The sequence below is a fragment of the Phoxinus phoxinus genome (genome assembly GCF_949152265.1).
Source record: "Phoxinus phoxinus genome assembly, chromosome: 25".
NCBI classification, from domain to species: Eukaryota; Metazoa; Chordata; class Actinopteri; order Cypriniformes; family Leuciscidae; genus Phoxinus; species Phoxinus phoxinus.
The window spans coordinates 5,232,751-5,304,165 of record NC_136900.1 but is presented as its reverse complement, the minus strand read 5'-3'; the positions used below and the strand labels follow the sequence as shown (position 1 = coordinate 5,304,165).

General features: G+C 41.3%; 8 protein-coding genes across 8 annotated transcripts; all 8 read right to left on the bottom strand.

Moving 5' to 3' along the window:
- Positions 1–2,547: 2,547 nt before the first annotated feature.
- LOC306993515 (histone H2B) lies at positions 2,548–3,089 on the bottom strand. The gene has a single exon (XM_079603345.1). It carries the CDS (start codon positions 3,062–3,064, stop codon positions 2,690–2,692), a length of 375 nt encoding a protein of 124 aa, XP_079459471.1. The 5' UTR covers positions 3,065–3,089; the 3' UTR covers positions 2,548–2,689.
- A 694-nt stretch (positions 3,090–3,783) lies between these two features.
- LOC306994010 (histone H4) lies at positions 3,784–4,187 on the bottom strand. The gene has a single exon (XM_079604283.1). It carries the CDS (start codon positions 4,166–4,168, stop codon positions 3,857–3,859), a length of 312 nt encoding a protein of 103 aa, XP_079460409.1. The 5' UTR covers positions 4,169–4,187; the 3' UTR covers positions 3,784–3,856.
- Positions 4,188–17,303: 13,116 nt separating this feature from the next.
- Positions 17,304–17,774, bottom strand: LOC306993166 (histone H2B). Its single transcript, XM_079602762.1, has one exon. It carries the CDS (start codon positions 17,741–17,743, stop codon positions 17,369–17,371), a length of 375 nt encoding a protein of 124 aa, XP_079458888.1. The 5' UTR covers positions 17,744–17,774; the 3' UTR covers positions 17,304–17,368.
- A 683-nt stretch (positions 17,775–18,457) lies between these two features.
- LOC306993751 (histone H4) lies at positions 18,458–18,860 on the bottom strand. Its single transcript, XM_079603750.1, has one exon. The coding sequence runs from the start codon at positions 18,842–18,844 to the stop codon at positions 18,533–18,535; it is 312 nt and encodes a 103-aa protein (XP_079459876.1). The 5' UTR covers positions 18,845–18,860; the 3' UTR covers positions 18,458–18,532.
- A 2,092-nt stretch (positions 18,861–20,952) lies between these two features.
- Positions 20,953–21,942, bottom strand: LOC306994095 (histone H3.2-like). The gene has a single exon (XM_079604411.1). It carries the CDS (start codon positions 21,920–21,922, stop codon positions 21,512–21,514), a length of 411 nt encoding a protein of 136 aa, XP_079460537.1. The 5' UTR covers positions 21,923–21,942; the 3' UTR covers positions 20,953–21,511.
- Positions 21,943–24,048: 2,106 nt separating this feature from the next.
- On the bottom strand, positions 24,049–24,557 carry LOC306994096 (histone H2A; the record flags this gene model as incomplete). The annotated part of the gene is made up of 1 exon (XM_079604412.1): positions 24,049–24,557. The coding sequence occupies one exon, from the start codon at positions 24,555–24,557 to the stop codon at positions 24,171–24,173; it is 387 nt and encodes a 128-aa protein (XP_079460538.1). The 3' UTR covers positions 24,049–24,170.
- Positions 24,558–25,252: 695 nt separating this feature from the next.
- LOC306993342 (histone H1) lies at positions 25,253–25,977 on the bottom strand. The gene has a single exon (XM_079603047.1). The coding sequence runs from the start codon at positions 25,944–25,946 to the stop codon at positions 25,311–25,313; it is 636 nt and encodes a 211-aa protein (XP_079459173.1). The 5' UTR covers positions 25,947–25,977; the 3' UTR covers positions 25,253–25,310.
- A 16,893-nt stretch (positions 25,978–42,870) lies between these two features.
- On the bottom strand, positions 42,871–71,069 carry LOC306993480 (anoctamin-9). Its single transcript, XM_079603276.1, has 25 exons — positions 70,941–71,069; positions 70,774–70,840; positions 69,176–69,250; positions 68,595–68,720; positions 68,015–68,154; positions 66,688–66,737; positions 66,490–66,557; positions 60,885–60,964; positions 60,622–60,756; positions 60,362–60,455; positions 55,623–55,683; positions 55,461–55,543; positions 51,765–51,869; positions 51,482–51,649; positions 49,508–49,544; positions 49,256–49,367; positions 48,831–48,888; positions 48,619–48,716; positions 48,050–48,246; positions 47,405–47,557; positions 46,363–46,510; positions 46,151–46,273; positions 45,550–45,643; positions 45,326–45,438; positions 42,871–43,638 (listed from the first exon to the last, which is right to left on the bottom strand). Exons 2-25 carry the CDS (start codon positions 70,828–70,830, stop codon positions 43,536–43,538), a joined length of 2,478 nt encoding a protein of 825 aa, XP_079459402.1. The 5' UTR covers positions 70,831–70,840; positions 70,941–71,069; the 3' UTR covers positions 42,871–43,535.
- Between the last annotated feature and the right edge of the window lie 346 nt (positions 71,070–71,415).

Genomic DNA, 71,415 nt, shown 5'->3' with positions numbered 1-71,415 from the left:
TAATTCATAAATGAATGGACTTGAACACAATCTAGGTCTGCAAGAAAGTCATAACGCAAGCTAAGTATCATATGACATGATGCGTACCTGGTATAGAATCTAATGTCATCATCCGATCCTAAAAACCTCTCCAAGCCAAACGACTGCTTCAGTGTAACCTCAGCCATTCTTTTTTGCAGCTCCTCTATCACCTGCTGCTGGGCCTCTATTTTCTCACATGCTATATCCAAAGCTGATGGTTCTGGTTTTGCAACGTAATCATGGCACTGAAGCAACAGTTCAACATCCATCTCTTCCTCTTCAGTTGATTCGTCCTCTGGTCGTTGTATTCTATCCCAGACACTTGGTCTGACTGCCGGCAGAGAGTAGTCGTTCCAGGCGAAAAACACGGGAACAGCCCCCTCTTTCAAGCGTCTTCGTCCACCTTGAATGACATCCGTGGAGACGAAATGTCTACTGCAAACTGTGGTGGCCCTCTTAATTACCAAGTTATCACGTTTCACATTACGTATCCATATTTTTCTTATGCTTTCTTCCTTTGGAAAGTGGTGGAAACTCACAGTGGAGTTGAACATCCCTGACATCACGCATTTAGGCACACAGCAGAAATCACTGTTGGGATTATCCCGTTTCTGGTACTTTACTGGCTTTGACATATTCTTCTTGTCAGTAACATTGATATTTTAAAATAAAATAAACAGTAAAAAAAGGGTATCTAGGCTAGCTAACATTAGACCAAGTCAATTTCTGTCGCAGACTCGCCGTCAGTACCAAAACAGAAGCGGAAGTCAGGATACCTGTTTTCCGTTTTGGTCACGTGACGCTCGGCATAAAGCCAATTCTCTTCCTATTAGACATTCTCTGGTTGAACTCGACTGTGACCGTGAGTGTCCCGCGAGACATAAACATTGGTTATCGCCATCAAGTGGTCGGGAGTGTGCTAACGCTTCAGATTCAAATATTGAGCGGAAGTTACACGGTTGTGAAGTGTCTGGAAAAATAGTTCCACTATAGCAAAATAAACGGATTGGAATCATATATTGCGACGATATATTGTTTATAATCATCAACGAACACCACTAACCACTCGGTGAGTTTAACAGTTTTGTAAACGAACATTATTGGCTGTTTTAATGACATTTTCGGACATGCCCATTGACTCCAATGTTAAATGGGTCCATGGCCAATTCTATTATAGCCAAAAACTCGAGAGAGGAACCATTGTCAAAAAAATGTTGTCCACCACTCTTGTTCATCCAAAACAAACTACAATATAGACTCAAGGTGTTAAATACCGGAATTATCCTTTAAGCTTACGTTTTGTATTTATTTTTGGATCTGACTGCTTTTAGGCCTCTTTTTCCACAGATATTAATTTCATCCTATTCTGAAGTGCATAACATCCATCTAACATTACCACACAGTAAGTTTTAGTCCACTTACTAATTAACACAGCCCAGGGGGTTAAGTAAGTCGCTTTGGATAAAAGCTCTGCTAAATATCAGTACAGTTTAAAAAGCATCATGATAGCTGATCCAGTGACAAGTACAGTGACAGCTGTGCAAAATTAAAGAGTTCTTCTTATTGTCCTTCAGTCATCATAATCTGGTGGCATTAATCTAAGAAAATGACAATAATAAATCCAAAGATTGAGTTTTATTATAATAAGACTTCAATTTAGTGAAATTCGCTTGCCAAAATGTTTTTTTTTTTATTAGCATAAACAATTCAAATGAATCAGAGATCGACTTACTAGACCCAAATGCTCCTGTCTAAACAATGAATTTACCTGGATGGTCTTTTTCAAATATAACACAGGAGAATGGATGCATTTACTCATAAATTATTTCATTGAATACCGATTACTGTATCTCAATAACCAAACAAGAATAAAACTATAAAGCTTTCTTAAACTTGTAATTTTCACTGAATAACAAAAAACAGCTTTGGATGAAACGCGGATCAAATTTCTGCACTTACCACACGTTTTGAAGGTGGCATTTGCAAAGTTTTTTAAATGTCTGAAGCACTTTTTTAAAATGTGGGGTAGGCAGGCATGCATTTTATTTTATATTTGTATATGAACATTTATGTTTAGACCACTGCTATTATTGATGGTATCAGGATGTTTCAACCACTATAACAAAGTGTTTATCAAAAAACATGCCTACACTTTGAGAAAATTGGTGGCTCTTAAGAGACTTTAGGTCGGTGACTAGTGGCCAAGTGTTATTCAGATGAGTGAAGGAGAAAGTGAGACGAAATGGGCTTTATGCACAGCTGCACTACTTCCTGAACTTTAGCCAGCTCCTTTGTTTCCTGTCTGCCATTATTGGACAAACTGATTAATCATGGGATGTCTGATTACTGTTGTTGGTCTGGCACACCTGGATTAATCAGTTTGTCCAATAATGGCAGACAGGAAACAAAGGAGCTGGCTAAAGTTCAGGAAGTAGTGCAGCTGTGCGTAAAGTCCATAGAAAACACTAATCAACTCTTGGCTGTTGAATCCATGATGACCTTCAAACTAAAAAAAAAATAAAAAAAAATTCACTTCTCTTACAGAAAAAGATCAAATATAAATGCATTTTTCACCAATTAAAGCGCAACAAACAGAAGCTCTTTCAATGGAGGGAGTGGGTGGCTCTTAAAAGAGCCTTTGTGGTGGCTGAAATCTTCAGATGCCGCTTTACTTCGAGCTGGTGTATTTGGTGACGGCCTTTGTGCCCTCGGACACGGCGTGTTTGGCCAGCTCTCCGGGCAGCAGCAGACGCACGGCGGTCTGGATCTCTCTAGAGGTGATGGTGGAGCGCTTGTTGTAGTGAGCGAGACGAGACGACTCACCGGCGATGCGCTCGAAGATGTCGTTGACGAAGGAGTTCATGATGCCCATCGCCTTGGAGGAGATGCCGGTGTCAGGATGAACCTGTTTCAACACTTTGTAGACATAGATGGCGTAGCTCTCCTTCCTGGACTTTCTGCGCTTCTTTCCTCCCTTACCGGCGGTCTTGGTGACGGCCTTCTTGGATCCCTTCTTAGGCGCGGACTTTGCTGGTTCAGGCATGATGATGCGAGATCAGACAACTGACGAATCGATGTAAACGCCAGCGCGATACAGAGCCATTTATTCGCTCCTTATGCTAATTTTCAAAGAGATTCGAGACTCTGCTGATTGCCTGTTTCCATAGGCCGAACCCATAAACTCGTATTTTATTGGACAACTTAAAGAATCACGAGAGGAACAAGTGCCAATCACGAGCGGTTAAATGATAGCCCCTCCCACTGCCAAATGTTTGAGTGACAGCCCACAGGACAGTTTCCTTTGTTCATTTCCCGCTATTTATTTTGGGTTTATTACATTTGGAAGAAAAAAAACAAACAAATATTATGCATGATCGTGTAGTCTGAAAACTAATTTTTGAAGGGAAGTAATAAAAGCAGCGATATCTCCTCTTTAAAAAGTTTGTTTGTACCAGAAAGTCTCTCAAAGCCCCTTTATCGCTGTTGACGTCACTTTATTTTTAACCATTTTAACTTTTTTTCTTGTTTCTGTGAATCACTTTAAATCCCAATAGGTGATGAATCCATATGAAAAATGCTTCTTAAAGAAATGTGAATAAAATATGTATTGGGTGACTAATGCAACTATACGGCGTTAAAATACTTTAAACCTTATATTCAGTAAAGAAAAAGCTATCTTTACAAAATTATTATTCTGTGATTTATTCAGAATTGTATCGTTTACTTTTAAGAAAACCATGAGTCACTGACATTGTGGCAAAACTCTTTGTGTGACAGTGTGTGTGGCTCTTAAAAGAGCCGTTGGGTTGGTTCAGTTTCTCCTGGTCTCAGGCGTTTATCCCCCGAAGCCGTACAGGGTGCGTCCCTGTCTCTTCAGCGCGTACACAACATCCATGGCGGTGACGGTCTTTCTCTTGGCGTGCTCGGTGTAGGTGACGGCATCGCGGATCACGTTCTCCAGGAACACCTTCAACACTCCGCGGGTCTCCTCGTAGATCAGACCGGAGATGCGCTTGACGCCGCCGCGGCGAGCCAGACGACGAATGGCGGGTTTGGTGATTCCCTGGATGTTATCGCGCAAAACTTTGCGGTGACGCTTAGCGCCTCCTTTCCCTAGTCCTTTACCGCCTTTGCCTCTTCCAGACATGTTTCACAGACACTAATCAAACGATCAGAGCAAATGTAAAGTCAGCGTTGCAAGGAGGCCGTTTATATTTACTTACAGGACCTGATGGAAACCAACAATGCGTCACAAAGCGCAAAACGCCCCTCCCCTCAATAAAGTTCCAGCACAAAACATTGTGATTTAACGCAATGTTTAACACCAAACCATATTTAACACCAAATTTAAAAACACCAAAACACCAATTTTAACACCAAACCATAATTTAACGAGGCCTGTCCGACTTCTGTCATGTTTTATAAGATTTATTTCATTTGATGAAGAGGATGTTATAATATCATCATATAAGAGAGACTGAGTAGTAATGAAATGTGCTAGTTTAGAAAGACAGTATAGTTTTTTTTAACTTCAATAATAGGTGTTTTATATATAATTTGCCCTTAAGGCTATTGTGTAATTTGTACAACTGACATCCAGCATTCAAGTTAAAAAAACATACAATTCATATTTCCTTATTATTATTTTTTAGACAGATTTATTAGACAATTAGCAGACGCTTTTATCCAAAGCGACTTACTTAACCCTCTGGTTGTGTTAATGTAAGTGGACTAAAACTGTGTGGTAATGTTAGATGGATGTTTGATGCACTTCAGAATAGGATGAAATTAATATCTGTGGAAAAAGGCCTAAAAGCAGTCAGATCCAAAAATAAATACAAAACCTGTGCTGAATGAAAGTAATCAAGTTGACAAATATTTGGTAATAATATAGCAATTTGAGAGGATTACAATCATTTTTATATAGGCCTTAATTTTTTATAAATTGTATAGATTATTTTATACCTTTATTAGGCTACATTTTGCCTAAATCATACTTTCAAATAATGTTTTTTCTTGTTAAAAAATTGAGGTGCATAAATTCTATTTAATGAGGCCTGCGGCCAGTCAGATCCAAAAAAAGAAATACAAAACGTACTCGGTTACTAACATAACCTCGGTTCTCTCTAGAGAGAGGAACGAGTACTGCGTTGTCATAGCAACGCATTGGGGAAAATCCTTTTCCACGAGAATACTGAAGCAAAAAATTATCCTTAATTTTGTATCAATGTAAAGCGCATTGCCACAGCATACAGACCTAGGCGAGACAGCTCGCGCGCCTATTGGCTGCTGTGCGGCAAATGCTTAAGCCAATGGAGCGAGCCCTAGAGTGACGTCACACCCAATGAGGGCGCTTCGCGCCCTCCCGTGTCACGTCCCGCCGAAACGGGCGTGGCTTAGGGCTATATATTCCGCTCACAGGCTTATGAACTCTGATTTTTAAAGCGAAACAACCAGAGCGCAGACACGGCAAGAAACGCAGTACTCGTTCCTCTCTCTAGAGAGAACCGAGGTTACGTTAGTAACCAAGTACGTTCTCTTACGAGAGATACTCTCGTACTGCGTTGTCGTAGCAACGCATTGGGGAACACCCTGTAAGACGCCGTGTATGCAGTGATCCGACACCATAGACCCAGAGCACTGAGCTGGGGTTCGTGGGGTAGAGCGTGTGCAAGTCCCCAACGCGCTTCACTGAAGCGAGAGCCAGGAGAAACACCGTCTTGAGCGACAGGTGTTTCAAATCAATCTCCTGAAGAGGCTCAAAAGGAGGACCCTTCATGGCGTCCAGCACCGTAGAAAGGTCCCAAATGGGAACAGTGGGAGGTCTGGGTGGATTAAGTCTCCTAGCTCCTTTAAGGAACCGAATGACTAAATCGTTCCTTCCTATGGACTGGCCGTGAGCGGTTTCAGAAAAAGCCGCTATAGCCGCCACATATACTTTGAGCGTGGAAGGGGATCTCCCATTATCCAATAGCTCTTGTAAGAAGGACAAAACCTCTGTTACTCCGCAGTCTGGGGGTGACACGCCACGAGACGTGCACCAGCCAGAAAAAACTGACCATTTAGACGCATAGAGCCGTCGCGTAGACGGAGCTCTAGCCTGTGTGATCGTGTTCAGCACTCCCTGCGGGAGGTCAGCAGATACCCGTTGATGGCCCACACGTGAAGGGACCATAACTCCGGGTGAGGATGCCAAATTTGCTTGAGAAAGGAGATCCCTCCTCAGAGGCACTGGCCACGGGGCGGTGCTGGCTAACTGCATCACAGCTGGGAACCAGGGCTGATTCAACCACAGCAGTGCTATCAGCAGCACTGAGCATCCTTCCTCCCTGATCCTCTCCACCACTTGGGTCAGGAGGGAGACAGGGGGAAAAGCATACAGCGGGCGGCACGGCCACTGATGAGCCAGCGCGTCCCTGCTCTGTGAGTAAAATTCCAGACAGTGAGCATTTTCTGGAGACGCAAAGAGGTCTACTTCCGCTCTGCCGAATTTCTTCCACAACAGTTGCACTGTGTGTGGGTGTAACGACCATTCTCCTGCCGGAACGCGGTTCCTGGACAGTACATCTGGTCCAACATTAAGGTGTCCTGGCACGTGCGCCGCCCTTTTTCTGAGGAGGTTGCAGCGCGCCCATACCAGAAGGCGTCTGGTCAGCCTGTATAATGACAGGGACCTGAGGCCGCCCTGGCGATTTATGTATGACACCACTGACATGCTGTCCGAACGTATCAGTACATGGCAGCCCATAAGCAGGGGACGAAAGCGAGTGAGCGCTTTGCACACTGCTAACATCTCGAGGCAGTTTATGTGGAAGAGCTTCTCTCGCTCTGACCAAAGGCCAAACAGCGGTCTGCCCTCGAGCAGCGCTCCCCACCCTGCGTTGGATGCGTCCGTAGACACCACCCTCAGACTCGAGGAAATCCCTGGGCTTACACCTGACAGGTACCAGTCTTTTGACTTCCACGGTTTCAAAGCTGCAACGCAAGCTTGATTGACCTTGAGGCGAAGCCGACCGGTGGCCCATGCTTTGCAGGGCACCCTCCCTTTGAGCCATATCTGCAGCGGGCGCATGCGCAGCAGGCCCAGCTGCAGCACTGCAGATGCTGAGGCCATCAGACCTAGCATTTTCTGAAAGCTCTTTAGAGGGAGAACAGCGCCGCAGCGGAATGAGCTGACTGTGCGCTGGATGCCCAGCGCGCGCTGTCATCGACAGCGAGTTCAGTTCCAGTCCCAGAAAAGAAATATTCTGACTGGGGGATAGCGATCTCTTTTCCCAGTTTACTGTGAGACAGAGATTCTCGAGGTGACTCAGCAGCAGGGCTCTGTGCGCCACTATCTCTGAATGAGATTGGGCTAGGATGAGCCAATCGTCCAAATAGTTCAGCACTCGAACACCCTGCAGTTTGAGGGGAGCGAGTGCTGCGTCCATGCACTTCGTAAATGTACGGGGTGCTAGAGACAAGCCGAACGGCAGGACTTTGTACTGGTATGCCTGGCCCTCGAAGGCGAATCTCAAAAATCGCCTGTGACGTGACGCAATCTGTATTTGAAAATACGCGTCCTTTAGATCTACTGACATGGGCCATAGACGGAGGAACTAGGGGTGCGCATTTTTCAGAACACTGTATGATATAGGCTAGTGTTTTGTAATAAAGGCTTCTTAAAGGGTCATGACATGAGAAACCAAATTTGCCTTGATCTTTTGGTATATAAGAGGTCTTTGTACCATTAAAACGTCCTGCAAGTTTCATAGCTTAAGACTTCCTCCCCATTATAAACGAAGCATTTATTTAATCTAGCTCTAAATACAGCTCGTTCTGGATCCATGGTAAGAAGCGACGTCACGGTACGAAGTGACGTACCAGCGTTTGCATATAGACCGCATCCAGCACAAGACAACTATGCTTTAAGCGCAAGGCAACTACGCTCATTTCGTATCACTGTCGCGCCCGCGCGCTGCGCGCCTCACAAGTGTTCAGTCGACGGACTGTCAGTGCCTATGCATCAATTATTATCAAATTATTGTGGCGAGTGGGTCACAAGTGGGTCTGTGAGTGGGTCTGTGTACAGGGAAATTACGATGCCACGCAGATGTGCTGTTCCTGGCTGTGGACAAACAACATCTTTGAATACGCTGCCGAAAGATCCAGTCGTCAGGGGAAAATGGATGCACTTTATTTCTTGCGGACGTCTCAGTCATTGCAGTGTTAGTTTAAGCGTTTGTTCTGTACATTTGAAGGATGACTGTTTTGAGAACAAATCCCAAAATGATGCTGGCTTTGCCAGAAAACTGTTGCTCAAAGATAAGTCCGTGCCGACTATTCTGGGCTCAACAACGATGACGCAAACTGTAAGTAATGTATTTAAAACTTTAAACTACTTTTTAAATACGCTGAATCCGCAAGCGTTCTGGCTGGGGGCGTTAATAATTTATGCATAGGCGCTGACGTTAGCCAATCATAACAGTGGGCGTTAACACTGAACTCTTAACCCTCTGGAGACGAATTGGGCGGTACCGCCCAAAATGGCATACTTTTACAAATGTGCAATTATCTTCAAAACTATTAATGATAGAGAGGTGCGGTCTTTTTTGCCGTCTTCCTCAGATTCCGCTGAAAACAGTGATAGCCCGTTTGTATTATACACACGCTTCGCTGTTGCGCAATACCACTGCATAAAAAGGCCAATGAAATCGATGTTGTTAGGCAAACTCCACCAATGGAAAAAATGCCGCTGGGAGGATTTTTTTTTTTACCCAATCAGAGGAAGGTTACCATGACGTATTCTAGCCAATCAGAGGACTCTGTAGCCTTCAACATGTACAAACAAACAGCGTCATGTGGACGGAGAATGAGACAGATAGCGAACGGAGCGGAGTATTACAGAGCGCACAGAGATCTATATAAGAGAGAGACAGAATAACTTAAATAGCATTATTATTGTATTGTTTTAGCACTGTTATGATGGCTAGCAGTAAGATTTACGGCAGAACAAGCTCTGGAACAGTTAGTGGAAAGTAAATCTGCCAGGTTGTGAGTGTATCTGTTCTTCAGAGCAAGCAGGTCTCATTTAGTTCGAAGCAGACCGCTTTTTCACGCCTGGGACTGTTTGTAAAAAAAGTTCCTTATTTCATTGTTCTTAACACATTTGATTGAACAATTACAAATGGCTGTCAAGCAAAGGGTTTGACAAATATTTTTTTGGTTCAAAAACTGTTCACTATTGTTGTGTGAGGTGTGATTTTCAGTAATAAATGACAAAAATCTAATTTTCGGTTTTGAAATTCTCTCGATTATTGTACATTTTTCACACATACTTCCTTTATAAACACATTACATGCATGTTTATGTTAGCTTAGGGTCTTCTGAATCCATAGATACCAAACACATGGTGTTCCATCTCCATTACATATGGTTTATAAGCCCAAATGTAAAAATAGAGAAAACGGACCAAAAAGGGCTTAGTCCCCAGAGGGTTAAAGGGGAAACACCCCCAAAACAGACTGTTTGAATCAGAGGATGAGAAACAGGGTGGGAAAAGGTCATAAATCACTACATTTTAAAAGTTTTTTGTAAAAAAAACTATAGTAATACTATAATTGCACCTAAGGGAACATAATAATAAAATAAAAAAACCCATGTCATGACCCCTTTAACAATTAAGATGCTGCATGTGTTTATCCAGTCTAATCAAAGTGTGCGTCTCTTCCCTGACTTTCCCAACAAAACCCCCGCCCCCTCTCAGCAAATACATAGAACTGACATTACTGAGCAAGTAGCCTATTAAAATGGCACAATGGCATTGCTCAGTTCAACGTGTTGGGAAATCGGGCATTTTGTCCCGCGTCAGCTTTTAAGTTAATAATGCGCTCAACATTCAAAAGGTAAATAAGGATTTCCCACTGTCATCTCTGCAGACTGAGCTCGTGCGTCATCCTCGCGCAGTTATTCAGCCAATAAAGTGTAGACCTATGTATTTCATAGAACATTGTGTCTAGTACTATATAAATTACAAAGGTTTAATTGGCATCTTTATTTCAAACGACCCGACTGACCGCGACCCGAATATCATTAAAAATATTTTTGGATGACTCATAACCGCGGGTGACCGCAGGTACCCGCTCATTTTGGATCAACCCGCGCATCACTGGTAGGTACATGCAGCATAGAGCTGACTCCAAATGTGGATGCGCGTTCATGTTTGTGGGGGGCGTAGCTTTGGACGGAGCACTGACAGGAGGGGGCGGAGCTTAGAAGAGGTGCCACTTTCAAATCTGGCTAGCTCTCCAACATTACCTGCCCTAGCTTTAAAGGGGACATTGAATGGGTATCAGTAAAGTGAAAGAGTATTATTACTACAATAATAGTAATAATAAATAGCTACAAGCAGCAATTTAAGGAGCACTCCACTTTTTTTTAGAAATAGGCTCATTTTCCATCTCCCCTAGAGTTAAACAGTTGAGTTTTACCGTTTTCGAATCCTCTCCAGTAGCACCTCAATGCAGTACATAAGATCCAAGGGGCGGAGTTAGATCCAGATCCGAGGGGCGGAGTTGGATTTCCTCCCACTGCATTCTGATTGGTCTACAGGCTCCTAGCGTTTCTCACAGGTTCGCGTTTGTGTCTGTGTAGAGAGGACGGTGTCGTCTTAGCGGCGATCGTTGCGACGGAAGTGAATCAATTAAAACTAACTTTAACTGGAAAATAATTTTATTAAAGAACCGCTATAAAGCCAAAACCATCTCCATTTCCTTAAATTATAAGTTTATCTCTGTAAAGCTGCTTTGAAACAACACTGTTAAAAGCGCTATATAAATGAAGATGATTTGACTTTTGACAGAAAAATAAACTTGCTGAAAACAAATCTTATTTAATGAAGTTTAAAAAGTTAAAAACATTGTAGTTTGTACATTGTGTGAATGTGATTGTTTTTTTCATTTGGAAAAAGTGTTTAATTATAATCCAAAACAAAAAGATTGATTACAAATTCTTACATTTCATCTTCCCTGAAAAGCATGTAGTTCCTTGTTACATGCAAGAATAAATATATCTTAAAAAGAAATATATTCTTTGATTGGCTAATCTTTTACCCCTCAGTAGTCCACATGCACTTTGATTTAAAATATTACATCAAATATTATAATATTAATAAGTAGGCGCGTCTACTTTTGAGTAATATTAAATCAAGTTTAAATTCAAGTAGAAAATATGTGTGCTTTTCCACTGACAACTGTAAGTGCTAAATTATAGCAGCACTAATTTTAAACTTATAAATGACTTCACAAGGGAATCTGACTTAATTTACATAACATACGAGCATCTCACTTACATAAATGCATGAACAATTCATTACCAGCACAATTAAATAGGCAAAAAAACACGTTTATTAAAGGGTAACTAAACACTAAACCAACTTTTTTTAGTTAATGATCTGTAAGAATGGAGCTTCATAAATGCTGTTCATTGATTCGAGTACTTTTTTTAACATTTGAGTATAAAGTGTTTTTAATTTTCAAATATATGGTGTAAAAACGTCTGAGTGCTGCCCTCTTCAGGTTAAACGGAATCTCCTGAAGCAGGGGTACTCTCTGACGTAGGGTACTCTGTGACGCTACTCTGCCACGCCCCCCTTGGCAGCCCCTGGTATAAAAGCATCTGCTTCCGTCAACACCACTGTAGCGAGTCAGGAGTTGGAAATTGGAATTACGAGTATTGAAAACGATCAGGATAGCGTATTTTAGCATCTAGTTAGCATAGCATTTATATAGTTATTTAGATTATTTCGTGTAGCCTAGGTAGTTGTTAGTGTTGTTAGAAGCATAGTTTAGTTAGTAGCATAGTATTGCATCAGTTAGTATAGTGTAGATTTTTAGCATCTATTCAGCTTTATCTGTGTTTAGTACAGTGGTTAGGATGGTACGTAGGTGTAGCGTTGCCGGTTGCAACAGCACTGCTGGACTGCATAACTTTCCACCAGACTTGGAAATTCACCTTTGGCTAAGCCCCGCCCCCCTTAGTTACTGTTGCTACCTCCGACAACTTCATCTGGGCTCTGGTTTGGTATCAACATGGCTTATGCTGTGACGGCTCTTCCTGCTGGAATTTTATCAAACTTTTATAAAGCAGCAAATAAAGTGTCCGATAGAAGTAGGCAAAAGTGTCTGCAGTATGCGTTTGAAGGCTTTATTCAAGACATAACGTTACGGTGAAACGCAAGCAACAACAAGGCATCCAAATAGAGGCAAAAGCATAACGGTCACAGTCAAAAAATGGACCACCGAATATCCTAATCGAGACGGAGGCTGTGACTAACAATATCAGGAGAAACACTGTTCATACAAAGCTGGGTAGGTCTCTATTCACTTCTATAATCGTTATTATTTACAAAGCAAACGGACTACGCGAGTATAACGTTGTATTTATTAGCAGCGTGTGCTAGCGTATCAACAATTAGGGCAGAGAACCGAAATCATAACCTAAACAGCATAAAACTGTCTAACTAGTATAACTTAACTTCACACACAGTAAGGTTAAAAGGTAAATGTATCTTAGAGCAAAGGTGAGCTTGTTGATCCATGAGGGGTTTCGCTGACTGAGGACGTCCACACAGTTTAATCCAAAGACGACACTTGTCAGTATTTAACTTCGGTTTTGGGAAGGGGAAAAAACGGACACCCCCTCCAACCTCTCTGGGAAACGCGTATCTTTTTTACAAATGCCCCAGGCACAACGTTTAACCATATTTTTTATAAAACGACGACGTAATAGCCTGCCGAGACCAACAATATGAGCCTCCTGCGTTGAAGTCAATGGAGCGCCGTGAAAAAGTGTCGGACCCTCTGTGGCAGCTCGTTCTTGGCTGCGCTGTGATTGGTCAATCTACATTCTAGGGCGTGGCTTAGCCAAAGGCGAATTAGGCGCCAGTGTTTACATGCACTTGTGTGCCAAACGCTGCTCTTCCTGCATGGACTCCACAACCGCCGGCGCGTTTTGCTGGATATTTCTTTTCACATAGCGGCAAAATATGCTTAACGTCGGTCAATAGTAATAATAATCCACTCAGATCCTGGACCCATTCTCTCTTGCGCGGCTGCTTCGCTAGCATCGTCGGATGCCGATCGCGATGCGGGAGTTAATGCGATGCGACTCCGCAGTTTGAGCTCGCGGCTCGAATTGATATGGTTTTAGCTCTGTGTCCACAGACAATTCCTCCACTTCAGGGGAAGGTGGGGGAGAAAAGTCCTCGACTTTAAATGACCGCTCTGTTGCAAAGCTACTTGCGTCACTCTCCATCTTAGCGAGTCTGACAGCAGCTGTCAATCACTGCGTCACTGCGGGTCTGTCAATCACCCGCTCAGCCCCGCCCTCCGTTCGTCCGTTGGGCTCTGCCCACTTTTCCAGCATTTTTCAAATATTGCCAGTGGGTGGAGTCAGGCTCTGACCAGGGGTTTAGTTACCCTTTAACACACTAGGTAAAACAGACATTTTGAAAACAGTAGGGAAACTTTTAAGGCAAAACATAAGGAAAACCACATTGGGAGTACACACAGAAATGACACAAACATTACAGGGAAACCACCGGACATTCACAATTAACTATTCATCCTTTCAGGTCAGCACAGATCTGGCAGAACTCGCTGCAGAAGTCTGGGTGGGTGTCTTCACATATTATTTTAAAAAGTTCCCCCTTTCTTCCTCGACCTCCATATCCTGTGGGTTAGCAAAGAAAGCAAATATTTCAATGTTCATTATTTTTTTTTATGTTTTAATTCATCATTGAAAGTAAAACACTCCATGGCAACAACTAACAATGCATACCTGGAGTGCAGTGTTTGCCTAACCTGGGTAGTGGGTAGCGTGGCTAACCTGGCTAAGATAGCTACCTAACTGACAGCACCACATGTTAGCTTACCCTAGCTATAAACATATGAACATACCAACAGTATTATCCAAAGCTAATTAGTTTAGCTAAATAGATAGGCCACCTCTACACGTGGGTGCTAACGTTAACGCTACAAACGACCTAACTTACCATATTAATGGATGCCAGTTTAGCGGACTAGTTAAACATGTCTTGGTGTTATCAAAAAGTATGGACACTGTCAAAACTTTAACATATATTTAAGTGTGATACTTAAAGACGCACACTAAATTATTAATCTATCTCGACTATATTAGTAATCAAAATGTAGACTTACATTGATGAGAGCAAACAATGGTGATCACCGATATGCGGGTTCATCTGGTGGTGGGGCGTGGGGGCGAAGTATATATAGTGGGAGGAGTTGGATCTGGATCCAACTCCTCCCAGTGGATTTCATGTTCTGCAGTGAGGACCTTCTCATCCATTCAGCCGATCTCCGGGCCTGGCGGTAGCACTTTTAGCATAGCTTAGCATAGATCTTTGAATCTGATTAGACCGTTAGCATCTCTCTCAAAGAGTTTCGATATTTTTCCTATTTAAAACTTGACTCTTCTGTAGTTACATCGTGAACTAAGACCGACAGAAAATGAAAAGTTGCGATTTTCTAGGCCAATATGACTAGGAACGATACTCTCATTCCTGCGTAATAATCAAGGAATTGCTGCCGTGCAGCAGCGCAATGATATTACAAACTTAGTGCCGGTCACATTGGAAGTTTCCTAGCTGGGGACTATTTTCAGGCCCTGCGTAATATCATTACGCCTGCTGCACCTAAATGGCAGCACAGATTCTTGATTATTACGCAGAAATGAGAGTAGCCTATAGTTCCTAGTCATATTGGCCTAGAAAATCACAACTTTTCATTTTCTGTCGGCCTTAGTATACTATACTCTCATTTCTGATTTCATACTACACTGTAATAAGTGAGACAGACTAGTGCAAATTAATACAAATGGGTCGTTGTCTTACCTCCAAGCCACGCTGGCTGAGTTTTTTGCTCCAATAAATAAATGGTCATTTTCAGACCTAATTTTAATAAATTGAGCTGTCTGCTCCTTGCTCCCTGAAACATTTATTAAAATAATATTTAGTTTTGCCTCAAACCACCTGACAAATGAAGCCACGCAATGGTAATGAAGGATTTAATTTGAAGTTTATAAGAAGGAAAAACCTGTGGCTTTTAACTCTTGTGTCGCTAGCTTGAGTAAATTAAGGCCACATTTACACATAGCCGGATATTTAGAGAAACGAATATTTCCCCCCCTCCGTTTTCAATGATAACATCGTGCACACAACCCGCATAAATACGCCGTCGAGCGCCATCATAACTATGCCAAACCTATGGGCGGCAGTGTAGGGAGAAGGATAAAGCCATACAAGCCAATCAGAATCCTCAGAATCGACAAGAGAGACCTTAAACCCTGTTTCTCCCAGTTGACACGGCAACATATAACCGGCGTTTTCAGAAATCTCCACTTTGGCCGGAGTTTTTAGAAATAATCGTTTTCTGGGATAAAAACTGCGTTTTCGTGTAAATGACAGGCCAAAACGCAGAGAAATATCTGCGTTTTCCCATCGTGTAAATGGGGCCTAAAACACAATAATACATTGAAATGTGAATTCGTCCTTCTGATGTATCCTTCGTTTCCCCGCATTTGGAGTCGCTTTTGAATCGCCGCGCCCCGATGAAGCAACCAGCCTTCGAATACGGCCTGCGAAGGGTACAGCCCCTGAATTGGGACACAGCTCATGTTATCTCTAAATATCTCGTCTTCTTGTCAGGTCGTTTTTTTTTTTTTTTTTTTCATTTAGCACAGGTTTTGTATTTCTTTTTTGGATCTGACTGACCGCATGCAGGCCTCATTAAATTTATGCACCTCAATTTTCACCTCAGACCTCAATTGAAGTGTTCTGGGTCAAAAATGACCTGACCACATAAAATTGCTTGTAAACCTCTCAATATACTCTCTTGTTATAATAATATCTTATTACCAAATATTTATCAGCTCGTTTTCTTTCATTAAGCGCACGTTTTGTATTTAATTTTGGATCTGACTGCTTTTAGGCCTCTTTTTCCACAGATATTAATTTCATCCTATTCTGAAGTGCATAACATCCATCTAACATTACCACACAGTAAGTTTTAGTCCACTTACTAATTAACACAGCCCCTGGGGGTTAAGTAAGTCGCTTTGGATAAAAGCTCTGCTAAATATCAGTACAGTTTAAAAAGCATCATGATAGCTGATCCAGTGACAAGTACAGTGACAGCTGTACAAAATTAAAGAGTTCTTCTTATTGTCCTTCAGTCATCATAATCTGGTGGCATTAATCTAAGAAAATGACAATAATAAATCCAAAGATTGAGTTTTATTATTAGTCTTTAATTTAGTGAAATTCGCTTGCCAAAATGTTTTTTTTTTATTAGCATAAACAATTCAAATGAATCAGAGATCGACTTACTAGACCCAAATGCTCCTGTCTAAACAATGAATTTACCTGGATGGTCTTTTTCAAATATAACACAGGAGAATGGATGCATTTACTCATAAATTATTTCATTGAATACTGATTACCGTATCTCAATAACCAAACAAGAATAAAACTATAAAGCTTTCTCAAACTTGTAATTTTCACTGAATAACAAAAAACAGCTTTGGATGAAACGCGGATCAAATTTCTGCACTTACCACACGTTTTGAAGGTGGCATTTGCAAAGATTTTAAAATGTCTGAAGCGCTTTTTTAAAATGTGGGGTAGGCAGGCATGCATTTTATTTTATATTTGTATATGAACATTTATTTATGTTTAGACCACTGCTATTATTGATGGTATCAGGATGTTTCTACCACTATAACAAAGTGTTTATCAAAAAATGTGCCTACACTTTGAGAAAATTGGTGGCTCTTAAGATACTTTAGGTCGGTGACTAGTGGCCAAGTGTTATTCAGATGAGTGAAGGAGAAAGTGAGACGAAATGGGCTTTATGCACAGCTGAACTACTTCCTGAACTTTAGCCAGCTCCTTTGTTTCCTGTCTGCCATTATTGGACAAACTGATTAATCTTGGTATGTCTGATTATTGTTGTTGGTCAGGCACACCTGGATTAATCAGTTTGTCCAATAATGGCAGACAGGAAATAAAGGAGCTGGCTAAAGTTCAGGAAGTAGTGCAGCGGTGCATAAAGTCCTTAGAAAGCACTAATTAACTCTTGGCTGTTGAAACCAATATAACCTTCAAAGGGAAAAAAATATATATATATATATATATATATATTCACTCGTCTTGGAGAAAGAGATAAAATATAATAAAACGCCGTTTTTTACCATTTAAACTGAAACAAACAACATGAGCTCTTTCAATGGAGGGAGTGGGTGGCTCTTAAAAGAGCCTTTGTGGTGGCTGAAATCTTCAGATGCCGCTTTACTTCGAGCTGGTGTATTTGGTGACGGCCTTTGTGCCCTCGGACACGGCGTGTTTGGCCAGCTCTCCGGGCAGCAGCAGACGCACGGCGGTCTGGATCTCCCTAGAAGTGATGGTGGAGCGCTTGTTGTAGTGAGCGAGACGAGACGACTCACCGGCGATGCGCTCGAAGATGTCGTTGACGAAGGAGTTCATGATGCCCATCGCCTTGGAGGAGATGCCGGTGTCAGGATGAACCTGTTTCAACACTTTGTAGACATAGATGGCGTAGCTCTCCTTCCTGGACTTTCTGCGCTTCTTTCCTCCCTTACCGGCGGTCTTGGTGACGGCCTTCTTGGATCCCTTCTTAGGCGCGGACTTTGCTGGTTCAGGCATGATGATGCGAGATCAGACAACTGACGAATCGATGTAAACGCCAGCGCGATACAGAGGCATTTATTCGCTCCTTATGCTAATTTTCAAAGAGATTCGAGATTCTGCTGATTGCCTGTTTCCATAGGCCGAACCCATAAACTCGTATTTTATTGGATAACTCAAAGAATCACGAGAGGAACAAGTGCCAATCACGAGCGGTTAAATGATAGCCCCTCCCACCGCCAATTGTTTGAGTGACAGCCCACAGGACAGTTTCCTTTGTTCATTTCCCGCTATTTATTTTGGGTTTATTACATTTGGAAGAAAAAGACAAACATTATGCATGATCGTGTAGTCTGAAAAAACCATTTTTGAAGCGAATTAATAATAGCAGCGATAAGATCTCTTTAAAAAGGTTTTTTTTGTTATACCAGAAAGTCTCTCAAAGCCCCCTTTCTGCTGTTGACGTCACTTATTTTAACCATTTTAACTTTTTTGTTTCCATGAAACACTTTAAATCTCAATAGGATAGATAAATCCATGAAAGTGCTTCTTGAAGAAATGTAATAGAATTTTTGTTTTTGTGACATTAATGCAATACGGTTAAAATATTTTAAAGAACTTTATATTCAGTGGAGAAAAAATAATCTTTGCAAAATTTTTATTCTGTGATTTATTCAGAATTGTATCGTTTACTTTTAAGAAAACCATGAGTCACTGACATTAATGTGACAAAACTCTTTGTGTGACAGTGTGTGTGGCTCTTAAAAGAGCCGTTGGGTTGGTTCAGTTTCTCCTGGTCTCAGGCGTTTATCCCCCGAAGCCGTACAGGGTGCGTCCCTGTCTCTTCAGCGCGTACACAACATCCATGGCGGTGACGGTCTTCCTCTTGGCGTGCTCGGTGTAGGTGACGGCATCGCGGATCACGTTCTCCAGGAAAACCTTCAACACTCCGCGGGTCTCCTCGTAGATCAGACCGGAGATGCGCTTGACGCCGCCGCGGCGAGCCAGACGACGAATGGCGGGTTTGGTGATTCCCTGGATGTTATCGCGCAAAACTTTGCGGTGACGCTTAGCGCCTCCTTTGCCGAGTCCTTTACCGCCTTTGCCTCTTCCAGACATGTTTCACAGACACTAAACAAACGATCAGAGCAAATGTACAGTCAACGTTGCAAGGACGCCTTTTATATTTACTCACAGGACCTGATGGAAACCAACATCGCGCAACAAAGCGCAAAACGCCCCTCCCCTCAATATAGTTCCAGCACAAAACAATGTGATTTAACCCAAACCTTAATTTAACGAGGCCTGTCCGACTTCTGTCATGTTTTATAAGATTTATTTCATTTGATGAAGATGATATTATAATATCATCGTATTGAGATACTGAGTGGTAATGAAAATGTGCTAGTCTAGAAGATAAAGACTGTATAGTATCTATTTTTTAAATAGACAAATTCGGATATATTTGCAGAATATAAGTGATTTCAGGCCTCAGTAGTTTATACTATGTTTGAAGATGAAAAGAAGCTTTACCCGAAATAAGAAGTTACATTTCTAGCTCTGTTGAAACCATCCACAACAACATTGGCATCTTAGAGCGCAGTTTGCATGTCAATCAAATTGTGCATTATAGTTTTGTCTATTTCAATAAAAGGTATTTAATATATAATTTGCCCTAAAGGCCATAGTGTAATCATGAAATGACAAGATCTGAGAAAAAAACAAAAACATAAATCTATGCAAGCATTAAGATACATATGCTTTTATTATGTACAAATACTTATTTCCTTATGTCGAATATTTTAAAATTAGGGTTAGGATTAGATTTAATTCTTACAGTAATGGTAACTGATGAGTTAGAAAAAGGTGTCCCAGTGTTAATGTGATACATGAACGCAACTTTCTACTCATATTGAGCTTTAATTGGAATTGATCTCGTTCAGTGCAGTTTTGGTGGCTCTTAAAAGACTCCTTATCAAGCACCGGCCCGCGGGCGGGCCGAAGGGGCGTGGCTAAACTTTTATTACTTTTTATCGGCTTTGTTTTATAACAAATATTCAATCAACTATCATAAACTATGCATCATTTGAAAGCTAAAACACTCAAGAATCATGTTCTGAGCTTGTTTTTGCAATCAATACACCAGAGAGGAAAGGGTTAAATTAAATGCTGACTGACTGACCTTGTAAACATGAACACAATGAACGGCAATACTTATCTTTGATCGCGTATGGTTCAGATCAGTTCGGACGAATCCAAGAAACACCAGCATACATTTCAATGTAAGGGTCTACTCTTCAAAATGCATCCCACTGTTTAATCCAAAACAACAACAAAATAGGGAAAAAAACGAAATATCCTCCTTTGTTTACATGAGCGTTTTGAGTTAGAGTAATCCATCATGTTCATTTTCAATGAAATATCGATTCCAACGTTCAAAAGCCATATCTCCCCCGTAGTTTGGAATCTTCCGGGTAAATTGAGCCCTCCCTCGTGTCTATCCTTCAATCACAGGCTTTGTTATTGACTGAAACAAAAAGAGAGCATTTTACCGGATGCGCGAACTGTCAATCGCGCTCCTCGGTTTTCAACTGGATAAAAGCCTGGATAAAGCCAGCCAATGTCTAGTCAGCAAAGTTTTGATTGATGGGAGTATTGACCAACCAACATCGATGCAGTGATTGACGAATCTGCTTGCATGAAACGTGTAATACAAGAACAAAGCGCAAACTTTTCATTCACACGTGCGCTTTCGCCATTCCACACGCAAGAGCGCACACACATAGTGCGCCGACACATACACACACATAGCATTGTTTTGCCCACGGAGTTCGAATAAACCATAGACAGTATATAAACACACGGATTTAATCCAAAGCTTATATCTGAACATCTCTACCATTGATCGTCGACTACAGAATACTTTGGTGGTGTTTTGAAGAAGGTGGAGAGGAGAAGCGACGAAGAGCAGCAGAAAGTAATAGGATATCCATTATAATAATCCGTTTACTGTAATTTATTTGAGTAAAAAACACTGTTCTAATTACAAATGTTCTAAAACTATTTTTTATATATATATATATATATTATACATTAGTTGGAAAACGGTCACTTCTGGAATGTCTAGGCTATACGTTTAATGATAGACGTTTTATTTCACTGTTTTTGCTATTAGAATTGATCAAAATAAAGGGTATTTTGTTAAAATGTTAAAATGTTTTGCTGAAATAGTTTTTTATTGTGTGGTTTGATGGGCAAAACAGTCTTGAATTGATATACATGCATGTAGTATGTACTGTTTACTCTTATGTCATTTGGTTATCAGGTGTCTATTGGAGTCTCCAAATAGGTTTTTGGAAAGGACGCCTATACTTTTCATCAATAAAAGCTTACAGAAACTACATTTTTGGCAGTATCAATCTCAAATTTGACTCAAAACATGTCCAGACATTCAATTTTATCTTTATGGTGTTTTCATGCCTTTGACATAAAAGTCTGATCAATTTTTCCCTAAGTTAAGTTCATTCAAAGAAATCGTAAGTCACTTTCATGTCAATTTACCTTGTTTTACTCTTTTCCTATTCAACTTTGAGTTAAAATTGACTCTTGGGTAACAAAGTTTCAATTGTCTAGTTTTAAAAAAGACAAGAATTATGAATGTGGACCATAGGGTTTAAGAGCTACAGACATTTGTATTTGGGTATGCCGTTTTCAGAAAATTCTCAAAAATAGGGGCGCTTGATAAGGGGTTAAAAGAGCCGTTTGTGGGTTGACGCAGACGCGGGTTTAAGCGCGCTCTCCGCGGATGCGGCGGGCCAGCTGGATATCTTTGGGCATGATGGTGACCCTCTTGGCGTGGATGGCGCACAGGTTGGTGTCCTCGAACAGACCGACCAAATAAGCCTCGCTGGACTCCTGCAGGGCCATGACAGCGGAGCTCTGGAAGCGCAGGTCCGTCTTGAAGTCCTGGGCGATTTCTCTCACCAGCCGCTGGAAGGGCAGTTTGCGGATCAGCAGCTCGGTGGACTTCTGATAGCGGCGGATCTCCCGCAGAGCCACGGTCCCGGGCCGGTAACGGTGAGGCTTCTTGACGCCGCCGGTGGCCGGAGCGCTCTTACGGGCGGCTTTAGTAGCGAGCTGCTTCCTCGGGGCTTTACCACCGGTGGATTTACGAGCGGTCTGCTTGGTTCTTGCCATTGCTGCGGAGTTCTTCTCTGTCCTGCTTGTGCTGGAAACAGTGTTGCCAGATTGAGACGGTGATTTCCAGCCCAAAAGCTCACCAAAACCCGCCCACTCCAAGATAAAACCGCCCAAAATTTTACTACCAAAATAACGTGATATAATTTTATGGCCATGTCATTCAAGGTTGATAAGCACAATTTGTATATCCTTAAAACAAAATAAGGATGATAAAATAAAATAAAAAATAAAAAAAAATCCCAGGAAAACGGATCAAAACAGGGCAATAATTAGGGAGAATTAGCAAATATGACTTTAAATGTCCAGGTGGACACTGTCAAAACGGCAATCAAAAAATTTACCGATGACTTTAACCCTCGGGACATTGCAGAACATAACGCAGAATTTAGCAGTCAAAACTGATCATTGTTGATTCAAACCTTTGTCAGCCGCTGTCAGGGACAAGTGTGCATGCAGTCTGGACGTGTAAAAGTTGCAGATGTCTAGTTAGGCTAGTGTGCACATGACCATGGAAAGGAGTCGTCCCATATTCAATTTCAATTCAACTCATTCAACCGTGCTCTTCTCATCAGTTATTCACCATCGAGTCATCAACCCCCACATGTGTACGTTTTTAGAGTTGCTCACTATCTCACTCTTTACTGTAGATGGCTAGATGCAACTTACTATGTCATTTCTTTGGCATTAGCGATCACTTGAATTTACAGCTACAAGTTATCGCACTAAATCGCGTCTTCCTGCTGATCGCTCGTTGATTGGCTAAAAGTGCGTGCTCGTCGGTGACGTCACCACCAACGCCAGCTGACTCTGCTGCGCTGCATGTGTGTGTTATGTCATGATGACTGATTTTATGGACTATGCACACTTTAGTTTAGTTTTTTAAACCAATTAGACTTTAAAATGTAGATGTTTGAAAACCGCCGAACTGACCCCAAACCAGCCCAAATTTTGTCCACCCGCCCAAACCCTTTTTTACCCGCACAATCAAATTCAAAACCGCCCAATCGGGCGGGAACCCGCCCAATCTGGCAACACTGGCTGGAAATGCTGCATGTGTGTTACACACCCGCTTTTAAAGCATTGTACCGCCACGAGCTCATAGTCTCACGAGTATGCAGGCCTTGTGATTGGCTAATACGTGACGTCTGCGCATGAGTGCCAGCCAATGACTGCGCGTTTCCTCTTTTTCAAACAAGTGAAAGGTTTCCCGCTCGAGCTGCTTTGTTCTGTTGAATAGTTTTTACACATCAAACAAACAGTATATGGGTCAATGACTTGGCGTGTCCCAATTTTGGTGTCCCAAGCATATTCATAATATTAAAAATGTATACCTTTTTTAAATGCACTTCATTAAGTGACTCAACTTACCCCTCTTTAATTAATTTTAAGGAAGTATTTTGAGCATCTAAAATTTCAAAATGTCATTCCGGGTAACTGTTCCAGCTTAAAATCTGAATACAAAAATACGATAAAAATGTAATAAATATAAATAAAATATTTAAAATCTATTTGGGCATAATTGTGTTGATATTTTCCATGATTCCTACAAATACAGTGATAATGTTAAGTTTATTTAAATGTTTATGACAGAAAGACTTTTGTCCCCAAATTGTGATTTCTCTAATGTCATTCCTGGATAACAGACATCAATGACCATTTTGGAACTTAATGCATTTTGGTATGTCATGTGACATAATATTGTATCAAAAGGCAGACCCTGAAGGAGCCCTAGAACATGTGCAAAGGTCAGTAAGTGTCTCTTAAAATGTACTTTGTAGCAATATCATGTGTCCTTTTGGACAATACTAATAAAACATTTATAATGTTTTTTATATATATATATATTTAAAAAAAACAATCTATTTGATCTAAAAGATGACCTTACGTGATGATAGCTAAGTTGTAGTTTTTAATTAACATTTGTAAACTTTTAGGCATAGTTATTATTGTTATATTATTAACATTAACATTATTTACATAATTTTATGTTTTTTGCCATATTTTCGCTGTCATGGGCGATTTCTCTCACCTGCCGCTGCTTATAACAGATATGCACACCTACGACTGTAACGCTACCTAGAATCATCGATGCGGAACAATCATATTTTACTGGTTTGATTGGTCATTAACAATCACCAAACGCCTTTATGGTGTTTACATAATAAGAAAGAAAATCACTCTATATCAGATGAAATGGGTGGCTCTTAAAAGAGCCTTTTGATTTAAATAAAACACTTGAATTCATTTATTTAGATTTGGAGGGTTTCTCGGTCTTCTTGGGGAGCAGCACGGCCTGGATGTTGGGCAGCACGCCGCCTTGAGCGATGGTCACTCGGCCAAGAAGCTTGTTCAACTCCTCGTCGTTGCGCACCGCCAACTGCAGGTGACGGGGGATGATGCGGGTCTTCTTGTTGTCCCGAGCGGCGTTTCCAGCCAGCTCCAGGATCTCAGCGGTCAGATACTCGAGCACCGCCGCCAGATAAACTGGAGCTCCAGCACCGACGCGCTCGCCGTAGTTTCCTTTGCGGAGAAGCCTGTGAACACGGCCGACGGGGAACTGCAGTCCTGCCCTGGAGGAGCGAGTCTTAGCCTTCGCTCTGGCTTTACCACCGGTTTTGCCTCTTCCGCTCATATTCTAAAGCAGTTACAACAAACTTCACAGTGAAGAGATAATAACAGAATGAAATTTGCCAGTCTCCACATACTGGCTTTAAAGGAGAGTGCCAGTCGCCGATTGGTTCAGAGTCTGTAAAGATTTAAACCAATCACTGAACTTCTCTCCAAAGCCCAGCCCCCCCCTAGCGGGGGTTCTAGCCGGAATTGTTATGCAGTTTGCAAAAGTATTTGTGAGTGTGACTAATAAGACAGAAGAGATGAAACCATTGAAATGTTAGTTATATACAATAAGTACAAAAATGGATGTTGTACGCTGTTCCTACCAAAAGCGCTGCACCTTTCTCTCTCACACACACGCACAGTATATTCTGAGCACATTGACCATCTGATACTGTACAGTATTATGTTCCTATTGCAATAGTAAAGTTTTATCACTGTCCATATTGTTGGATGTGGGGTTGTTTGTATCATCACAATTCCCCAGCATATTGTTGTGTGTATTCTGTCGTGTTGTACAACATGCCATTTCTGATCACTGCCTGAACCTTTTTTTTTTTTTTTTTTGCCATTTACAATATCTTATATAAATAATGGTTTACCTTACTCTTGTTTTTTTATTGTTTAGAATGAAGGAGTATAAAGTTAAAAGTCACATCTCTATTATCTGCTTTTGTAATTAACAGAAAATAATTAATATAAAAGAGTGTTGCTCTTATTCAGAATAAGTGGGTGGCTCTTAAAAGAGCCGTTGAGGAACAAACAGTGAACTTTACTTCTTTTTGGGCGCTGCCTTTTTAGGCTTGGCGGCTTTAGGTTTTGCCACCTTAGGTTTAGCCGTCTTTGCCTTTTTGGGACTCTTGGCGGCTTTCTTAACGGCTGCTGGTTTCTGTGCCTTCTTGGGACTCTTCGTCACCTTCTTAGCGGCTGTGGCGGCGGGTTTCTTGGCCTTCTTGGGCGATTTCTTGGCGGCGGGCTTCTTGGGCGATTTCTTGGCGGCGGGCTTCTTTGCCGCAGCGCTCTTGGGCTTCTTGGCAGCAGCGGGTTTCTTGACCGCGGGCTTCTTTGCTTTAGGAGCCGCTTTCTTCTTGGTCTCGGCTTGCTGCTTGTTGAGCTTGAATGAACCTGAGGCGCCAGTCCCTTTGACCTGCACTAGGGCGCCTTTGGTCACCAGGCTCTTGATGGCGATTTTGACGCGGGAGTTGTTCTTCTCCACGTCGTAGCCGCCGGCAACGAGCGCTTTCTTCAGCGCTGCGAGGGACACTCCGCTCCTCTCCTTGGATGCGGACACAGCTTTGACGATGAGCTCGCCGACCCCCGGTCCTGCTTTCTTGGCTTTGGCAGCGGACTTCTTCTTGGGCGCTTTGGCCGGGGCGGCAGCAGCGGGTGCGGGTGCGGTTTCTGCCATTTCTCTTTGATCGGATCTGTAGTCTTTCAAACGCTGGCTCTGGTTTCAGCAATGACTGGCGCTCGCGCTGCGCTGCGCTCTTAAATAACACATGAGAACCTTATAGACTCAGCCTGTCCGCTCGGCGCCTGTGCGCGTCTATGAACCCCTTATGCGTGTGTTTTCTTCTCTTACATTTGAGGCAAAACTGGAACGGTAAAATAGTTTAGCACAGTCAAAACAAAGTGAACACCAAGCAGAGGTTCTGAGCTTTCATTTGAGACTAATATAGGCGAAGAGGAAATGTTTATTTTGCCTTCATCAGATCAAATCCAAGGCGAGTATCAGCCACGGGGAACAGCCGCGTGTACATTTGATAAATAGATTAAGTGGAAAAGTTGATAAAACCCTGAACGCGTCTTCTGTATGTTCAGCAAACAGTCTGAAGATACTTTAATGAAATCGGCATCAGTGAGGGGCGTCAGGAGGCTTTCATACAGATGTTATTTTGGGCAGCTTGAAGCACACGATCATCCGGAGACTCCGAGTCTCTCATGTCCGGCCAGCAGATGATCTGTCGATATAATAATAATAACAATCACAATAATAAATATATACGCCTGATCACACAAGCGTTCATGTTTTAACTTGTTAAACACGTTTCCGTAAGCTTTAGCCTTCACACTACAGATTTGTTTTCCCTTATTCGTCATTCATATCATATCTCAGTTTTCGACATGCAAATGAAGATTGTGTAAAAGCTAGATGACTTGCTCATTTATAGCAAATCATAGCAAATTACATAAAGCAACTTTTTTTTTCTTCTCAGTTTCCTCAACCCTCCTTGTTCGATAGCTTGTACTTTTCTGGACATTGTTTGAAACTTTGTATTACATTTCTAACATAGCCTACAAATGAGGAATACAATATTAAGGAGGCAAAGTGTCTTTGGATAAAAGTCTGTTAAATAGTATAGGCTATAGTAATAATAAAGCACACACATTGTAATTTTGATTTAACCAATATTAAATGCTTTTTCATAAAACAGTTGTATTATTCACACTATGTTTGATATATTTGCAGAGATGTTGGGGCTTTGCTCAGACTAGCCAGCTCTAACCCTAAACAAACAGGGCCCGTATTTATAAAACTTCTCAGAAATGCTCTTAAATCAAGCGTATAGCGTTAGTTCTGGCAGGTCACGTTAGTCAAGATCGCATCAGCTGACTCTCAGCTGATCCACATCTACCTATAGGAATACAACGCCTATCACCGTATACATATATAAGCTCCTTCAGTATTACCAGCAGCTGTCGCGTTCCTCAGGAGCAAATTGCCCTCCTCCCTCCCCAGCTCCTCCTCTCGCCAGTCAGGATTTGCCATTCTGATTCCCCTTGAATCAGAATACATTCTTGAATTATGTTGTACTTTAAAATCATGAATTATTTGCATACATTCATGTTGGTTCTGTTCTGTTTACCCCAAGGGGGGTTATTGCTGCTCTCCCTGCTCTTAGGCTGCATGGATGCAGGGAGTTCTCGCCCAGAACGGAACCATACCGCCAATCCAAACTGTATGCTAATTGTCAATCATATTTGACGATAGTGGTGCTGACAGAAGTATAGTTTTAAGCTTTGACTTGAGTGTCAAAAAATTCTTAGTAAAAAGGACTGAGTAGGAGACCTTTAAAAAGGAGCTAAAAGCAACTTTCAGTAAAGTCTAAGACTGTCTGAAGTGGGACTGAAATGGGTGTTGCAAATTATGGACTACAATGATGTCAACCAAAAATGGCCGCCCTCAACCACTGAATCAGCCAATAGTGAGCCTGCAAGGGTGCGGTCACTGCAGCATGACACCAATAATTTAATATAATTATAATAAATTAATTTAATCAAGACACTGAAACTTTAATATTTAAATTTATTTTTAAAAATGGCTTATATATTGTGCAAATTTATCACAAATGTAGATGCTGTGGAATCCTTTTCTATATGTTTCCTCATTTACAGTTGGAGCGATGATGCAAACATGAGTTCTGGATCCAACAACTCAGGGAAGCTTGCAATCCTCATAAAAGTGGCTTGATTTTACTGCAAGATTCAAAGATCAGTTGGAAAGTCAATGAAGTGGCCAAAAGTGATGTCCGGCAAAGACATATTCACTCTTTATTCAAATAGTATTAAAATGTGTTAAAGATTTTGTAAGCATATTGTGTAGTAAGCATATTGTGTAGTGCCCACTAGTCTCTCCCCTGTGAAGGATCCCTTTACCAGATGAAGCGTTGTCTGGATAATTTCGGTTTGGCGTATCTACCCCGAAGTGATACAATTCTGTATTCATTTTTTTAAGGCCAGACAAGTAGTTTGTTAAGGCTTGGTTTGTAGGGAATTACAAACCTGCCACACATATATTTAAATGCGCATAACTATAGAATTAATTCTTAATGCGCACGTGAGTGCCATCAGTGTTTCTCACAGGTTCGCGTTTAAAATCTGTGTAGAGAACGGTGTTGTCTTAGCGGCCTCCAATTTAACAACTATGATCGTTGCGACGGAAGTGAATCAATCAAAACTAACTTTAGCTGGAAAATATCTTTATTCAAGAACCGATATGAAGCCAAAACAATCTCTGTTACCTTAAACCCTTTAAGTGTCACGCCCCTTTTTTTTAATATACATGAAAATGCACTTTCCGAACTTAAATGTTTGTAACTCAAGAATGCTTTAGAATATGGATGTAAGATTGGTCTTGTTTTAAAGAAGAAAATTGACTTTTGTAGAAGTGAAATAAACTGAGAAAGTGTAACAGAAAAAAAGTTATAGAAGTTTGAGTTTAGGAAAATAAAAAATAAAAAAATTAATTATTCATATTTTATATAAAATATATTTTTTCAAAACCCTGGTGACTCTAAAACTGCACAAAAATCAAAGCCAAAAATCTGAACAAGTTGTGTTTTAAATTTTAGGTTGATATCTCAAAAAATGAGCTTTCAGTAAGATTTTGTTTGGGCGCAGTACCACACTTTTTCACTAGTTGACATTACTGCCCATATAAGGGCGCCTCCATTTCCATATATGTTTTTTCTTTATTTCCAAAACATTTTCAGACCTTTTTTTCTAAAATAATTGAACAAATGCTATCTTTTGAACTCTTGGCATGAAAACAAACTGAGGTTTCTACCATTTTTTTCATAATTTTTCATGTTCATCACTATTTCAAAATAAAGGGTCTGAACACCTTAGGAGTATGAAAATATTATTGTTGCAAATTGATAAATTACAGCTCCTCTGTAATTTATTTTGAAAATCAGTCACCAAATATGAAAACTAGAGATTGTAAGCTTTCAAATGATATATAGTTTGTCAGTATTAGTTTATAGTATAGGATATTACTATTTTAAATATGTAGTGAATTTGGGCCCACCGGTGGGCCGGTGACACTTAAGGAGTAAACTTATCCGTTTATCTCTGTTCTTCTTTCTTTTCTTTTATTTATTTATAAAGGGACAATGTACAATTTTTAACATAAAATTTGCATTTCATGCATTGCACCGGATTTAGCCAAAGGCTATTTTTCGTCCGTAGTCCCCAGGCAGGTCAACACTTACACATCACAAAAAATACATATATGATCACATACAATAAATACATACACATACTGTCAGGGCCATAGAAGACTATAAATAAATAAATCAGTCAATCAATTTAACTACAACAATCTTAATGGTTACAGAATTGGTTCAATTTAAAAAAAGATTTTAACTTCAATTTAAAAAGACCATGAATTGTACACCCTTTTATGTCCTCTGGAAGGGCATTCCACTGATTAGTGGCTTTCACTGTGAAAGAGGATAGTCCAAATGCAGAACGAAAAGGGAACCAGACAATTAGTCTTAAGCGATAGTCTGGTTGATCTCACAGCTGTTTCACAGCGAAGTTGAATAAAGTCACGTAGAACAGAAGGAGCCAGACCGTTTAAGATTTTATGAACCATACACAAGCTAGAATAAAGTCTAAAATTGTCAAAGTTTAAAAAATTATATTTCTCTATGATCTTACAAGAGTGAAAATGGTTAGGTTTTTTATCTAAAAATTTTAACGTCTGTTTATATAGCGATTTCAAAGGTTTAATAACCGTTTCACCGGCTTGACCCCAACATGTCGAACAATAAGACATGTGAGAAAAGATTGTAGCATGCATAAGAGCCTTAAAGCCACTTTGAAACAATCTACATTGTTAAAAGCACTATATAAATGAAGATGACTTGACTTCACTAGTTATGCTTGGAGTCAATTGTTTAACACAATGAAACCTGTCAAATTGAACAGACATACAATTTAGGCAGGCTGTCATACAAAGATATTATGAACACATGAAAAAAAGAGAGGACAATGAAATATTAATAAATGACTACGTTGCAGTTAATGTAGGAATTATTTCTCCTGTGAGCTTATTTTTTTGTTCTAAATAGGTTGCCCTTTTGTCACTTAATATTCGTGTTCCCCGAAGTGTTCAAAACCCAGTTTGACACCTGGGATGGCTTGCCAGGCCTAGGCCCGTGTGGCTAGGGATTGAATACAGGTGGTTCAGCCACAGGTGGCGCTCGAGCATGAGAAGCATTAGTGGAATTGCACTAGCATGGTTTAAATCATACTTATCAGTTATCAGTTTGTAGCAGTAAATGAAGAGATGTCTTATCAATCACAAGTTCAGTATGGCATACCACAAGGCTCAATACTAGGACCGCTGCTGTTCACTCTGTACATGCTACCATTAGGAGATATCATTAGGAAACATGGAATTAGCTTTCACTGTTATGCCGACGATACTCAGCTGTAGCCTATATTTCTTCAAAACCTACGAAACCTACCAATTCGCAAAATTAACGGAATGCATAGCTGATATAAAAAATTGGATGACTAGTAATTTCCTACTACTAAATTCAGAAAAAAACAGAGATTCTAATTATTGGACAAAAAACTTCCACACGTAATAACCTAGAATACTTTCTAACACTTGATGACTGCTCTGTTAAGTCTTCGTCGTCGGTTAGGAACCTGGGTGTGCTCTTTGACACCAATCTTTCATTTGAAAGTCACGTGTCTAGCATCTGTAAAACCGCATTTTTTCATCTTAAAAATATATCTAAATTACGCCATATGCTCTCATTGACAAATGCGGAACAATTAGTTCATGCGTTCATGACCTCAAGGCTAGATTATTGTAATGCTCTACTGGGTGGCTGCCCTGCACGCTTAACAAACAAACTACAGCTAGTTCAAAACGCAGCAGCTAAAGTTCTTACCAGAACCAGGAAGTATGACCATATTAGCCCCGTTCTGTCAACACTGCATTGGCTGCCTATTAAACATCGTGTAAATTTTAAAATATTGCTGATTACTTACAAAGCACTAACTGGTTTAGCTCCGCAGTACTTGAGCGAGCTCTTAACGCATTATAGTCCTTCACGTCTACTGCGATCTCAAAATTCCTGCCAGTTAATAATACCTAGAATATCAAAATCGACTGCTGGCGGTAGATCCTTATCCTATTTAGCACCAAAACTTTGGAACAGTCTTCCTACCATTGTCCAGGAAGCAGACACACTCTGTCAGTTCAAAGCTAGATTAAAGACACATCTCTTTGACCTAGCATACACATAATGCATTATAGACTTCTATAACTCAATGTTAGGCTGCATAGATTAGGTCAGCCGGAACTGGGAACACTTCCCTTAAATCCTGATGTACTCGTTACATCATAAGAAGAATGGCATCTACGCTAATTTTAGTGTCTTTGTTTATCCCAAGGTTTTCCCGCAGCCAGCCGGATCCAGGCCGTATCCAGATCTGAGGAAGGACCTGCGCCTGGACCCGATGTCAACACTGTGCTGAAGTGCCAACCAGCCGCTCCCGATGAAGAATCCCTTTATCACTCTACAGATAAAGCATTGTGGGAAATTCTCGTATCTACCCCGTAGTGATAAAATAAAATAAAATTCTGTATCAAATTTATAGGCAGGACAAGTAGTTTGTTTAGGCTTGGTTTGTAGAGAATTACAAACATGCGCACATACAGTATATTCCAACGCACATAACTATAGAATTCATTCTTGATGGGCATGTGAGCGCCATCAGCGGTTCTCACAGGTTCGCGTTTAAAGTCTGTTTAGAGAGAACGGTGTCGTCTTAGCGGCCCCTAATTTAATAACAAATTATCCTTTGGACGGAAGTGAATCAATCAAAACTAACTTTAGCTGGAAAATAACATTATTCAAGAACCGCTATATAGCCAAAACGTCTCAGGTTACGTATGTAACCCTGGTTCCCTGAGAGGGAACGAGACGCTGCGTTGAGACGCGGTGGGAACGCCTTGCGTGATTGCGTCGTGAAGCACATCTTAAATCAGTCCAATGGAAACGGGAGACGTCATGGGCGGGTGACGTCACCGACCAGGAAGCTATAAAGCACTCCCGCGATCAGAGAACACTAGCTTTGAAAAAGCCTGAAGCAAGATGATCACAGGTATGCAGGGAGTATGGCAAAGCAACGCAGCGTCTCGTTCCCTCTCAGGGAACCAGGGTTACATACGTAACCTGAGACGTTCCCTTTCAAGGGAACTCGAGCTGCGTTGAGACGCGGTGGGAACCCTATACCCACGACGCCATATGACAAATGCCTGTACTGTATGAAGACCATGCGCACACTAGAAACAAGCCCCCTAGACCCTGGAGTGGAGTCTAGGTCCAAGTCATAAAAAATAGACAACTGTATGCGGTAAGGACATCCTGCCGCATTACAGATGTCGTGGAGAGAAACTCCTGAATTTAAAGCCATACTCCTAGTAGAGTGGGCCCGGACAGCCAAAGGTGAAGGCTGTCCAGCCGCTACATAAGCAAGTGAGATAGCCTCAACTACTCGCTTGCTCAATATCTGTCTTTAGCTTTTCCTGATTAAGGTGGAGGACAGAAGGCCTGCAGCACAAATGACCCGCAAATTGCGTAGGGACCTAGGAATACAACCTGGCCTGGGGTGAAGAAAGACTACCACCATACCAGGTGCAAATCCAAGTACGTGCAGGCCTCAGCCTCATGTACCACGGAGAAGATGAAATAAGGATCTCTCCTCAGAGATAACCCAGCAAAGAAACATACATTGCAGAAATCAAGTACTGTACCATAGGGCAGATAGCAAGATTCAGAAGGTGTTCTGCACACCAGGCAGAGAACAGTTTACATTTCAATTTTCAGTCTTCTCGTGGAGGGAGCTCTAGACTGGAGTAAGGTCTCCACGACCTCAGTCGAGAGACCTGAATCTATGAGCTGGGCCCCCTCAGAGGCCGAGCCCACAGTATCCATGACTCCAGATGAGGGTAACTCCCGGGAGCAGAGATATCGGGAAATGCGTACAGGTGTAGCCTCGACCACACCTAATACATCGCATCCAGTCCAAGCGGAGCTGGATGCGTCAGGGATAACCACAAAGGCAAAGTTTTAACCGAAGTTCTCCCAAAGAAGCTCCACCACCTCGGGGTGAAGTCTCCATTCCCCGGGCCTCAGCCCCTGCCTCAACAGGATATCTGCTCTGATATACGAGACCATCAGTGTGTTGTCCGGGAGGACAGGCACATGGTGACCTCTCGGTTCTGACAGGAAGTATTGAGATTCTCGGAATACCGCCATCACTTCTAGCCAATTATGTGCCAAAAGGAGATGGTCCTGCCAAAGACCCTTCGCCGAGTGACCACTCATGATCACCCCCCACTTGTGAGGGAAGCATCCGTCGATAGCATAAGCGTCAACAAGAAGCCCCCGACACTGGGCCTGGGCGAGAAACCAAGGTTCTTTCACATGACCGAGGCACGTAGGCATAGCCGCGTGACCTTGATCATGCGAAAACGGATTTCCCCTCGGAGAAAACCCCTTGGTCCTGAGCCACCACTGCAGGGGTCTCATGTACAGAAGGCCAAAAGTAATTACGTTGGACGCAGCTGCCACAAGACCCAACAGTCTGAAACTGTTCCACAGTGAGTGACTGGCCTAGTTTTACCCCATTTACGGCGAATCATTTATAACACCTGGAAAAGTGGTCCTCTGAGCTGGGAGGAGCACACTCTTCTTGGCGTTGAGTCGCAACCCCAACATCTTAAATGAGACAGAACGGCATCTCGATGCCGAACTGCTATCTGCTCAAATTGAACTAGGATCAACCAATCGTCGATAGTATAATACGCAAATGCGCTGGAGTCTCAGAGGAGCCAGAGCTGCATCCACGCATATTGTAAAGGTGTGGGGTGATAAAACTAGGCCGAACGGAAGAACCCGATAATGGTATGCTTCGCCCCCGAAAGCAAACCTCAGGAACCTCCTGTGATGAGGATGGATAGATAAGCGTCCTTCACGTCTATTGTGACAGACCAGTCCTCGGGCTGAATCTGTGACACAATCATATTAGCGTAAGCATACTATGAACATGAGATTCTGAAACCTGCCGTTTAATTGACGCAGGTCTAGAATAGGACGCAACCCCTCATCCTCATTCGGAACAATGAAGAAGCGGCTGTAAAACCGTGACTGTCTGCTGGGAGGAGGAACCCCTTCTATAGCTCCTTTTTGCAAAAGTGTCAGCACTTCCTGCTCCATAACCAGAGCCTGCTCGAGGTCCAACACTGTGGGGAGGACCCCTAGAAATCTGGGCGGACGAGAACCGAACTGAATTCTGAACCCTTTTCTATAGTGTGCAGGACCCACTGAGAAATATGTGGCAGTAGTTTCCACGCTGCCAGAAATTCTGCTAAGGGCACCAGTCTCTCGAGACTGGCCTCTGGATTTGGTTGAACAGTCACTTCAGTGCCCTGAAGCGGCGAACCGGCAGGGAACAACCGAACTGACCGTTCTACGACCCTCCTCGGAGGATCGTTTGGGGACGCTGACACCTCGGTGCCCTGAACGGAGGACCGGCAGGGAACAACCGAACTGGCAGCGCTGCGACCCTCCTCAAAGAGTCGCACCCCAGAGGTCGCCGAGGAGAAGCGATTTCTCAAAACCGTCCCTGCCCCGGAGGAACCTTCAGAAGCCTGATAGCCTCAGCGTCAGGACTTCTTGTCTAAGTTTTATTAGAGATAACGACAGTCCTCAGATCTTGCCTACCTCTAACTATCTTAGCTCCAACGACCCTCCTCGGAGGATCGTTGGAAAGAGCAGGCACCTCGGTGCCCTGAAACGGCGAACCGGCAGGGAAACCGAACTGACTGCTCTACGACCCTCCTCGGAGGATCGTTTGGGGACGCTGACACCTCGGTGCCCTGAACGGAGGACCGGCAGGGAACAACCGAACTGGCAGCGCTGCGACCCTCCTCAGAGAGTCGCACCCCAGAGGGCGCCGGGGAGAAACGATTTCTCAAAACCGTTCCTGCCCCGGAGGAACCCTCAGAAGCCTGATAGCCTCAGCGTCAGGACTTCTCTTCTAAGTTTCATTAGAGATAACGACAGTCCTCAGATCTTGCCTACCTCTAACTATCTTAGTTCCAACGACCCTCCTCGGAGGATCGTTGGAAAGAGCAGGCACCTCGGTGCCCTGAAACGGCGAACCGGCCGGGAAACCGAACTGACTGCTCTACGACCCTCCTCGGAGGATCGTTTGGGGACGCTGACACCTCGGTGTCCTGAAACGGTGAACCGGCAGGAGAACCGAACTGGCAGCGTTGCGACCCTCCTCAGAGAGTCGCACCCCAGAGGGCGCCGAGGAGAAACGATTTCTCAAAACCGTCCCTACCCCGGAGGGGACCACCCTCAGAAGCCTGCAGCCTCAGCGTCAGGGCTTCTTCTTCCAAGCTATATTAGAGATAAAACAGTTCTCAGATCTTGCATATCTCTAACTGGCTAGACAGCGACCGCCACCCAGGTCCCTCTCGATTGTGGATGAGCCCGAATGGCGACGCTCTAATTTGCAGCACTTTAAGCTGCGAGGAGCTTTAGTAGGCTGAGACTGCTCCCGCCCAGCAGTCTCAGGAACATTAGATCGGTGAGGAAGACACCTCTGGAACGCCGCTGGATAGAATATATCTTCATTTTGTTGAAAGCGAAGCGTTCAGAGAACAGACATATATATATTATTATTATTTTATTTTTTCCTTTATTTTTCTTAACATCAGAAAAACTTATATATATATATATATCACTCCGTGGCCACCAGCAGGAAAACAACCGAACTGGCAGCGCTGCGACCCTCCTCAGAGAGTCGCCCCTCACATGCATCCATGTCCTTATATAGTTTACCCACCAATGCTGCCTAATAATATTTATCTATTATTTATGATGGCTGGTGGATAACGTCGGGGAAATGATGACGCCGACTCGGGAGAGAGATAGCTAGTAAGCGTCTCTTTAACCCGAGGCACTGTCATACTATGATATTTAATACTCAAAACATTACTTTAGTAGAAGTTTTGGGGATAAACACATAAAATAGAAACCGGTTTATTCCACGATCTCAACTCCTCAGTGTAGAGATAGGAAAAAACGGCAATCCCCGACGAGGAGGCTGAGATATAGAGATTTAATTATATTCTCACACTCATAATGTTCAGTTGGCCAGAAAACATTTAACTTGGCAATCAGCACAAAATAAAACCTCCTTTTATAAGCTCCTCTTTATACAACAGAGTTATGAGCTGACTTATTTATTTATTCATTGAAAACTCACACACATCTGCTTTATTCATATATATATATATATAGATAGGCTATAGCCTACACATATATTGTTTTTAAACACTAACGATCACCAATTCCTCGGAACTGGAGATCGCAGCACGAGAGTCTCATCGCGGGGAAAAGAAAACGCAGCGCGTGCTTCTCCCCGAGATAAGCCACTGGATTTAACACGTGAAGGCAGAGATAGGGCGCGCCCGTCTCAAACCTCGCTGTTAGATCCATTTGCGCTCCCCAAGATGCGCGTCGCCGTTGTGCCTCGGCAGCAGCGGGACTCGCGCCTCGGGAAGCGCGCACCGAATCGTCCTCCTCGAAGAACGCCCGGCGGGAGCGAGGTGATTAACAGACAACCTCTCGCAACTCAGTCAGCCCCCTCGAGAACTGACTGGGTATGCTCTACTCCCAAACAAGCAACGCAAAGCTGATGCGCGTCCCCAACCGAGATAACACGAGGGTAGGGAACAACACAACGTTTTGAATTCTTGTTTCTTCATAATATATATCTAGATACTGAGACAGACAACAATAAATAGACATGGACAGACAGAGAGCGCTTGCTGAAGGCAACAAAGCTAGTGTTCTCTGATCGCGGGAGTGCTTTATAGCTTCCCAGATAGCAGGTGACTGCGAGCCGGATCCGTCTTTAAACCGGCAAATCCGCGTCACAGTCACCTCCGTTTCACTGCTCTAAAACGGGTCCAGCCCGAGACCGGTTTCAGTGGGCGGGAACAACAGTCGCAAAACAGATCCGGGCCGTATCCGTGGAAACGAGCGCGCGAAACGTTTTTTCCCCCCTGGAGTTTAGGAGAGGCCACAGTCGGTAGGCTACTCGGTATCCTATAATCCTACTACAAACAAACACTTCACCACGGTAAGTGACACAGTGTGGTCAAACTGTTTTATTAATTATTTAAATTCTTATATTGTGTACTCGTTAGTTACATTTTAAACTTAAGGTTTGAAGTTATTGCTCCTTAGATCGGTATTGAATGAATCGTAATGTTAGCTAACTCTTTATGTTATCAGATGGCATGCTATTGCTAACACGAAGACGATCCAGATCCAGACGATTGTAATTATGTATTGATGAATTTTAACTGCTTTAATGTTTACTGTTGTAAGTTTTAACTGCGGCAATGTTAGTGAAAGGCTAGCGTTAGCTTAAACTAGATAAGGCCTCCCGCAGTCCATCACTTTACCCTAACGTTAAGGTTTCATTTGTTAACATTAGTTAATATTAATTAGGCTACCATGAACTAACAATGAACAATACATTAGTTACTGTAGTTACTGTTACTGAAAACAGTTGTGCTGCTTCATATTTTTGTGGAAACAACTAAGTTTAACCATTCAAACATTTGTGGTAAGATCAAAAAAGAGATAAATTAATACTTTTATTCATCAAGGATGTCTTAAATCGATCAAAATTGACAGTCAATGACATTTCTAGTGTTACAAAAGATTTATATTTAGTAAATGCTGTTCATTGAGCTTTCTATTTATCAAACAATCATGAAAACAATTATCACCATTTCTACAAAAATGTTAAGCAACCACAACCGTTTTCAACAATGATGATAATAAGAAATGTTACCCGAGTACCAAATCAGCATATTAGAATGATTTCTGAAGGATCATGTGATATCTGATTCTTATGTAAATTAATATTTAAATAATTGATGTTTATCCCTTAACTGATCTACATTATAAAATAACTATCAATCAGTACTCAGGAGCTTGGAGGTGCAACTCATTAGTTGGAGGTTTATGTTTATTGCACTTTTTTTTTTTCTCAACAGGAGCTGTTAGGAAAAAACAGTCTTCTACCAGTGCAGCAGAGAGTGGAATAGATTCTTGCGGCATCCGTTGAATTAATCCGGCCTTTGACCGTGAAGGTGTCCGGAAGGAACGTTCAAGAGCCAAAGAGGCCTTAACTGAGGTAAATTTCAGATAGAAGAAGCACAGTACAAAACAGCCGTCGGATTATTTATTTAGTGCGACATTTACATGAAGATCTAACAGCTTTCTTCTTGGTCTTTTTGTTTTCCTTTTTAGATGCCTCATGGGAATTAAACAGCACATATGAAGTGGTTTGTCATGGCCTCCGACCTGTCCTGATTGGTTCTTGATGTGTTTACGGTTCATTATAAAACTATTTTGGCAACACTTTACAATAAGGTTCATTGGTTACCTTAGTTAACATGAACTAAGAATGAACAATACTTCAGCATTTATTAATCTTAGTTATATATTTTTATAATATCTTTATATATCTGTATTTTTGTTAACTAACATTGACAAAGATTAATACATTCTGTAACAAATATTTCACAAACAAATTGTTAGTTCAAAATGCTCATCGTTAGTTCATGTTAGTTAATACATTAACTAATGTTAACTAATTAACCTTATTGTAAGTGTTACCATTGTTTTGTATGCATTTTTTTTCCATTTCTTTGCATAATATCTGCTGCCTGTTTGATCAATGCCACATTTTTTGGGGATAAATAATAAATTCATGAGGCTTATGTCACTACACATGAATACCCATTCAAAAATATTCTTTCAAATATACATTGAGAAAAGTTCTGAGATTGTAGAACTATTTGTGTTTCACTGTTTTAAAGGGAAAGTTTGCTGTTAATTTCTTTCCCCTCAAGCCATCCAATATGTAGGTGACAGTTTTTGTATTATTTTTTTTTACTCTCTAACTGACTGTAGGCATTGACTTGCATTATATGAATCATCATGGACCACAATTTTAGCTAAAAATCTTCTTTACTGTTCAACTGAAGAAAAAGTCTCCTAGATCTTGGATGGATTTAGGGTGGCCCAAATTTTAGCTTCATAAATTTATTACAGAGATGCCTGTAAATTAACAGCAAATTTTCATTTTTGGGCAAATTATCCCTTTAAGCTTAGTGCATATAATGCAAGTATAGAGTAGAGCGGGATAGTTCACCCAAAAAAGAAGATTCTGTTTATCTATAATTTACCCTCATGTCATTCCAAAACCGTAATACTTTCATTCATCTTCTGAATCTTTTGATCTTTTCACGTAATTTGAGAGATTTCTGTCCCCTCTGTTGACAGCTATGCAACTACTATTTTGATGCTTGAAAAGTTCATAAAGAGATCTGAAAACTAGTCTATGTGAATTGAGCGGTTTAGTCCATATTTTCTGAAGAGACTCGATCGCTTTATGATGAGCAGATTGCATTTAGGCCTTTATTCACATATAACATTGATCAGTGAACATAAACAGAAGCTCAACCGAACCTGCTTGACACGCGACAACAAACCTCTTGTAGCTCAAGAGCTCAAACGTGCTGCGTAACACGAGAAAGAACCTTATTGGTTCTTGCACGTCAAGCGAACATGCTTGAGCTTCCGTTTACCACAACTGATGTGTGAGTTAATGAATGTTTATATGTGAATACAAGCCCAAATTCAATCCGTTCATCATATAACGGGATCGTGTCTCTTCAGAAAAGTTTGGACTAAACCACTCGATTTATATGGATTGGTTTTATGATCTCTTTATGAACTTTTTAAGCATCAAAGTGGCTGTTGCATAGCTGTCAATGGAGGGAGTCAGAAATCCCTCAGATTACATTAAAAGATCTTAATTTGTGTTCAAAAGATGAACGAAAGTCTTACGGGTTTGGAACGACATGAGGGTGAGTAATTGATGAGTTTTCATTTTTATGTGAACTAGCCCTTTAACGGCAAGTAGAGACATCAGTTTTATATAAACTTTAAGTACTTGTGCAAAAATTATATGCATAGTGGCACTGTTTTGCATTGTTTTGTGTATTTGTTTTAATATGCTAAATAAAAGAAGATGGATCAAAATATTAAGCCCTTGAATACGTCGTATTTACAGTCCAATTTTTTTTTTTTTTTTTTTGGAATGTATGATTATTGTGAAGTAGTGGCTGTGAGTTAGTGCTAACACTAGTTTATCAGGTGGTATTTTAGTGTAAAAAAATGTTCAATACAGTAATTGTCTTTACATCTAAATCAGTACTTTAAACTTTCAAGCATTTCATGTTAAAACCTAACAGAAATAATATTAGTGGCATAAGACCATAAGATATTAGATCATGTATATGAGAAGATTCTTGAAATTCTAGATATTTATATTACTAGTGAGTGTGTGTGTACTGTATACAAAATAAGCTGGCCCTGATCCGGTATGGTTCTGGACCAGATCCAAAACAGAGCTGGACCAGATCTGGCCCATATTCGGGCCAAATCTCCATAAAGAAATCCGAAGCTGGCCCAGTTCTGGTCCAGATGAGGAAGAAACGGATCCGTGCCGGTATTGGCCCGTTGTGCTAAAAGACACCGGCCCGGGTCCGTTGCGCGGATCTGGCCCAGAACTTACGAAGTGTCTGGGCCAGATGATTTTTGCTATCTGGGTTCCTGGTCGGTGACGTCACCCGCCCATGACGTCTCCCGTTTCCATTGGACTGATTTAAGATGTGCTTCACGACGCAATCACGCAAGGCGTTCCCACCGCGTCTCAACGCAGCTCGAGTTCCCTTGAAAGGGAACAATATGTTACCTTAAATTATACATTTATCTCTGTAAAGCAGCTTTGAAACAATCTACATTGTTAAAAGCGCTATATAAATGAAGATGACTTGACTTGACTTGGTTAGCCATCCCTCTGCCGATAGCCTGCGCAGTAGCCTTGGTAGCGCGGAGGGCTGGATCCGTAGCGCTACGCAGGTCACGGAGCGTTTCAGAGTTTGGGCCAGACTCGTCCATAGCTTGGAGAAGTTTGGCCTGAAACACTTGCAACAGCCCCATGGTGTGTAGAACCGATGCAGCCTGGCAAAAAACATCCATCCAGACGAATCCTGGGCGGTTCCTCGGGCAAGGTCCATTCGAGACCGAGGTCTGAAACAGCCGCGATGGCCTCAGGAGAGCTGCGACAGCAGAGGAGCGTCTTCAGGGAGTCGAAGGTGTTGTGCACTGTAGCAGGCTAGCTCTAGCTGAAAAGGCTTGTTTCCACAGCGAAGGCTTCAGAGGAGTCAGAGACGTGAAGGGTCGCTGAAGGAGTAAGATCTGATTTCTCTGGCCATATGGGCTCCTTTTATAGGCAAACACTGCACATCACTTTTGGCAACTACTGTATGTTTGGTTTGGTTACTCCGTGCCACAATAGTGCTATTTAAAGGAACACGTCGACTTTTTGGGACTTGACCTTATTCACCGTATCCCCCATAAGTCTACTCATGTGCATCCCGTAACTCTGTCTGACGCACCCACCGCTAGCCTAGCTTAGCACAAAGACTGGAGGTAAACGGCTCCAGCTAGCATACTGCTCCCAATAATTGACAATATAGAGCCAACATTTTCCTATTTACATGTTGTTATTTTGTATAGTCACAGTGATAGTTGTATAGTTGTGTAGTTGTATAGTTGCCATTGGATGAATTCACATACTGATTTGCGGATGTGCAAAATTTCTCCATGACTTCACATTTTTTTGATGTGGAGGTGCGAATGCGTTTTTCACCATATTCACTCCACTAACAGTAGCAAAAAATGTGAGAGTACGAGTTTCTTCATTTGTGATTTGTAGAATATAGGATTTGTCCACCTGCAATAAATAATTTGAGAAGGTGTAACTGTTTGTGAGAGAGAAAAAAAATCTACAAGTTTGCAACTCTTTAAAACATTTCACTCTGTGACTTCAAATTTACTGATATACATGTGTGGCTATACTTTACAACTACAAATTTCACTGTCACAGGCGCTCAGTTGATTTGCACCAAATATACCTTGCTTGACCATGCTTCAGTTTTTGACGCCTTGGGAGTGAGAATGGGTTGTGTCACACTGCTCAGAGAATCAAAACGGCATGTTTAATGAGACTGCTTTGGTTTAATGGAGATTTAAAAAAAGGGAATGGGTGTATCATTGTAGGGTGCCAACTACAATGCCAACACACATTTATGTCCGAACAGCAAAAGTGTTAAAAGTTTGCATAATAGGTGCCCTTTAAGGCTAATTTTAAAATCCTCCTATAATATATAATCCCCTCAGTGCATATCCACCACTAGGACATACAAAATGTGGCTTATGGAAATAATGCAGTCTGCAGATGCACCAGCTATTGTGAACATTCATAAAGCCATTTAACCAGCTGCCTTTTGGGGTATCTGGCAATGTGTTGGATGCAGTGAGGTCGTCGATGTTTATTTTATTTTAAAAAAATTTAAGGAATGAATTTAATGTGGGTAGCATCAAAGACTCCAATGTGAGAATCAGTCTTAAAATATAACCCTGTGAGGTAAGGAATGCAAAAGAGGAATTAGGAAAACTTTTTAAATTCTAGCAAAGGAGAAAAAGCTATTTAGAAAATGTATTACTATAATTTCTTCTGTTTCAAATATTACACTGCTGATCAAATAAAAAATCTCCAACAATGGCACTGCTGTAAAACTGTCATCATGGCATATCTTTTTCAAATTAGCCTATAAGTTTGTATTCATTTCTTTGAGTTCCTGGTCCATAAGTGCAAATGTTGGTGGAATCAATTCTGAGAGGTCAATGCATCCATTTTATTAATTGTATTCAATTACATTTTGACAGAAACAGAAACCACAGCACATTCATTGGCTCTATTTTATACATTATTTCACAAAATAACTGAATTATATATCCATGCAACATCTATCATGAGTATAATAGGTCACATATTTGTTTTATATCGTATAAAATGCAACTAATGGGTTACTAAAAAATACAAAAGTATATACAATTCATGCAACTGTATCAATGCTTACCAAGACATATACACTCATCCAGACAAATATTCCAATCTTGAGATTACACAAAAAAAAGATTTGTATGAAGGGACACCTTGTTTTAGCTCATTTGTCTCACATACTATTTAGCTTGTTTGTCTTTTTCTGTTTAGATGTTCTTTTTACATTACCATTCTCATTTAATTTGGTCAAAGTGTCGTGTTGTGCTCTTTGAACTCTAGAAAGAAAAATAGAGAAATAAATAAATAACAAAAACCAACACACATATATACATGTTTAAAGTTCATTAAAATATTAATTATCTTCACATTACTTATGCACATTAAGAATACTCTCTCTCTTTAATACTGTATATATAAGTTCAGATATTTCATGTGTTCTAGCTCAAGCACAGCTGGAGCAACTAATGAAGCCCTTGATTAGTCACACCAGGTGTGTTTGAGACAACACCTGGGGCCTCATTTATAAACGTTGCGTACGCACAAAAGAAGGTGTACGCCGCTCTCTACGCAATAATTGGTATTTATAAAAAGCAAACTTCACGGGAAAATGTGCGGTCCTTCGCGCAAGCTCTGACCCAGGCGTACGCACAAAACCGGGTGAAATGAGAAATGGTGACACCGTCGGCAGATGGAAGAAACACGTGAAAGTGTGTGAAACTGTAGACCGTTGTCTAAAAGAAATGGCAATACTGCCTCTCATAAATAACATGAAGACTTCACAAAACAAGTCTTATAATTAACAGCCTACACGAACACCCGTTCGATCGATCTGCAGTGTCTACAAACAAAATCAAACAAAAATTACAACAGAAATGCATATCAACACATATTTGCAAAGATATATAGATAGATAGATAAATAGAAAGATAGATAGATGTATTAATTGTCCACTGGGGAAAGTTGTTTTCATAGTAAAAATGTCTCCATCAGCTACGGAATCATGGGATTCATGCATATGCCTTTAGTTTGTTTTATTTTTGATAAAATAACGTATGACGTATGTCTCAACCATTCAGAAAGCTGCAAGAAATTACATTTGCACTGAACTATTTCACATTTCCACGTAGATTATAAACGACATCTGTAGCTTGTCAGATGCAATTAAATGGATGGAAATAAAATGCCCCATCACAATGCGCAATGACGCACAATGGCTGATCTTGTCCGACCATTTCTTTTTTATTTCGGCCACGGTCCGAGATTGTGAGGCTACAGCATTTATGGCGTCTGCAACCTTTTGCCACTCGAGTGCCTTTTTGGCATTAGTAATGCCCACACTGTGCCCTCCAAACAACATTTTTCTCCTCTTTTCCACCTCGCCAACGATAACTATACTTCACATTGAGTGAAGTTAAGTTTTTTTGATTTCCTCTCTGTGTTTGCCATGATTTCGCAATCGATGAATATTAACTTGTGGGCGTTTCACGGACTATTTATGGGCAACTATGGGCGTGACATGAAGCTGCAAAAGCTGCGCTACATTTAGAATTTATTGTGATTAAGGGAAAACTGCGTAGGATGTGTGTGCGTACGGTTTTATAAATCAAAATATTTCTGAGCGTACGCACGTCCTATGTGTCATCCGTACGCCACTTCTGACGCAAATCCTACGCAAAGTTTTATGAATGAGGCTCATTGTGAGACTGCAGGAGTCATTAAAAGTTGCATTTTCAATTTAATTTGGGGAAACAACTTGAAACATTTGTTGTGTTGAGCTATTTCAATTACAGCTGAAATTTTGACAATAACCCTGATTTGCAGGGGTTGAATAATTTTGATTACAAATATGTTTGTTTTTTTGACATCCTGCCTCACTTTCCAATAAATTGCAATGAATAAAATTAATACTAAAATTAAATCGAATTTTATTAAAATGTTGTTTTATTAGCTCTTGTTACTGACCTCAATTCTTCTTTCAGCCTTCTGAGTTTATCAAACAGTCTTTCATTTCTCACATCCAGGGGGGAAGTAGGGACAAACCAGCTTGCTACACACTTAAAGATCACAACTACGTGCTGGTCACAGAGAGATGGATCAAAATAGTGAGTGAGCAATACAATTCACTATTATTCTTAGTGTAATTACTGTGTATCTGGAATCATGTTCTTATTTATGTATCAGATTACCTCAAACATAATGATGAAGATTAATCGTGCTGCCAGAATGACCCAAAACTGATTAGTTAAACTAAAGTCTTCATTACTTCTGTAGTCTCTATAGCTGAAAATAAACAGTACAATAAATAAACAGTACATAGACAGCACAGGTTTGATTATGACCATAGTCAAATGTGCACATAAATACAAATTAATAAGTGAAAATGAATGAAAGTTTGTGTTCATTCAAGCGTATTCTTGCTAAGAACCACCCACTTAAATAGGACTGTTTTGTCTAATGGACAAATAAAATGATTTTGGTTGCTTGAGTGTTATGAGAGGTTGAATGGTTGGATGGATGGATGGATGGATGGATGGATGGATGGATGGATGGATGGATGGATGGATGGATGGATGGATGGATGGATGGATGGATGGATGGATGGATGGATGGATGCTGGTAGATAGATAGATGGATAGATAGACAGACATACAGACGGACGGACGGACGGACGGACGGACGGACGGACGGACGGACAGACAGATAGATAGATAGATAGATAGATAGATAGATAGATAGATAGATAGATAGATAGATAGATAGATAGATAGATAGATAGATAGATATTACCTGCAGTGTGTCACATTTATGCCACTGTAAGTGACCATCTGATTTTGTGTGAAATCTTCACTAACTCTCTTATCACTTATATTAGCAATGGAAAGTGTGTTGTTTATGTATCCAACCATACAACTGAAATTAAACAAAGAAGATTAAAAGACACATTTGTGGTGCTGCAAATATGTTGATTAAGCAGGTGTGAAATATCAAGTCCAACTCACTCAATGCCTGTATCACTGCCGTTTGCACACGGCCCATAGTAGTACTTGTAAACCAGACGAGGGATGAAATCAGATGATATCCCAATGACCAGTCCATTAGCAATGACCGCAAGCACACTGATTGCCTCCAGCACTTCTGTCCAAACACCTGAAAAAAATAAAAAATTTGTATACATTGCTTGAGGTCCACATATTTTTTTCATGATCATTTTCCATCCTCTATTTTATTTGCAATCTTTTATTGTCAAGTTTCTTTGCAAAGCTGCATTATTTGGTGACAGATTCATAAAATATTCTGCACAGAAATGTGCTACTCAAACTGTTAAAATGATGAGGGATCCTGTTCAGTTGCTTCAGAAGGATATTCAGAGTTGTAGGCAATAAAAGCCACATTTTACCCTCATTGTTCTAATATTTAGGAATAATTGTATTTCCTCACAGTCAGTGACTGGAGCTCAGAACGATTCTTTCAGACGACACGTTAATTTTAGTTTGGGCGCCGGTGGGCCCACGGCCATTATATATTTAAAACAGTAATATCCTATACTTAACCTAAACCAATCTTGACAAACTATATATCATTTGAAAGCTTACAATCTCTAGTTTACATATTTGGTGACTGATTTTTAAAATAAATTACAGAGGAGCCGTAATTTATCAATTTGCAACGTGTTCAGACCTTTATTTTGAAATAGTGATGAACAGTGATAGTGATGAACTTTTTCTCTGTTTAACTGTCTTAAATTAGTTAATTTCTACAAAAATCCGCCAAATGTCTTCTTAAAAACAAGACCAATACATAAATATTCTAAAGCATTCTTGAATTACAACCATTTAAGTTCGGAATGTGCATTTTCATGTCTATTAAAAAAAAGGGGGCGCTTGATAAGGGGTTCATATAAATGGTCAGTTTGATCTGCATAGGAAGTTTTGAGTTCTGCGAGTTACAAGTATGTTTACATCCATAAGCTCTTTGATATCAAATGATTTCTCATGATATGAATATTCTGTTTATAATGCCATGAGCCCTTTTTTCCCTCACCAATATTGTTGGCCTTTTTTGGCACTAGTCTGCGTTCAAGGCTGACCATCTTAATGGCATCCAATCGGATCTCAATTATGTTGTTTAGAAGAGCCAACAATGGAGCCAAAGGAAATGCTGCTACGAAGATAGTAGTAAAACTGAACTGCATCACTGGGGAGGTAAAACAAACAAAAAATAATCATTTTAGACATCTGTGTTTCAAAGAAAAAACACGCTTTCTAATGTATCCTCTTAAAAGAACTCTAGAAGAGTTTTGAAGACCTTAGTTTGCTTATGCAAAACTTGCAGCAACAATGCTGAGGTGTAGTGGGCGATTACCAGGCTGTTGCTATGTGATTGCTAAGGCGTTCTAAGCGTGGTTATTAGTATTTTACTATGTGTTGGGGTTACTACTGGACCAAATCAAAGAAGCCTACTCCAAGTCTCTATGGTATGAGATCTCAATCATGATAAAATGTGTAGGACGAGTTACTGACCAAAATTGAATACTTATGGTTCTGGATTTTAGTTATATCCCTAATTATGAGAATGAACAATAGTAGTGATTATTGTCTTAGCAAACACCACTAGTAACCGGTTCTGGCAACAAAAACACACACAAAATGACGATTACATCTTCAAGCATATTTTTAAGATCTGTACCCATTTCCAAGAACTCATTAAAGAGGCTGAAGCTATCAGTGTTAATCAGGCCATAGTTTCTGTGGAGGTCTTCGAGTTTGCAGTTTTCACAGAGTTCGGATCCTTCCTTGGCGCTCATACACTCCTTCTTATAGCATTTGAGACATCTTCTCCGGAGCTTCTGGGTCTTTTTCCTGTTCAACCACCTTCTAAACCAGCTGTATGAGGGTAAGAGGGTATAGATATGTGTTTGTTATCTCTTATACTGTTATACAGTACATGAAGCAGTGTAAAATAGGGATCAGGATTACAAGAAATGTAATGATTCTGGTTCCTTAACTATTATTTTTTATATTTGACGAAGAAATGGTCCTACATAACCTACAATACTTTCAGTAACATTTTAAGTCAACACAGAACACACAATAGAAAAGACGTGTAGAAGCGAAATCGTACATCATAAAAAATTTTTGGTTGTCAGTATTTTATAATATATGGAACTGGTTCTGAAAAAGATCTTGATTTCCAACACTGGTATTAAATGATAAAAAGCACAGACCACACAAAGACAATTAAAATGTTCCACTTACGGACCAGCATATTCAAAGATATTGTTGAAGGTCTGTTTAAGTACCATGATAATAGACATCTGAATGAACAAATCTGTGAGACAGCCACTTGGGTGACACTGAATTGAAAAGAATGTAATATTGTAATAGTGTAAACAAATAAGTTAAAAATAAAATATAGTACAGCATTGTTTATTTATAGCACACTGTAGAGAAAATGATAATTGACTCACCTCCTCCAGTCTCCATATGCCAGATAATCTTGTATATCCTCCAGGGTGACCATTAATTCTAAAAAAAAAAAAAGTTTTTTTAAGTGTATTACTTTTTTTGTTGTTGCTTACAGTATATTTTTATTACAGTAAATTTGTATTAATTTTAGAGGAAATGAGTTATGCCCTGGTAAAAACACCTCTCAACTGCACTGTACAATATAACCAAAGCATATTCAAAGCATATGACAAGGCTACAGAAACTAATACTGACAAATTCATGAATAATGTATTGTATCTGGTAAAGGCTGATATTCATTTTACAAATAAATTCATAAGTAATATAACAATGGGATTACTCTGCAAACAGAGCAATTCATTTATAGTAATTAGTATAATATAATAGAAAATACAATATAATAGAAACTATTAATTGTTAAGGATACCTTCCCAGAAAGAACGCTGTGTACATGAGAGAGGAGAACATTGTGAAGAACTGGAATATGAACATCTTCACTGTAAAACTCCTTTCAATCGCAGAATGGGAGTGCTTGTTCTCTGCAAGCAACAACAACAACAACAACAACGACAACAACAACAACAACAACAAAAACAGTATAGTCTTGAGAAGAGTTTTATATCAAACAAATAGGATTAACAACAATAACAATTAAAGCCACAAACCGTGTTTCACTGACCTATTTCACTCAGCTTCATGGATACTGTACAATTTACCTGAATGAAATAATGACATGGTTAATTATTGTTATCATAAACCAAAAGAGAAATAAGCTCTGTTCCAAATTGTATTGCATTACAGGCAACTCAATGCAAAGGCTGATTCAAAACAGGCAACTTGATTAAAGGATAGTTCACCCAAAAATGATGTGGTTACGCAGCTATGGATGTCCTTCGATGTCAACAAACTTGGTTCTCGCGAGAACTAGAATATTCTCACCGGAGTGTCCTACGTCATACACTGGAACTCCGGTCTCTTGTGAACGCGCGTACGTTAGCGCTTTAAAATTCAGTCGAATTCGTATGTTCATTTGAACAAGAAGCTAGTTTTTTTATTATTATAACGGTTTAAATATGACTATTTTTCTTACACAAATTCATCACTTTGCTTCAGATGCCGTTTATTAACCCCCGGAGCCGGGTTGAGTTCTCTTTTGATGGATGGATGCACTTTTTATAGCTTAAAATTGATGATTGCAATCCACTTTATATATTGTTATGCATTATAAAGCTCGGCAGCGTCAGGGTGTTTATTTATATAACTCTTATTGTATTGATCTGAAAGAAGAAAGTCATATACACCTAGGATGTCTCGTATCTCTTCACCAATCGGAATGAATTCAGTTAACGTTAGATTGAAACAAAAGGTGTGCATGTAAACTATGAATGCGACTGCAGAAAGCAAAAGCCGAATCCCGGACATCTCGACGGCCGGACATGTCCGGGAAAAAGAGGATGGTCACCGCTACTACTCAGCTTTCTCCACAGAATAAGAATCTGTTAGCTTACCTTCCAAATAAAGAATGGCTGACACTATATGTACATTCTGTGAGTGAGATCCCTCTATGGGCGGGTTGAAAACATGCGGAACAGCGCCTTCTACTGGATAAATGATGAGTTAGTGTTTGTAGTCTTACCCGTATTCAAAGAAATTTGACTTCCTGCTTTTTATGACGCAAATTGACGATTTTTGCGTCATAAAAAGCAGGAAGTGGAACACTTAAATCCTTATTTCTCCCATCTCAGGGGAAAATAAGGGAATAAACCATGACCATTTGAAAATGTGACTGGGTTTCTAAAGATACAAAGTCTAATGCAAATGGGTGAAGTGTTCCTTTAAGGGAGCGTGCTTGGCCATTATGTAGCGTGTGAACACTTTGATTATCTAATATAAACAGACGCAGCAGTTTTCATTTTAGCAAATCATACATTATTACAAGGAAAAATATTAACACATGAGGGAAATCATTTTTGTGTCCGTGAAGATGTGAAAAAAATCTATCTAGATAACAAAAAAAAAACTAGATTACACATTTACCCAAATTATACGCCTGTTTAACCGAAGCTAATTTGGGTGGGTTTCTCCCATCATCCCCAATGTCACTTCTCTGTGTTTTACGGCCCTGACGAGAACGTCGGTCTCCTCGGCTGTGAACTGCTTCTGGCGTGCGCCTGGCAAATCCGCCGTTATAATAACAATCCGCCATGGAACAAGCGCGCCTGCTCTTAAAGGGAATGTGAGAGGACGCTCTGATTGGTTAAGTTCATGTTACGCCCAAACCACACCAATGAATAATGAAGCTACTTCAGACCAACCACTTTTAGATTTGCGCCGGGCGCAAGAGGCATTAATCCCGCCGGGAAAATAGCAACAGCGCCCAAGCCCCGCCCACAAAGTTACTTGCGCTTTGACACTTGCGTTTCAGATCGTTAAAATAGGGCCCAGGGTGTCTCACTCGGTGTGTTCCATCATAAAATGTTATTGGTTATATAAAAATATGATCTTTTCAGTATGTTCTGTCCAAACTTCTTGTTTCAATACGAAATACATGAACACTGGAAAAAAACTACACTACTCAAGCCATTTCATTGGGTCTTTAAAAATAAGACAACTATTTGTTCTCTGAAAATAGTGGGAGGTTTGTAGAGCTTACCCGAGTCATTACGGTGATGGTGATGTAGTGAAGCACAGCTCCGAGCATCAGGGCAACTGTTTGGGAATTATCAGTAATGACCGGCCAAGAACTGTTTTCAGCCAACAATACAGTAGCAATCACCCGAAAAACAACCAGGGCATGGGTCAAACCAATGATGATCAGCATCTGAAAACACATAAACCACAGACACCAACAAAGAGCGTTAGCCATACAAATATGAATTTTTTTTTATTTTTATGAGAGTAAATTCGTCTTCACAAAATCAATATGGTTTTCTTACCATGAGTGTGGCTAAAACCATTACTATAGTGGACCGTAGATAAGAGTGGATGTGCATCTTGGGTTCACAGCGTGCATTATTTACAATCTCCAGAATCAACTCCTCCTGTACAAGTGCATACAAAATCACATGTTATACCCAGCCACCCTATGCTTTATATATTTGTAGTTCTTCACCATGATGTAACAATAATGTAGTTTTTTGGAGTAACACTGAAAGTAGTGGCATTTCAGCAGTGGATGTGCATCAAAAACTGGGAAACATTTGGTTGCAGTTGATTTTGAGAGTATACCGTAACGGAGAGTGACTAATTGTATGTTAAAATTGTACTTTAGACCAGTCATTAGTTCTGTGACCCTCATACATTTTTTTCTAGAAACTATGATTCTAATCTGATAGTTGCTATTGCCCTTAGCTTTAAAGGGATAGTTCACCCAAAATAATAGGTCATAAAGGTCTTCTGAAGCGAAGCGATGCGTTTTTAATATTATATAAAAAAAAAATCCCTATTTAAAACTTTATTGACTAAAATAACTAGCTTCCAACAGACGGCCCTACGCATCTATATACGGCAAAAGAGTAACCTTTAACCTGACGCATGACCCATTGACGAACGCGGAAGCGCAGAGGATAAGGCACAACAAAACACTATTCACAAATTAGAAGTCTAAAACAAGATTTTTTTAGAGAGGAATGTCGGAGGAGCTTGAGTTTGATGCCCAGCACTGTTTATTTGAACCGCGAGAGGCATCAAACCTTACGCTACTCCTACCTCCTACATCATCAAGTTTTAGTCTTTTGGCTTACAGTATGTCGACTTGCGTATGCCGTCTGCCGAAAGCTAGTTATTTTAGTCGATAAAGTTTTAAATATGGATATCTTTCTTACACGAACGCATCACTTCACTTCATGCATAGCTGATATAAAAAATTGGATGACTAGCAATTTCCTACTACTTAATTCTGAAAAAACAGAGATTCTAATTATTGGACAAAAAAACATACTCACGTAATAACCTAGAGTACTGTCTAACACTTGATGGCTGCTCTGTTAAGTCTTGGTCGTCGGTTAGGAACCTGGTTGTGCTCTTTGATACCAATCTTTCATTTGAAAGTCACGTGTTTAGTATCTGTAAAACTGCATTTTTCATCTTAAAAATATATCTAAATTACGTTATATGCTCTCAATGAAAAATGCAGAACAATTAGTTAATGCGTTCATGACATCAAGGCTAGATTATTGTAATGCTCGACTGGGTGGTTGCCCTGCACGCTTAATACACAAACTACAGCTGGTCCAAAAAGCAGCAGCTCGAGTTCTTACCAGAACCAGGAAGTATGACCATATTAGCCCCGTTCTGTCAACACTGCATTGGCTGCCTATTAAATATCGTATACATTTTAAAATATTACTGATTACTTACAAAGCACTAAATGGTTTAGCTCCGCAGTACTTGAGCGAGCTCTTAACGCAATATAGTCCTTCACGTCTACTGTGATCTCAAAATTCCGGCCAGTTGATAATACCTAGAATATCAAAATCGACTGCTGGCGGTAGATCCTTTTCCTATTTAGCACCAAAACTTTGGAACAATCTTCCTAACATTGTCGGGGAAGCAGACACACTCTGTCAGTTCAAATCTAGACTAAAAACACATCTCTTTGGCCTAGCATACACATAACATATAGACTTCTATAACTCAATGTTAGGCTGCATAGTTTAGATCAGCCAGAACCGGGAACACTTCCCATAAATTCTGATGTATTTGATACATCATAAGAAGGATGGCGTCTACGCTAATATTAGTCTCTCTGTTTATCCCGAGGTTTACCGCAGTCCGCCGGATCCAGGCCTTATCCAGATCTGATTAAGGACCAGCACCAGGACACGACGACAACGCAGTCCTGAAGTGTCAACTAGTCTCTCCCGCCTCCCTCCCTTCCCTTTACCTCTGTACAGATAAAACGTTGTCGGGATAATTCCGGTTCACGTGGCTATGCGGAAGCAATAAAAAAAAAATCTGTATTATAAATTTATCAAGGCTTGTACCTTGGAACTTATTTCTGTTTTGTGCAAATGAGAGGCCGGATCGCATTAAGGGTTTTCTGTTAGAACGGTGCCGTGTTAGCTAAGTTAATAACTAATGATCGTTGCGACGGAAGTGAATCAATCAAATCTAACTTTAGCTGGACAATAACTTTAAAGGGATACTTCACCCTTGGGAAGATGAATGTGTATTTAAAATGGGTAATTTATATAGTAGAAATGTGAAATTATTTTTTAATTTGGAGCAGTCTAGTCTGAGAAAAGACAGAAAATGTACTTTTGACTCATATGGATGAAAGACAAAAACTCCCAGAATGCACTTGCTTTGCTGCCTTTACGAGGCCACTGCCAAACCACGCCTACCGGTTACAGGCGGCAGTATCCGAACTGTTGAATTGATACAACTAGGCTTGCTTTGAAACATCGTGACTCTATAAATTGTGAGTTAATAGTTAGTTGATAGATTTCCATCGAAATGGTGCTAAATTGCATTGTGAAATTCACGACAGCAATAGGACTCTCTATCAGTTTCCATTGGCGACAGCGAGAGCACTGCACAGCGAGAGCACTGACAGCACCAGTCCGCCCCAGCTCGAGTGTGCCCGGCCACTTCCTCCTGACAGCCGAGCGGGTCTCGGCGGTCTCGCTCCTCTGCTGCTCCGGCCGCCTCTTGTTCCTCCATCTCCCGCAACTGTTCATCGCTGTATTGCGGCTCGTACAGGTAGCCGCGAGCATCCGATTCTCGCAACAGATCTTCGAAATCCCCTTCTGCCATTTCAACTTCAAAACTACCTTCTGCCATGGTAATTAGCCTTTTATTTTAACTTTCGCCAAAGAACAAGAGCCTGTTAGCTACGGGAGAGATGGCTGACACTATCTTTACATTCTTGAGTGAGATCCCCCCCTCTATGGGCGTGGTGAAAACATGCGGAACAGCGACTACTACTGGCTGTAGTTTTAAGCCTCTGGTCAAAAAATCCTCATATGACGCAAAATGACGATTTTTGCGTCATATGAGGATTTTTTCCAGACTAAAAATACATAAATCTCATCTCAGGGGGATATGAGGCAAGAGGGAGCATGGTAATTCGAAAATAATACTGTCTTTCTACTTGAAGTAGTCTACCTGAAGTATCCCTTTAATCTAGAGCTGCTGTAAAGCCAAAACAATCGCTGTTACTTTAATTTCCTATTATCACAGTAAAGCTGCTTTGATACAATCTATATTGTTAAAAGTGCTATATAAATGAAGGTGACTTGACTTGAAGTCCAGGGCCATGTGGTGCGCTTTTATAATGAATGGATGCACTTTTATGGACTTCAAAACAGAAACCGGCCATTCACTGCCATTATAAAGCTTAGAAGAGCCAGGACATTTTTTTATATAACTCCGATTGTAATTATCTAAAAAAAAAAAATCATATACACCTAGGATGGGTGAGTAAATCATGGGGTAATTTTCATTTTTGGGATAACTATCCCTTTAATGTAGTTTATTATGTTTTATTAGTGTAGCCAGCTGCTTTTTCAAGAGGGTAGCTTGACCATATTATTTAAAGTTATCAGTACTTTTTAGCTGGTATACAATTCCCAGTCGCTAACTCAAAGTTTTATGATGTATTTTTGTTATAGAAAGTTACTTTGTAATACCTCTTCCTCACACCAGTCAAAGACCTTCCATGCGCACACGTAAGACGATCTGTGACGCTTCCAAAACTCCAGAAACACAGTGGCTGTGAAGAAGACAATAACATCTGTCATAACATTGAATCAATCCAACTTAAATGAGGTTAGAGCTGTTGTTGAACTTACCCCACACAGCCATGAACATGGCGAATGCTACTGTTCCCTCATTATCAAACAGAAGGCTCACCTGCACATGTGACCCAAAAGACACAGTGTCAGCACATATTAAAACATTTTAACCTTTATTTGAAAAAGGCCCCAGAACATTCTCAGAAATGTGGCCAATGTTCTGGCAAGCTTCTCTGAAAGTTTTGAACAAACATATTATATATTTTATATTTTTTGTAAAAAGTGATCTGGTCTGTAATAACATTCTCAAATTTTAGCACAGATAAAAACATTATTTATACACCATTAATGGAAAGTTTTTTTTTTTTCTGAAAGTTTATTTGGATGTTTGTCTAATGTTTTATTTTAAACATTACTTACTATTTGTTTCAGAATGCTCAGAGAAACTAACATTCTCATAATTTTTGCAAAATGATGTGTGTAAATGAAATGTTCTCTTAATGTTTTCCCTAATGTTTGCGTAAAAAAAAAAAAGGACATTAGGGTCAGGTCACCTTCATTTATATAGCGCTTTTAACAATATAGATTGTATCAAAGAAGCTTTACAGTGATAATAGGAAATTAAAGTAACTGCGATTGTTTTGGCTCTACAGCAGCTCCATATATAATAATATAAAATATATTATAATAATAATATAAATTTATTGGTGAGGGGAGTAGACGCAGTCTCGTGGGTACCCCCGGCCTGCAAGGGCCGATGGGGGTATGTGGCGAGCAGCAAGACGGTGGCGTGATTGATAATGAGCGACACCTGCGCAATGTACCTGTCTCGTATCTCTCATGGAGAAGCGGAAGCATAAAGGAGGAGCGACAACAGTGAAGATTGAGAGAGGAACAGGCCAAATCTAAAATGTGTTTGTCTGAAGTAGCTACATTACTCATGTGGTTTTGGTGTAACACGAAATAAACCAATCAGAGCATCATCTCACATTCCCTTTAAGAGCGGGCGCTCTTGTTCCATGGCGGATTGCTTTTATAATGGTGCAGGCGCACGATGGTAAAGGTGATTTCGCAGTCTTTAGAATTTAGTTTCCTGGTTCTTGATGGACAACCCACTTTGTCAGGTGTCCTTATATACCTATGTGTCTTGCCACTTTGATCAAACAGGTTTGATCCGTCATTACTACAATTAGCCTGAATAATTTGGGTAAATGTGTAAGCTATATTTATGCCTATTTTTTTCACATCTTCATGGACACCACAATGATTTCCCTCGTGTGGTAATATTTTTCCTTGTAATTATGTATGGTTTGCAGAAATGGGAACTGCTGCGTCTATGAGAGAAGTAAAGTGTATGAAGTAAATTGTGCTGGGTGCAAGATAAGGCCCAAAGGGTGCTTTCACATTGGCAGTTTAGTTTGGAACGGGGCACGGTTCGCATGAAAAATCGCTAATGTGAACGCGGTCATGCGGACCCGGGTGCGCACTGGGGTACCGAACCCGAGACTACCTGGAGGAGGTGGTCTGAGTTCGGTTGCTCCCGAAAGCAACACGGATTCGGGTGTGCACTTGTTCAGGAAGTAAAGTGACCTGCGCATCCGTTTTAGCAGATTATGATGTATTTAGTTAAATAAAACACATGTAATGGATGATAGTGTTGATGATTTACCTTAGATATGTGCGAGAGTGAGCCTGCAGTGTATTCACGCATAGTGCGTGGAATCAAGGCGGCAAATTTGGAAATCCACAGTCTCCTCAAAAGAGTCCGTTTGCAAGCAGCAAAAGGCCACCTTATGCGACACACGGAAGTAAGGGTGCTAGCTTTCTAGCTGAGTACAGTGCCATGGGCAATGTGGTTAGGCACCAGAATGCTGTAGGCACTGTGTAAACAGCTTATCTGCCAACGAAGGCTGCGCCGTTATGTAGTAGGCCTCAGCAGGCCTCCTTGAATAGCAAGCCCCCAAGAGGGCGCTGAAGGCCAGCTTACTTGCTGTGGTTGGCCTTGGTGGTTCGGGCAGTTGACTCACTGATGGGTAGTAGGCCTTAAACAGGCCTCCTCGGAGGTGAGTCCCAACATTGTGGGACATACTCTATAGCCGCTACCAGGTAGCTAGTATTCCTGTGACTGGACCCAATAGTTATGTTGGTGTAGTATGGTTCCCAACAGTGAACTTTTGTAGCAGAATTTACTTGCTATCAGCTAGTAGGCCCAACCAGGCCTCCCTGATAGGCGAGTCCCCAGCTGGCTGGCCTTAGCAGGCCGCCTTGGAACTATCACCCGGGCTCATAGCTACCAGTTGCTATCAGGTAGTAGGCCCCTCAGGCCTCCCTGAAGGTGAATTCCCACTTAAGATGGTTATCAGGTAGTAGGCCTCACCAGGTCTCCCTGAATGTGAGTTCCCCACATGCTGTGATTATCAGGTAGTAGGCTCCACCAGGCCTCTCTGAAGGTGAGTGCCCCACATACTGTGGTTATCAGGTAGTAGGCCTCACCAGGCCTCCCTGTGAGTGGGTTCCCAGCGGTGCTGTGGACCATGTGCTCCCCTCACCAAGGGTCACTATGAGCACACGGACTCCTGAGTCTGGTCAGACGGTCGTAGGCCTCTCGTGAGGCCTCCCAGTTAGATCAGCCCTTAAGCCTTCACAGGCCTCCTCACTGTTTTGAAATTCAAACACTGGGTAGATCTGTGGATCGAGTAGAGAAACTCCCCTCACTGGCAAGGGTTGGAAAGGGTTATGCTGAGTCATACTCTCCGGGATATCCTGTCTCTGAGATCCGGGCCGAGTGGTTTGCTGCCATCTTCGCAGTCCCTCGGGTTGGATAAGACTGTGTCTGTCTCCAAGTGTCCAGAGGCTCTGTCTTTTGAACAGACCATGTTCATGGAGGTTTTCCTGCGAGGCTTATAGCTTGGGCTATGACCGTAGGGAATGCTGTCACTGACAGCCCAGTGTGACCTGAGGGTTAGTGGTTCTAGCGTTTAATTTGAAATAGCTGGTTCTGACAGTTGTCACTGCCACCTGGCATGCACTCCCCTTAGCATGGTGGCGTTGGTATATCGTTCCCCAAAGCGTCATCGACGCAGTGTGAGTTCTAGGTTACGACTAGGGGTGGAACGGCACACTGAAGTCACGGTTCGGTTCATACCTCGGTTCAGACATCATGGTTCGGTACGAGTTCGGTACAATAGAGGGAAAAGTAAAACAAAAATGCAGAAGGCAATAATTTTTTTTGTGCATGTCTCAGTCTGTACCACCCATACAGTCTCTCCCCTGAGTTAGCTGACAGCCTGCCCTGAAGTGTGTAAAGAAAGATGTAAACAAAATAAGACAATCAGCTATAAAACTGAAAATACAGCATCTCCTATGTGCGGACGCACGAGCGCATAGGTGCGCGCGGCAAAAATGTCGTCATTGCGGTGTGGGCGGTCATGCGAGTTGGGTGCGCAAGGCCCCATTTCGCATGGCGGTGTGCAGTGCATGGCTTTTTTTTGTAACAACGCGCGCGGCTCCGCATCCGAAGATGCACGACTTCGAGCCGAATCTGGCCGAGCATGTACATCTCACCGCACCGCCACCAAGTTCTTGCGTCTATTCGTTGCTTACATTAACTAAATAAGCCTACAATAGCAGACATAAGCCCTTTAAATAAAAATAAATGGCCATGTTTTATAAAAAGGTTCACAAAACTAAATAAAAATGTTTAGAAATTATGTAAGATAACGTTCATTTAGTTGTAGGTTACGTTCTCATATCCAATTTTTTTTCGAATGTGTAGCCTACTAAAGTGTACTGAAATAAACATTCACGAGTGTACCTTACTTCTTCTCACCGCTGATTCCTGATGGTTTTAGACGTCAATTACACCGAGTCGCACCCTGTTGTTTCAAAGAATAGTACACCGGCGAGCGCAAAGTTTAAATGCCTCGTCCATTTAGGGAGGCGTGCGTGCAGCGGAGGCTCGCAAACCCATAGACAGCGCAAACCTAGCTTAAGGCAGGGCTACAGAACCCGCGTTTCTAACAGTATAGTTCCGCATTACATTAATTAATTTGCACGCAAGTTTTATTTATTTTTATACCGTGTATTCTCCGTGTTAATTCGTGCACCGAACCGTGACGCCCGTACCGATTCGGTTCAATACGAATACATGTACTGTTCCACCCCTAGTTACGACTATAACCTCTGTTCTCTGAGAAAAGGGAACGAGACACTGCGTCTTTCGCCATGTCTCGGGGCCTGCCTGCCAAACAGTCCCTTCAGACGATAAGGTGATTTGTCATGTTTGCAAGGCGCCCTTATATACTGTCAGGGCGCACGTTAATCATTCACATTTAATGATTCACAGGCTGTTGCCGGTCAATGTGATTGCCGTGATTTGACAGTGATTTCAGACACCTGTCACGCCTGAGGCGTTTCCCCCAAAGCGTCATCGATGCAGTGTCTCGTTCCCTGTTCTCAGGGAACAGAGGTTACAGTCGTAACCTAGACGTTTTCCCTGTACCCATTTACAAAGTTGGCAAGTGTATGATGCCTAGTGATGCCTAATCTCTTGAGTCCTGTAGTGTATTCCAGCCTTAAGACTACTACAGAAAAAGAAGAATCTTCAATTATCTCCATACCAAAAGTTAGCATAACATTTTTACTGAATCATTAAAATATTATATAAGTTTTCTAAAGGGACTTGAGTGCTTCTTATAAGTGGGTGATTGAGTCATGATATAGTGCATGCGTGTCTATGTAAAAAACAAAGTAAGCGACTTGTCAGTGCACAATTGTCTGCATAAAAAATACAGTACCTTTGCATACATGCAGGTGTCGGAAAGCTCCCACACTTTGCAACTTATATCGCACAGAGGGCACATAATAACGTTTGACTGGCACACCTCTTGTCTGCGTACACACACACAAGCACACATACAGGTTGATTTTGCTTCAGGACCCTTATTTTACATTAGATAGCAAGTGATGACCTTACACAGTACCATAATTGTTTATCGAACAACAAAGATGTATTTGAAAATCAAACATTGAAGTTTAATAATATTAGGTTACTCACATGAGAGGACTTGTTTTGTAGAAAGCCAGGCCATACAGGAATACTATGAGACCAATTACAGAAGCAGGAATCAAGAGAAATGTGTACCAGCCCAGCCACAGGAAATAAAGAGCCACCTTCTCGCCAAGGTAGTTTCTGACAACATATACAATAAATGCATCATCAAGAAACCTTCAATGATACTTTCTATTGGTAGCAGAATGGAAATAAGTCTATAATAAACAGAGAGATAAGTAAAACCACAAAATAAAAGGAAAGAGAACCTGACGTTAGTTATGGGTTGCCCCCGAAAACAAGCGGACCATCGAGCCCAGCTCTGCTTCAGTTCTTTCTGCTCCCTTTTCTAGGAATTAAAGTGGACAAAGTACAAAGTTGTTGTTGTTGTTGTTTTTTTGTTGTTGTTGTTACAATTACTACAAAACCATGAAATCTAATTTATTTGGACTGTAACAGAAAACACATAGTCACCCTAGAGACCATGTAGTTGTCCGGGTTCCCTTTCAAAGGAACTCGCTCTGCATCGAAACGCTGTGGTAACGGCGTTAGAGACGGGGCTGGCCTGATTTATCTCAGGGTTTGGAAGTACGCTCTGCAGTTACTTACACCCCAAGTGAAGCACCGGTACTACAACTTTCCATTTCTGAGGAGATGTTATCAGTATTGAGACAGGAGACACTGACGACTCGTCACTTCAGAATCTTGCATGCGAGGAACTGATGGAGGTTATCACTCATGCCGTTGCTAAATCAAACATTGACTGGCAGTCAAACGTACTCGGTTACTAACGTAACCTCGGTTCTCTCCAGAGAGAGGAACGAGTACTGCGTAGAACTACGCTAGGGGAAAATCCTTTTCCACAATAATACTGAAGCCAAAAAATTATCCTTAATTTTGTATTAATGTAAAACGCGTTGCCGCAGCATACAGACATAGGCGAGACAGCTCGTGCGCCCATTGGCTGCTCTGCGGGCAACTGCTTGAGCCTATCGAGCAAAACCTAGAGTGACGTCACACCCAATGAGGGCGCTTCACGCCCTTCCGCGTCACGTCCCGCCGAAATGGGCGTGGCTTGGGGCTATAAATGTCGCTCGCGGGGGCTCATTTCTCTGATTTTTTACAGTGAAGCAACCAGAGTGCATGCACGGCAGGATACGCAGTACTCGTTCCTCTCTCTAGAGAGAACCGAGGTTACATTAGTAACCGAGTATGTTCTCTTACGAGAGATACTCTCGTACTGCGTAGAACTACGCTAGGGGAACCTAATGTAAAACGCTGTGCGTGCTGGGATCCGACACCATAGACCCACGGGCGACCGCCCGGGGTTCATACAGTGCACAATTACCCAGGGGATTCACAGGGAATCCTGGAAGAAGAGGGTTTTAGCCGCTATCTTCCATATATGGCAGCTTATAGCAGCCCTGCTATTCATAATAGCCACAAACACAAGACTGATAGTGTCAGTCTAACAATTTTGGCCGTACTAGACCGACAGTAACCTGGCTTGCAGTGCGGGAACCTCTAGGTTGTAAAACCTTGTACTGTAAATGTAGACGGGGAGGCCCAGCCTGCCACCATACAGATATCTTGCAAGGCAATCCCACTTGACCAGGCCCACGATGAAGCCATGCTTCTCGTGGAGTGCGCTCTGACACCCAATGGGCATTGCATGCCCTTGGTTGTGTAAGCTAGCGCTATTGCGTCCACAATCCATCTGGATAGGCTCTGTTTCGAAGCGGCCAGTCCCTTAGAACGCCCGCTGAATGAAACAAAGAGCTACTCCGTCTATCTGAAAGCAGACGAGCGAGACACATAAGCTCTTAATGCCCTGACTGGGCAGAGGAAGCTTTCGTCCTCATTTCCTCCAGTGACCGGTGGGGCAGACAGGGAAATGACCTGTGCCCTAAACTGTGTATTTAGGTATTTTGGAACATAACCGTGCTTAGGTTTGAGTATAACCCTAGAGTCATTAGGCCCAAACTCCATGCACGTTGCACTCACTGAGAGCGCGTGTATGTCCCCTATGCGCTTCACTGAAGCGAGAGCCAGAAGAAACACCGTCTTGAACGACAGGTGTTTAAGATCAATCTCCTGCAAAGGCTCAAAGAGATGACCTTTCATGGCTTCCAGTACCGTAGAAAGGTCCCATATAGGGACTGTGGGAGGTCTGGGAGGATTCAGTCTCTTTGCTCCTCTAAGGAACCGAATGACTAAATCGTTCCTTCCTATGGATCGGCCAAGCGCTGTCTCAGAGAACGCTGCTATGGCCGCCACATATACTTTGAGCGTGGAAGGGGACCTCCCCTTATCCAGCAGCTCCTGTAGGAAGGAGAGAACCTCTGCCACTCCGCAATCCGGGGGTGACACACCACGAGTTGTGCACCAACCAGAAAACACCGACCATTTAGAGGCGTAGAGATGTCACGTAGACGGAGCTCTGGCCTGCGTGATCGTGTTTAACACTCCCTGTGGGAGGTCAGCGGGTACCCGTTGATGGCCCACACATGAAGGGACCACAGCTCTGGGTGAGGATGCCAGATCGAGCCATTGGCTTGAGAAAGGAGATCCCTCCTCAGAGGCACTGGCCACAGGGCGGTGCTTGCTAACTGCATCACAACTGGGAAACAAGGCTGGCTCGTCCAGAGTGGCGCTACAAGCAGCACTGAACATCCTTCCTCCCTGATCCGTTCCACCACCTGGGTTAGGAGGGAGACAGGGGGGAAAGCGTAGAGAGGACGGCGAGGCCACGAGTGGGTCAGCGCGTCCTTGCTTTTCGAGAAAAATTCTGGCCAGTGAGCGTATTCCTAAAACGCGAACAGGTCTACATCCGCTCTGCCAAATTTCCTCCACAGCAGCCGTACTGTCTGTGGGTGCAAAGACCATTCTCCTGTCGGAACGTGGTTCCTGGACAGTCTGTCTGATCCTACGTTCAGGAGCCCTGGCACGTGCGCTGCTTTCAGCGAGAGCAGGTTGCTGCGTGCCCATATCAGGAGGCGTCTGGTTAGCCTGTACAGGGTCAGGGACCTGAGGCCGCCCTGGCGATTTATGTAGGATACCACCGATACGTTGTCTAAACGTACCAAGAAGGTTCCGGAATCCGCTGAGCACGGCGCTTCTTACGGCGCGGCACAACAGCAGTGAACGCAGTCTCTTGGAATGATGCCAAGCGAGTCCTCAGAGTCGCTATAGGCAACAGCTTGCAGTGAGGGCAGCCGCCGTCAGCGGGCGCGAGAGCTGCGTGTTGCTCACCCAGGCAGGAAACGCAGACAAAATGGCGGTCCCCGTCGCTGAGTGTGGCTCTGCACGAGCCGCAGGAAGGCATCTTTAAAAAGACGTGAGCTCTTTTAGAAGTGTGTGTCGCGCCGGCGAACACACACTAGTAGCAATGAAAAGGATATAGGTGCTGGATAGCGCAGCAGGAAGGCGATGAAGGCGGCGCGGCCAGCAGCTTCTCGACTCGCCCCGCTGAGGTGCTTCTTCACAGCGCGGCTTCTCCTCGGATCCAGCGATGAGCGTTGCTTCGCTGAAGGATTAAAAATCAGAGAAATGAGCCCCCGCGAGCGACATTTATAGCCCTAAGCCACGCCCATTTCGGCGGGACGTGACGCGGAAGGGTGCGAAGCGCCCTCATTGGGTGTGACATCACTCTAGGTCTCGCTCGATAGGCTCAAGCAGTTGACCGCAGAGCAGCCAATGGGCGCGCGAGCTGTCTCGCCTATGTCTGTATGCTGCGGCAACGCGTTTTACATTAATACAAAATTAAGGATAATTTTTTGGCTTCAGTATTCTCGTGGAAAAGGATTTTGCCCTAGCGTAGTGCTACACAGTACGAGAGTATCTCTCGTAAGAGAACATTGAGCTTTGTCAGAAAAGCAATCTAGACGAACAATTTTTGCCGTCATATACACAACCTCCACATCACTGAGGAAGAGGAAGAGACCAGTTTCATACCATGTATTTAGTCCAGATAAATCTACATATTTAAACATCCATGGGCTTAAACAACACGGTTATGGGGCGATGCCCAGGGCTGAAGTGATGCTTGCGAGCCATCTCTCCCCTGAGTAAGCATCGTCCCTCAAAGCCCTGACATTACCCACCAAACCACTGAGAGATACATTGGCGGATAAAGCGTATTCGCCAGCAGATCAGGCCTAAGAGGGCTTCGTCAAAGAAGAAGTCCTGATGCCACTGGTGCCCTCAGGGGGCTGTTTTTCCAACCCTGCCACCTTGTGTGTCTCGGGGGGCAGGGGTTCCCAGCGAGTTCTTATCCAAATGTCAGCCCTAAAAAAAGTGCCACAGCAGGCTCTAGTCATAGGGGAGGAAGTAAAGTCCCTACTGGCCATAGTGGCTATAGAACGTTTTTCTCCGCCCAGCAGAGAGTCTGTGTTATACAGCCAGTTCTTTATTGTTCCAAAAAAGGATGGGGGGTTGCGTCCGATTCTAGATCTGCGCCAACCAAATCAGTCTGTTGGCCAGGTTAAATACTTAGATGCTTACTCTTAAGCAAATCGTGTCACAAATCAGGTCAGAGGACTGGTTTGTCGCGATAGATCTCAAGGACACATTCTTTCACGTATACATCCTTTCACAACACAGGAAGTTTCTGAGGTTCACTTTCAGGGATAAAGCGTACCAATATCGAGTTCTTCCTTTCGACCAAGTTTTATCACCTTGCACTCCTCGACTCCAGGGCATTAGCATACTAAATTACAAAGACGATTGGGTGATTGTAGCTCAATCAGAGCATCTGGCGATTCGACATCGAGATGCCGTTCCCGCCCACATGAGAAATTTGGGTTTGAGGCCGAATGCCAAGAAGAGTGTGCTTTCTCCAGCTCAGAGGACCATTTTTCTGTGTGTAAAATGGGATTCGACGACTATGCAGGCATGTCTGACTCCTCCTCGTATTGTCTCGATTCTCTCAGCCGTGAATGAGCTAAAGCTAGGCTAGTTACTCACTAGGCCAATTTCAGAGACTGTTCGGTCTGATGACAGTTGGGTCCAACGTGATACCTTTTGGCCTGTGGTCCTGGTCCATGAGATCTATGCAGTGGTGGCTTAAAACCAACGGATTCTCCCCAAGTGGAAATCCGCTCCACATGATCAAGTTCACGCGGCGATGCTGTCGGGCCTTAGTCATGTGGAAAAAACGTGTTTTTTTTTGGCATGGGTAAACCTGTAGCATTCCACCAGCGATCCGACGCAGCATGAGTCCCTTGAAAGGGTACGTCTTGGTTATGTAGGTAACCATGGTTCCCTGAAAAGTGAAAGAGATGCTGTGTCGCCCAGCTATACTCCCGGCATTCCTATGATCGACCTGCTTCTGTCTATCAGAAGCTGAAACTGTTTGGTTTGGGTGTGCTTTATAGTTTCCTGGTCGATGACGTCACCCGCCTATGACGTTCTGTCTTGCCATTGGAATGATTTAATACGTGCTTTACGACACAGTCACCCAGAGGCGTTCCCACAGCGTTTCGACGCAGTGTTTCGTTCCATTTTCAAGGAACCATGGATACATACGTAACTGAGGTATTTTTTTAGCAGTGGTTTTGCTTGTTGGAAAAAATCTCATTTGACTTCTGAAATCTTACATTTTTCTGAGTGAAACAGGATAATTCACAAGAAATTATGTTTTGAGTTTTCAGAGTATAAGAATTATTCTATGTGTGTGATCAGATACTCATTGTGACAAGATACTTTTCCTATATGCTGCTTTGAGTATCAAATAGTGATGTATAGTATAATTATTATCACCCTGGGATATACTTCCCTATCAATAAATTTGCATAATGATTATGCAGTGTGGACTATTTACTACATGTGTAGAAAATGCTGTGAGCAAGAGGAAATCAAATATTAAAATCATACCTCATGTAAACAGAAGTGAGTCTCGAAAACATTTTTTTTCATGAGATCGGGGAGATATTCTGAAACACCTAAGAGAGGTAGAGCGAGAGAATGTATTATTGAATCGACAGTTCTAGATGAATCATATGAAGGTTGAAATAATACAGTGATGTAATACAAAGTAATATGAATGAGCAATCTAGGGAAATTGTTACTCACCCTCAGAATCGATGCATGTGTGATGCAGAATGAAATCAACTATGCGAATCCTGAAAATGAGCCACAATGCAGATCAAAGCCCTTCTGTTAAAGTGACTTCTTTATTTGTGTACAACACAGTTTTGTTCACAATACATCAATTGTGACTATGTCATGTGGAGAAACCACTGCACTATAGAGAATAGGGATTACTCAGATTACCATGAGTAGAAGTAGCATTTTGTTTGCTAGCCGTTTAATTGGTGAAAATCTCTATTCATCTCTATTCATAGGCAACGTTTACTATCACTGAGCAAGTTAGGCAAAAACAGAAATCTGTTAGTTAGTCGATACTCAAAGTAATGCCAATCACGTATTAAAAAAAAAAAACGATAATTTTTCATCCTGTGGCCTTTAAAGGGATACTCCACTTTTTTTGGAAATAGGCTCATTTTACAACTCCCCCAGAGTTAAACAGTTGAGTTTTACCGTTTTCTAATCCATTCAGCCGAACTCCGGGTCTGACGGTACCACTTTTAGCATAGCTTAGCATAGATCATTGATTCTGATGAGTCCAGTAGCATTTCTTTCAAAATGACCAACGAGTTTCAATATTTTTCCTATTTAAAACTTGACTCTTCTGTAGTTAAACCGTGTACTTGCGATTTTGCAAGCCTATATGGCTAGGAACTACTCTCATTCCGGCGTAAGAATAAAGGAACTGTGCGGCCGTACCATGGGTGCAGCAGCGTAATGATATGACGAAGCACCTGAAAATAGTCCCCAGCTCGGTAACTTCCAACATGACGGTACCAAGTTTGTGTAGTTTTTAGGCGGCAAATTAGGTTTCCAAATAAATACGGTTCGGGATCAGCACTAAAGTAAATGTCATCTAAATCGTCTCTCACAAATGTCTCCATGCTACAAGGCACGCTCCCTGTGCAAGCACAGCCGCACAGTTCCTTGATTCTTACGCCGGAATGAGAGTAGTTCCTCGCCATATAGGCTTGGAAAATCGCAACTTTTTATTTCCCGTCGATCTTAGTACACGGTTTAACTACAGAAGAGTCAAGTTTTAAATAGGAAAAATATTGAAACTCGTTGGTCATTTTGAAAGAAATGCTACTGGACTCATCAGAATCAATGATCTATGCTAAGCTATGCTAAAAGTGGTACCGTCAGACCCAGAGTTCGGCTGAATGGATTCGAAAACGGTAAAACACAACTGTTTAACTCTGGGGGAGTTGTAAAATGAGCCTATTTCCAAAAAAAGTGGAGTATCCCTTTAAACAAATGTGTTTGAATAACACTTTGAATAACTTAAAATAGTCTTTTAAGACTGTGTTACCTGGTTGACTGAGGTATAGTACCCTGCTGCTCACAACTCCAGTTACAGGCATCAGACACTTTTAAGAGATACCGGTATGTCTCAAAAACCCTTTCTGGTGCTCGAATGCAATAAAATACCTTATCATCATCTCTAAATCTCTGCAAAAAGAAACATACACCAAATAAAAAGAGTAAAGCATATATTTGACAACATTTCATTATGAGTACCATTATCCAAACAATATAATAACATAGTGCCATTATATAGTGTTGAACTAAAACTAATAATAAAAAAAGTCATATTAATATGGTTCACAGCCGTCTTGTTAATTTAACAGCATATTGTATCATTGACTTATCATTGACTTGTATCATACATATTATACACACTCAGAAAAAAGACAAACTATTTGAGCAATGAAATAGAATGCAAATGCAAAATAGAACTGCAGTTTTGCACTTTATTGTTGTGTCAGCAATTACGCAACTCTTGCAATTTTTAGTTACACTTTCATATGCAAAAAGGAATTTCCCCTTCATATTGTCAAGACATTATAGACTTCTTAAACCAGATCTCAAAAATGCAAAAACTCACGTACATGAACTTTTAAATTCTTTCCTTTCAAAGCTGCAATGAAAGCTTTCTGTTTTCTGACGCACTGGTTATTTTCCTCTTCTTCTGAGATTTTTGCCACAAGAACAAAATCGAAGGTCAGATGAGATTGCTGAGATTAAAAAGAAAGTAAGCAATGCAAATAAATTATTATGAGAAGAACCTTCCCAGTTCCCACTTAGTTACATAAATACATCCTATGCAAACTTTCATATTATTCTAGTGACTTTCCTTTGTGGGTACAGTATAAGCTATAAATAATTTAAACATGTACAGTGGGGGGTAAAAAGTGAGACCACGTTGAATATCTGACATTTCTGCCCCATTTCAAATGTCATTTTGGATTTATTATAACGCAAAAAAAAGATGCTCTTTGGAACATACTCAAATCTTGCTGGAAAACACAGATCATCAGGTTTGTTTATGTCAGCGTAATGCTTGCTGCCATCTTTCTATTACACTGATAATATTACAGTAAGTTGTATTAACATTTTTTATTAAATTAAAAAAAGAAAAGTGTTTTCACTTTGAAACCTATAATGAGCAGTGATGTGCTATAGGCCTTACCACTGGTGGCACAGATGAGATCTCATTGCCATTCTCATTTACAACTCCGATGGTTTCTAAAAGGTCAATGCTCCCCTACAACAACAACAACAACAACACAATATAAACAGTTGTTAAGCATAATAACCCCATTTACAATAATGGAAAAAGGTGAAAATGTACTGTCAGTATGTTCTTAACACAGTAACTATGAGTGTAATATATATAATATTGTACAATAAGGAAAATAATGAGATATGTAAGATAAGAGATCACAAACTTAGGCTATTTCTGGCAATAGCACAGATCAATACCAACATGTACTTTCCAATCAGTTATGTCCCTATTTTCTTACTCTATTGCAAAATAGTATAATAATGATACAGATGCAGCTGCATGTACATTACACTGTAAACTGAAATACAAATTGAAGCATTTTGGAAAGTTATTTTCTACCATCAAGTTCTACTTTCATACTGACTAATCTTATAGTTTATTTTGAAACAAGAAACCATCCATTTGCCTGTGAGTGAATACCAGAAATACCATCATGGTGACTCAGTTATCAAGTCATGAGGGTTTGAATGATGTTTCTGCATTTTTTTTATTGTTCTAGTTGTAGTTTAGTATCCGATTCTACACTAGATAACTATCAATGTTTGTTTTCCCCTCAAATAGTCTGAATAGCTCAGAACTGCGTTTAAACGTCCCACGCCAACAGAAGAAGAGGTATTGCAACCATAGCAAATGTTTTGATTGATAAGGGAGCGTTTTGTGTTGCTTGTGGCATGACCCCAAACACAGGTCGTATCACAGATACTGTGTCTATTGACACTGCTTCTCCATGACAGCTCCGTAGACGACTCGAAGTTTCACACAGACAATCAAACCATTAAATAACAGGGGCATTCAACCTTTTCATGGCTTAGCGGAAGTCTTTTCTCTTGGTTTGGTTTCATATTTCTGAAATACTTCCCTTACATTCACAACACACTATATAATAAGACCTCAATTGGGGTGCAATGTGCTCTGAAACTTTCTCTGCTGTTAAAAGACATCAGCTTTTATCAAACCTCAGTGTGTATTGCATATCTGTGCTTGTAACGTCTCCCTGGCTCATAAAAAAGTGTGTGTAAAAACATTTCTGTAATCTTTTCCATCTTTTGACAGAGCAAAAATAAATAAATCTTGAAGGCATTCAAGTGAATCAATGTTATCAAGATCAAGGAACAACTGTCAATGTACGAACAATAAAAGTAATTTGGCAGGCACATTAAATATGCACATTTAATAGGTCTCTAGCTGTTTAGTTTTAGGTCAGACATTCTTCCTGATCTTTAATTTCTGGTTTATTCTACAGGTAGCCTACATCGTTGAATCAGACACTCAGACACACACACACACACACACACACACACACACACACACACACACACACGCACCTGTGATTCGTGAATTCTGTTGGCTCTCAATAAACAATTGCATTATTTCCATGTTTTAAGTGAATCACTGAGAAACTGTAAGATAGCCTACTAAGTTAACTCTAAGAGGCAAAACTAAGCAAACAGTGCAGTTAACATCGCTGTAGGATACGGCGGTTGAAGTGCATCTGATCTCACCTGCCTCCGGTGTCCCAGTTTCCGCTTCATCGTGAAAGATCCAGGGTCCCAGTCCATGACAGCTGTGCTGTTTAGTACAGGACCACAGACACTAGTCGGTTAAAGGGAACCTTTAGTAATTCGCCATTACAAACCAAATAGTAAGCACAAAAACTCGTGTAGCCTACACTTCCGTGCTGCTACGAGGAACTTGACATGTATAGCCCAGTCGTGTTGGCTTGACTTGTGGAATGTCGCCGGATTACTCTCGGTCGTGATGTCACTAAACGTGCGCTCACGTCTGATAACAAAACTCGTCATAGGAGCGCAATAACCCAAACAACTGCGTCACAAGAGCATACTAACCCAAACATACGTCTAATAATATCGAATAGTTCCCGTTTATAATTTATATTATAACGATAACAATAATTATACATGTCACGGGGGAAAAAAGAATTTAAATCTATAGACCTATATTATAATAATATATAATAAACATAAACATTGACACAATTCGGAATATAGTTACAATTAAAATAGCAACACATTTACCAAAACACAGGCAACGTGTACCTTAGGTTTCTAAGGTCTCTTTTCACTTCTTATTTAGAATATCTAAAGGCTAAAATAAACATTGCCAAAAAAAAAAAAAAGAAAAAA

Excerpts from the sequence above, each read along its gene's own strand:
- LOC306993166 (XM_079602762.1), bottom strand. The coding sequence starts at position 17,743 with ATGCCTGAACCAGCAAAGTCCGCGCCTAAGAAGGGATCCAAGAAGGCC.
- LOC306994010 (XM_079604283.1), bottom strand. The coding sequence starts at position 4,168 with ATGTCTGGAAGAGGCAAAGGCGGTAAAGGACTAGGGAAAGGAGGCGCT.
- LOC306993751 (XM_079603750.1), bottom strand. The coding sequence starts at position 18,844 with ATGTCTGGAAGAGGCAAAGGCGGTAAAGGACTCGGCAAAGGAGGCGCT.
- LOC306993480 (XM_079603276.1), bottom strand. The coding sequence starts at position 70,830 with ATGGACTGGGACCCTGGATCTTTCACGATGAAGCGGAAACTGGGACAC. Across the intron at positions 48,889-49,255 it reads ACAGCGTTCTTTCTGGGAAG|AATTAATGGTCACCCTGGAG; the intron begins GTATCCTTAACA and ends TTTTTTTTTTAG. Across the intron at positions 46,274-46,362 it reads GGCAGTGATACAGGCATTGA|TTGTATGGTTGGATACATAA; the intron begins GTGAGTTGGACT and ends GTTTAATTTCAG.
- LOC306993515 (XM_079603345.1), bottom strand. The coding sequence starts at position 3,064 with ATGCCTGAACCAGCAAAGTCCGCGCCTAAGAAGGGATCCAAGAAGGCC.
- LOC306994095 (XM_079604411.1), bottom strand. The coding sequence starts at position 21,922 with ATGGCAAGAACCAAGCAGACCGCTCGTAAATCCACCGGTGGTAAAGCC.
- LOC306993342 (XM_079603047.1), bottom strand. The coding sequence starts at position 25,946 with ATGGCAGAAACCGCACCCGCACCCGCTGCTGCCGCCCCGGCCAAAGCG.